This window comes from Coffea arabica, chromosome 2c (genome assembly GCF_036785885.1).
Source record: "Coffea arabica cultivar ET-39 chromosome 2c, Coffea Arabica ET-39 HiFi, whole genome shotgun sequence".
Lineage (NCBI taxonomy): Eukaryota > Viridiplantae > Streptophyta > Magnoliopsida > Gentianales > Rubiaceae > Coffea > Coffea arabica.
In genome coordinates this window covers 24,056,453-24,128,541 of record NC_092312.1, presented here as the reverse complement: position 1 = coordinate 24,128,541, position 72,089 = coordinate 24,056,453, and the positions used below count along the sequence as shown (strand labels likewise).

General features: G+C 34.1%; 4 protein-coding genes and 1 pseudogene across 14 annotated transcripts in view; 3 read left to right on the top strand and 2 right to left on the bottom strand.

Annotated features, from left to right (window-relative positions):
• Positions 1-3,820: 3,820 nt before the first annotated feature.
• LOC113727003 (serine/threonine-protein kinase BSK2) lies at positions 3,821-12,510 on the top strand. Its single transcript, XM_027250951.2, has 10 exons — positions 3,821-4,187; positions 4,874-5,094; positions 5,844-5,979; positions 6,764-6,897; positions 7,816-7,921; positions 9,067-9,152; positions 10,220-10,408; positions 10,529-10,687; positions 10,899-11,012; positions 12,048-12,510. Exons 1-10 carry the CDS (start codon positions 4,106-4,108, stop codon positions 12,297-12,299), a joined length of 1,479 nt encoding a protein of 492 aa, XP_027106752.1. The 5' UTR covers positions 3,821-4,105; the 3' UTR covers positions 12,300-12,510.
• A 9,345-nt stretch (positions 12,511-21,855) lies between these two features.
• Positions 21,856-26,966, top strand: LOC113727000 (protein NRT1/ PTR FAMILY 7.3). 2 transcript variants are annotated; one of them, XM_072075413.1, is made up of 5 exons: positions 21,856-22,102; positions 23,602-23,731; positions 24,405-24,622; positions 25,011-25,573; positions 25,723-26,966. In XM_072075413.1, exons 1-5 carry the CDS (start codon positions 22,055-22,057, stop codon positions 26,591-26,593), a joined length of 1,830 nt encoding a protein of 609 aa, XP_071931514.1. In that variant the 5' UTR covers positions 21,856-22,054; the 3' UTR covers positions 26,594-26,966. The 2 variants fall into 2 exon arrangements, with proteins under 2 accessions (XP_071931514.1, XP_027106747.1); XM_027250946.2 differs by having other exon boundaries at positions 21,863-22,081.
• A 546-nt stretch (positions 26,967-27,512) lies between these two features.
• LOC113724121 (protoheme IX farnesyltransferase, mitochondrial-like) lies at positions 27,513-32,032 on the top strand (annotated as a pseudogene).
• Positions 32,033-32,071: 39 nt separating this feature from the next.
• Positions 32,072-51,667, bottom strand: LOC113727001 (thiol protease aleurain). Of its 10 annotated transcripts, none has more exons than XM_072075421.1 (12): positions 51,527-51,667; positions 51,291-51,385; positions 39,406-39,808; positions 39,042-39,220; positions 38,818-38,892; positions 38,505-38,723; positions 38,213-38,293; positions 33,464-35,015; positions 33,272-33,338; positions 32,909-33,192; positions 32,600-32,731; positions 32,072-32,510 (listed from the first exon to the last, which is right to left on the bottom strand). In XM_072075421.1, the coding sequence occupies exons 8-12, from the start codon at positions 33,578-33,580 to the stop codon at positions 32,283-32,285; spliced, it is 828 nt and encodes a 275-aa protein (XP_071931522.1). In that variant the 5' UTR covers positions 33,581-35,015; positions 38,213-38,293; positions 38,505-38,723; positions 38,818-38,892; positions 39,042-39,220; positions 39,406-39,808; positions 51,291-51,385; positions 51,527-51,667; the 3' UTR covers positions 32,072-32,282. The 10 variants fall into 10 exon arrangements, with proteins under 10 accessions (XP_071931522.1, XP_027106748.1, XP_071931517.1 ...); XM_027250947.2 differs by lacking the exon at positions 38,213-38,293 and having other exon boundaries at positions 33,464-33,590; positions 39,406-39,603; positions 39,698-39,808; XM_072075416.1 differs by lacking the exon at positions 38,213-38,293 and having other exon boundaries at positions 33,464-33,590; positions 39,348-39,808.
• Positions 51,668-71,608: 19,941 nt separating this feature from the next.
• LOC113726999 (uncharacterized) overlaps positions 71,609-72,089 on the bottom strand; it is a 4,694-nt gene continuing 4,213 nt past the window's right edge. The window contains exon 4 of the mRNA XM_027250945.2: positions 71,609-72,005. Within this exon, the coding sequence (XP_027106746.1) occupies positions 71,811-72,005 (195 nt within the window). The 3' untranslated portion in view covers positions 71,609-71,810. The remainder of the gene's footprint in view (positions 72,006-72,089) is intronic.

Here is a 72,089-nt window from a genome sequence, read left to right as displayed (position 1 = left end):
TATTTCAATAAGTGTTTAAATTATTTTTAAAATAAAACATGTCAAAGCACCTTGGATAAGGTAAACATATAGCATAGCACAAATAAATAAAACAAGATTAAAAACATGTAATGTCTTGTAGCGGAGTAATTAAATCAAATCTGCATAGAATTTATTCCATTCACACATCTAAATATTTTGTTTGGATAGTGCTTTTATCCCAAATAATATTTCGCTTGCATCATAAACACATTTTCCAACCCATCTTTTTATTTTCTCAATCACATTTTTATCTTACATATATCACATCACAAAAAGTGCTACAGTAATTATTTCAAATAATACACTATCCATTCTGAATTGTGTACTAGACACTAGAATGATAAAAATTTTTCATATCACATCAAGTAAAAAAAAAGTATTTTGGGTGGAAAGGTGCCTTTATTATGGGCATTTTGGCATACCAAAAGCGGGGTTACTTTATTATTAATAGATCATCACCCAACTTCCAAAGAATATTACCAATTGATCCTAGGCATTAGGTTAGACAAACAAACCCAATAATCCATGAAATCATAGGTAAAATTACTGAAAAACCAAAGAAATAGCACAAAGTAAAAAAAAAAAAAAATAGAGCCATTGTTTGATTTTCCCAAAATAACCCTCAAACAATAGTGGGCATAAGTAGCCTTAATTAATTAATCTATGTAATATACTCGACCATCATTGTGAATCTCATAATTACCCCAAAAAGATATTGAAATGTACTCTGTTTCATCACTTGGAAATTGGAAGACAGATAATAAAACAATGATGAAGTGGAATATTTTTGCATCAGTGAGTTGTTACGTTTTAATTAGTTGAATTGAGTGTCTTTTCCCCTTTTTCGTCCAAAAGCATCAAAGAGGGGAATGTGATTCATCCACAAACAAACCACTGGGCCTTTTGCTCAGTGGCCACCACCTACTTGGTGAGGTGAGAACCTTGCCTCCTACAAAAAATGTCACATTTTTGTGACTTGTCTCTAAAAAATTCAGGTGGGTGTGCTATGCATCTGTCTGGTTTGGACTGGTGGTTCAGTCCCCTCCGGCTTATCCCTGAACCTCCTTAGGTGCGCTCCCTTCTCCTTAGTATAGGATAGATTAGGTTTATCATCTCCGGCAAAAAAAAAAAAAAAAAAAATTCATCCACAGACAAATTATCAATACTTCATAAGGCAAATTATCCATTTGGCCCTTGAACCTTTAGTCTAAGTAAAATTAAGTCCCTTAACTATTTTTGGTCAACTTTGAGCCCTCAAACTTGTAAAATTGGGCACCCGTGACCCTTTTGGCCAATTTATCCGGTTTTGCAACCAGAAAGCCAATTCATACGAATGCTAGTATGCTTTAAAAAGGGCATTTTTGTCCGCATATTCTATGCAAAAAAGGAACAACTCCTCTCTCTTCCCTCCATGGACTACTCCTACACCTACGACGACCTCATCTTCCTCCCCCACTTCATTGACTTCTTCACCGATGCCGTCTCCCTCTCCTCTCCTCTCCTCTCCTCTCTCCCACAACCTCTCCCTCTCCCTTCCATTCGTCTCCTCCCCCATGGACACCATCTCCGAGTCCTCCATGGCTTCAGCCATGGCCTCCCTCAGTGAAGTCACAGTGAAGCCCTCCATCTCTGAGATCAAAATCTCCTCGCTCAGCTTCGCCCTCAGCAGCCCGTACAGCAGGCACGCGAAGTCACAGTGAAGCCCCTCATCCCGCGAGATCAGCTCGTTGGAGAAGGTCAAGCCCGGCATCAGCCCCCAATTCTTCACCTAGAATATGGCGCAAAAGCTCCCTGAGAAGAATATCCCCTCCACGTAGGCAAAGGCCACCAGGCGCTCCGCGAAGGACTCGGACCTGTCGATCCAGTGGAGGGCCCACTTGGTGCCATCAGGTTTTCGTCTAGTCTGCACGAGCTGAAGAATGAGAGGTCGTCGAGTACAAAAATCCGAACCTCTGGGCAAGAAATCTCTTCTGACTAGTGCCTCCAGAACACTGGATTTTCCACTGCTTTGGCTTCCGACGACCGCCACTTGCGGCAATTCAATTGTAGACTGACTGGAGAGCTACGCGAATATGTCTTGGAGCTTGTTGACGATCGGAATGACCTAGCTCCCCAACGGCACAACACTACTATTGGATTGATTGGCCAGAGACGGAGGAGCAACGGTGTCATTTACTGGTTCCTCAGCCATAGATGGACTGTCGTCGGCTGAGAATTGAGACCAATCAAATCAACTATGCATTAGCTACCGTGTTCTACTGTGTGTGGAAGAGATTGAAAGAGGGGAGTACTGAAACCCTAGCGTCGCGCGAGTTTTGAATCTTTTGACAAAAATGCCATTTTTCAAAGCATACTGCCACTCGTGTGAATTCGCCAACCGGAGAAACTGGCTAAAAGGGTCACGGGTGCCCAATATTACAAGTTCGAGGGCTTAAAGTCAGCAAAAAATAGATGAGAGACTTATTTTTACCTAGACAAAGAGTTCAAGGGCCAATTGGATAATTTGCCCTACTTTATAGGTTAAAGTTTTCGTACGCTTAGATCTATTACTACAATTTACAAATCATTACATGTATCCCAACAATCAAACGATACATTTTTTTTTTTTTTGCTTAATATGCCATTTATCAAATTGACACCCTTGAAATTGATTGTCATTCTTGATCCTTAGTTCCTAACTCTCTAGTCATAAATTTGAGATTTCTTTTGTCTTAAAGAATGAGAAGGATCATATGAGAAATAAAAAAGTTAGATATATGAAAATTACTTAGACAAGGAACAAATACCCCTAGATACTAAACTACAAGTTCTATTATGGCGCCGAACTCAATAATGCAGAATATCCATCATTATTTGCCATGTAAGTGCCCTTATTGACACTTTAAGAATTTGGATTAAGTTTTATTTACGGTCAATGTAGTAGATTTTGTCATTGTAATAGATTTTTTTTACATTAATAGATATAAATGTATGCCATTTATGTAAAAAGTGAATTTAAAATTAGATTACGTAATATGCATCTAAACCCCTTGCATATACATTAACAGTGCATAAAAAAATAATCTAAAATTTACCTTGAACCATGCCCAATTCTCACAATTGTTAAGCTTATGTCAAGTAAACAAGTTACAAATACAAAAATTTTATAGTGCCACCACTAAATTGGATGAAACCAACTCTACTCCTCTATTAGTTGATCACCAAGAGAGTTTTAAATCTCTATTTCGGTGTAGGTAAATTATTTGAACTTTAAATCTCTTGGCCTGCATTCTTAAAATCCAACAAGTTTTTTTAGAGATTTTATCAACGGGTGCACGGACACCTATTTGGATTTGTTGTGATTCAGTTCCCTCCCACTAGGTCTACAATATATTCTACCATGTTTGAAAAATAAACACTAAATTGGATGAAATTATTAACTAGAGTATTTGCAATTTACCCTGAAGTGAAGTGAAGAGAGAGAGCCAAAAGGATGAAACACCGGAGAAAGTTCCAAATTCCAATCCACGGATTCACAAGAAACGCTGCCTTCGCTGCAATGTGAAAACAAAAGCCTGCTTACCACTGACGGCAGCATATGTATGTAAAAGACGTAACCGAAGTCACCATCCCCACCCCCCAGCCGTTTCTACTTCCCCACCTCTCTCTTCACGTGCTCATCATCCGGTTATCATGTGACACCCCTTCTCCATCTCCCTCTCATAACCCCCACCCAACATATTCCAAACCAAACTGCACTCAGTTCCCCAATCATCACTCATCAAAAGCCCCCACCCCACCCTTACACTGTTCCCTCTTGGACACACAACACACACAAAAACCACATACACAAAAAGGGCACAATCATGGTACCGGTTAGCTGACTCTTCTTCCTTTTCATTGACCTGCAAAGAAACAATCCCCCATGCTTTAACTGAAAAGAAAAGGAAAAAAAATCCCCATTTCAGTTCTTTGAAAACCCAGGTGGGACTTGGGAGGGTGAGTTACAAGTGAGAACGGAAACAAGGGATTCAGCTGAGTGTGAAGAAGCGTGTGTGTTTTTCTTTCTTGAGGTGTGTGTTTGGTCTATGTGAGCATTGAAAAAATGGGCTGTTTTCAGTCCAAAACTGCCAATGTTCAGTCCCCTGACCAAGAACCCTCTCAGCCCGACTCCAAACCAGATCTTGGTATCACATTTTTACTCAATTTTTTTTTCCTTTTGTTTTCTTCAGTCTTATGCCTGTTATTTAATAATTACTTTTCTGGAGTTTCATGAACCTGTAGTCAAGATTCATTTTTCTCTATCTATCTCCCTCCCTCTATCTCTTTTTTGGTGGGCTTTTTTTGGGGTTTGATGTATGGGCTACTTGCATGTTGAATTTTGGTTAAAATTTAAACTTTGATAAGGGTGTTATAGCATCTATTCGGTCAATTGTCATTTTCTTAATTATCTTTTTTTTTTTTTTTTAAATTTTGTGGTAAGTTGTTTGCTTCGGTTTTATGTACATGTATGATGTGTTCATTTTTTGTTTTTTAAATTTCTATTTTCGGGTCTTTCATAAATGCTTGCAATTATTTTGGAGTTTTTTTTTCATTATTTTTGGATGATTGACTGATATTTGACGTAAAAACTGCCCTATTTTTGTTTATCTCACATGTACGAGAGTTATGTAATTTAATTTCTTTTTTTAGTAGTTTTGCTTATTGATTACTACTAACATGTTCCTAAAAGAAATACTTGTTAAATTTGGGTCTTGGTGTCTTTGTTTGCTTGATACATTGATATGCTTAGAAATGGAAATGTTATGATTTGTGTCGACCAACCTAATTTTTTTTTGTTGGCCGTGTCATTGTATATTTAATGATGGTGAAGTTAATGGGGACCAAATAGACCAAGATCAAGTACCTGTTTTTAAGGAATTTGGTCTTGCTGAACTCCGAGCTGCTACAAATGGGTTCAGCAGTGAATTGATAGTCTCTGAAAGTGGAGAGAAAGCTCCCAATGTTGTTTACAGAGGAAAGCTTCGGAATAACCGGCTTGTTGCCATTAAGCGTTTCTCAAGACAGTCCTGGCCTGACCCCCAACAATTTGTGGTAAATATTATTGTTCAGTTTGACAGCTAGATTCATTAGCTTGTAAAATTATCTGATGATGTTCGCGTATGTCACACTGAAAGAGAAATGCAACAACTATTCTAGTTTGATGACCAATTCACATTGTATAGCTTTAAGAAATAGCATTTCTTTGAGACACATCTTGGTTACTGCATCTCACTTTGGGGAGCTGACACCATCTTATTTTTGGGGTTCCTGTTATAGTAAGATTGTTTGGCCAACAATAATGTTTATCTACTATAATCATAAAATGGTTGTGAATGTGACTGCATGTGTACTGCTAACGTAGATTTCTCTCTAAAATAGTAAATAGTTCAAAAGTTTGTGTTGTTATATCTTGGTTTATGATATTTTCTTCACACAATACAAGTTTGTCTTATTTTGTCATTCATGGTGCTGGATTTTTACCCCTTGTCATCTAATGGCCCATAGTTGTTACAGTTGGAAGTATTCGTTATCTAACAGCTAATGTGACCCTCCGGCTTTTGTTTTTTTAGTTCTTGAAGATGTTTGAAGTTATCAGTAGTGTCTATTGCTACGCTTGGGATAATTCTGGGTTATGGTTTCATGTGTCTTATCAACTAGTTGGCAGTCAATCATTATATTCGTACTTGATGTTCTATTGGTATCAATTTTCTGACCTACCCTCCCTATGTGTAAAATTTTCCTAGCCTTTTCCTACCATACATTGTGGTCTTTATACTGCTTTTGCTGTGCTCCTCATGCAGGCAGAAGCTGCTGGTGTTGGCAAGCTTCGGCACAAGAAATTGGTGAATCTTATAGGATGTTGTGCTGAGGGAGATGAGCGATTGTTGGTCGCAGAATATATGCCTAATGATACACTGTCAAAGCATCTATTTCACTGTAAGGTTTATTGAATTTTGCCTCGTGATCCTACTTTAGTAGATTTCTTCTTGAAACTATTCAGTATATCTGAATCTTTTTACCACCATTGCCAGAATGGAAGTAATGATGGGTGATTGTAAAAAACTGTGGTCAATGCCTCACACACAGAAAAATGTTAAATCATGCATTAGTAGTCATTTATAGGAAAAGAAATCACAACCTTTTTTTTGGCTTATCTTTTATCGTGGGCATCAATATCATTTGTCAACTGAATATTGGAATGGGTGTGTAAACTTCACATTCTACTGTGTCTTTTGTTGGACTTTCATGATCTGCATAGCTACCCTTTCTTTCATCGAGAATGTTCTTTCCTGAGCTGCTTATCTTCTTTAAGTTGGCACGTGAACAGCTTATGTAAATATATTCCTTTATATGTTGTTCCCCTTGAAGAGTTGTCGTCCAGTATTTTGCTTACCCTCTTTGTTCTCCTTAGGCAGCTGATTAACTAATCAAACTGAGCACAAGGATAGCACTATAAATTGTTCTTATGGCTCTGTAATCCCATCTACAAATCTTCCTTTGCTCAGGCCAGCCTCTCTGTATAAGGAACAAGCAACTCTCTTGCTAGATCTGCATCCTTCAACTAATATGCTGTTGCAAATGTTATACCTGAATTTGCATGGCTATTGGTGCTCTTTTTTCTTTTTTTTTTCCCACATGATTTTGATTATGATAGTATTTTTTGCTTAATTTATTTGGCAGCCTCTGGTTATTCACCCATAAGTTCATGTGTTTTTTGCAGGGGACAAACAGCCTCTGCCATGGGAAATGCGTGTTAGAGTTGCTTACCATATTGCCCAGGCTCTTGACCATTGCATTGCAGAAAACAGAAAAATTTATCATGATTTGAATGCGTACAGGGTTCTTTTTGATGAGGTAGCTAGCCTGACCAGCTTGGAAGGATTTTAGGTTTACCTTGGAAAGCAATTTGCTAGATGTTGGTCTATGTACCATATAGATGAGAAGAGTTATATGCAAAGCTGCAACTCTTCTATATTAATTAAAAATATTCTATCCTCAAAATATTCAAATTTGGTGCTGAAGAATTTTCTATTAGACTTACTATGGTGATTGAAATAAGGAAACCGAAATGAGTGAGTATGTTTTAAGTCCTTTAAGTTCCATGATGCTTTTGGATAACGAGTGTTTCTTGGATGTTGTAAATGAATCTAGTGGTTTCTATTTGCATAAATGAGATCTGCATTATGATACATCCAACTATTTCTTCCCCCTTCCCACTATCCTCTGAAAAGACATGACATTAGCACCAAGAAAAAGGAAACGAACAAGTTAGCCCGTTTCAATAATAACAGTGTTCCAGTTTTGGTACTTGAATTGTTTCATATAAAGTTTTGTATGGAACGCTAATAAGTTTTCTGGAGAAAATGGATGATAGCTCTGTATACATGGTGCATTAAGAAGTGTCCATCAATCTATTTGAAATGAAATAAGATGGATGGTAGACTTTTTATGCCGCTATGCTTTCAAATTACATTCAAACTGGAGTATTGTAAATTAAATAAGTGCAATTCCATTTATGTTTCTTGTCACATTTTAGGAATCTGTAGTAGAATAGTGTACCTTATTATATTAACTAGGGAATATATTCCCCAGAGAAAAACTAGTGGTCTTGATATCACAGTAAGAAGAATGAATATTGCTTCAATTTTGACTTCATCCACATTTCTATTCTAGGATACATACTATAATCTGTTTCAACAAGTGAACATGGTAGTGTCAGTTGATTGTTTTGGGTGAGCATCCCTTACATGTGATCATTCTTTTCTTGATCAGGATGGCGATCCTCGGATATCTAGTTTTGGTCTTATGAAGAACAGCAGAGATGGGAAGAGTTATAGTACCAACCTGGCTTACACTCCACCTGAGTTTTTGCGCACTGGTATAGTTTTAACCACTTGTATGGGCCTCCTGCAGTTCCTTTTGTGATGTATACAAATTAGTTCTGCTTTGCTTTTGCCCTTTTCTTTTGGGTTTGTCTTGACGATCTTGTCCCTTTTTTTTGGGTGGTTGATGTACTTGTTCAAATTAGAGCATGGATTTTATCCATGTCTTGTCACTTTGAGATAAATGTAGGTTTGGATTTGCGATACTTTGATCTTCTACCTAGCTTCTATGTGATCTGGACCTGGATCTTTTACCATGCAGCATAACTTCACCTGTTTAACTGGTTGTGAAGCACCACAATTAGTATTCTGCCATGTGTTTTTTCAGATTGTTATGTGTATGTGAATTCTCTCGTCGTGTTGCAACTATTATTGCCATCAATATTTATTTTCTTACTCATCCGAAAAATAAGTGTATTTAACTACCATAAGGGAGTGTGGCTTGGTTGTGTAGTGCTGTCTCTTTGTTCTAATGATCTTCAATGATGTTTGGGAACAATGAAAAGTACAGTTCTGGAAGTTATTCTTTCAAAAGTGTGTTTAAAAATTTTTGAATGAATCTCGTACGGGTAGAATTTAACTAGATCAGCACTTTTATATAAGCCACCACACGGTTTTAATCCTTTAGAGTATATCCTTGATAGGACAAGGGATTTATTCAGACATGAATTCAGATTTGAAATAGGTATGATTAGTAGTCAGATTAGTTTCTTGTAATTCAGTGAGCTTTCATCTCAAGAATTGAGGAATAAATATTCTGATACTCTTCATGTGTACCTTTCAGCACTGTTGTTATGCTTTGAGTTTGTCCCATTTCTGACAAGTGTTCTCAGCAATATATGTATTTTGTTTGTTTTCCTTTTCATTTTTTTTTAATGCTTCACTGATTTCTTTACCAAATTATCTTTCCAATACAATTGACTATTTGTTTGTGGCTCTAAGCGAATCAGCATATCTTATTTCATCATCTAGAGTTGTCCACTCGTGTTAGGATGGAGTAATGCCTCATAATATCCATAAAGACAAAAATATGCTGTCTTTGACAGAGTATCTTATTTTGATATCCTATCCAACTGTTGTTTAACTATTACTCTTGCCTAGCCTTTTATGTAGCTTACTTTACTTCCTTTAATTTTCCCAGGTAGGGTAATTCCGGAGAGTGTAATATACAGTTATGGAACCGTTCTGCTAGACCTTTTAAGTGGAAAACACATACCTCCTAGCCATGTACGTAAATCCTCATTCCATGTTCTATCTTCTCCTCTTTTACTCTTGGCTTGTAGAAGAATCATTTATGAGCCTATCATGCTTTGGTTTCATGTTATATTGTTAAAAAGTTACTGTAATCTGTAGTTGTTGCCATAGAGATGCATCAAATTTGGTCCTTAATTCTTTTGATGAATAATTTATATTAAATGTACATGTTGTAACTTCTTTTTTCTCCAAAATTAGCTTCCTTAAATGAGAATGCTTGGAAATGTTTTTTCTATCTTGTCATTGGGCTTGCCATCCAATGCAATAGCTTGCTGTTTTCTTTAGCGTTTCATGAAAATTTGGCTTTGTGCAAGAGATTCATACTTTTATCATCTTTTTCTGATGTTTGTATTATTCTGTTGGATATCCAGCATATCATTGTTGTTCTGAAGTATGGATTTATATGGACATAAGCTTTAAGATATTGAGAAGGCCGTCATTCATGCTTTTGCATAGACTTTCTGGCATACCTTAATTAAAGTAACTTATCCATGCTTTTGCATAGACTTTCTGTTACAGCTTAACTAAAGCAACTTATTCATGCTTTTGCATAGACTTTCTGGTATAGCTTAATTAAAGTAACTTCGACATCTGATAGTCCAGCAGTTATTCATCTTTTTTCTTCCTTCTTGTTTTTGCTTCTCCTTTTTGTTGTAGGATTGGCATTACAAATGACAAATGAACTAATTGTGTAAGATTCACATACTTGTGAGTTAAGAATGATAATGTAGGTGAACTGGAGCACAAAAGCGAAACCTGAAGTGATGAAGTAAGAATTACAGATTTGTTTGCTAGTGTAAACTATTCAGGGTCCTCAATATGTTTCCCTTGCTATAGAGTTCAGGTGCATGTTGAGCACCCAGGAGGGGTAAATAGTGGAAGGAAAGAAAGGTAGCTCTGATGAGTATGGGATCCAAGTTTTAGCTTTTCAGAAGCATCAGTATTGTTGCATCCATATTTCAATCTGATTTCTGTTAGATTTTTTATTCCTAACTTGTATCCTTTTTGCTTAACTGGCCTTTTCCACATCATTTCTCCAGGCTTTGGATTTGATAAGAGGTAAGAATGTGTTGTTACTCATGGATTCATCGTTGGAAGGACAATATGCCAATGAAGATGCTACTGCATTGGTGGAACTGGCATCAAAGTGTCTCCAGTACGAGGCTAGAGATAGACCTGACATAAAGTTTCTTCTTTCAGCAGTGGCGCCCCTTCAAAAACAGGAGGAGGTAGGCCTATCGAGCATTAATTTAGTTGCTAAATACTAGATTTTCTCATATAATTAATATCTTAATCTAAGATTTAAGCATTTAAATAGATTTTCTCTCCTTTGCTTTTGGCATTCGTAGGTTACCTCACATGTTTTGATGGGTCTGACAAAGACTCCAGTGGTACTGCCTACCATGCTTTCTCCTCTTGGAAAGGCTTGTACAAGGATGGACCTTACTGCTGTGCATGATATCTTGCTTAAAACAGGTTACAAAGATGAAGAGGGTGCAGAAAATGAGGTGAGTTGCAGTCAGAAAATCTTGATTCAGGATACTCAAAACCTAACTTCATTTACTGGACTTCTTGAACCAACGGTGAATGCCCGTTGTTTTTATCCTGTTATGATATGTCCAAATGAAATGAAAATTATTGGGCTTAGGTGTTTTCTCTAATCTGGCCTAGCACGCTTACTTTTTATTGGATTTTTATGGCAATACAATCTTTGTAAAGCTTTCATTCCAAGAATGGACACAACAAGTGCAAGACATGTTGAATACGAAGAAATTTGGTGACATAGCATTTAGGGACAAGGACTTCAAGAGTGCGATCGACTATTACTCAAAGGTATGTGAATTATGCAAGACATGTCTGCATTCAGCCAATTGTTAACTTCTCTCCTGGAAGCAGCAAAGTCCCATGTATTATTGTGGACATCAGTATTTGGTGGGATAAAAAACAGAGATAAATTAGAACCAATGAAGTTAATCAATCTCTGCTTGTAGCTTATCACTTTTTAAAATGCTATCAAACTTGTACCGAAAACATTTATGCTAATTTGCAAGCTTGTATTTAATCCACTACACCACGAGTTAATTGGCTTTTTCCTGGCTTGCCATATAGATGTTTTCGAGGAATTTTTAATGTTCTTGACTACTGCACTGTCCTCAAAATGATAAGAGTGACTACGATGTTTGTTGATCTAACGGTATGATTTGATTTATCAGATACCTAGCTTTTGGGAAGTCAGTGCCATTCATCTTACTGTATGGGTGTAGGAAGAGGATTATCATGCAGGTTGAAATAGAAAGAATAGAAAGAAGGCTTCTTTATTCAATCGACTTAGCGATTACCTACTTTAAAAACCGGAGGTCTAGCTGAATTAATGTTAGCGTAGTGAGTAAATTTCGTCTATCCCTTTTGCCTTACATAATGTTTAAATCAAATAAAATGCCTGGACATGTATTGACACGACAGGTCTCAAACTGTGCACTGCTGGGGAATGGTAACTAGGATAGGTTGCATAGACTGCTAAGTTGACCTCTAGATTTACTCCATGAAACATACGGACGTGTTGCACTTTGCTTCTATTTGCCCTTACTTATGTGCCTCCACCTTTAAAGCGAAACAATATAGTGCAGCTACTTATTTGACATGATCGTTGCTTCTCTAAATTAGTGGGCAAACATGGGACTCATTGTTAGTGTGACACTGAGAGTGATGTGAACCAGGATATATGAATCGCATGTGTTCTTGTCTGTACAACTTCAACCTTCATTTTTCAGGAACGTGTTGGGTTTGCACCTCCCTTTTGTTGATGAATAACATTGCCAATTATTTGGAGTTTAATCCTAATTCATTTTTTTCTCACCTTAAATACAGTTGGTGTCCATGATGTCTGTTCCTTCTGGTACTGTCTTTGTGAGGCGAGCTCTATCCTACTTGATGATTGGACAGCCAGAGCTTGCGCTGAGAGATGCTATGCAGGCACAGGTTTGCTTGCCTGAGTGGCCTACTGCCTTCTACATGCAGGCTCTTGCCCTATCTAAACTTGGAATGGAAACTGATGCCCAAGACATGCTGAATGATGGTGCCTCCTTCGAAGCTAAGAAGCAAAACAGTTGGCGCATCTAGATCGTAGCACGATGATGAGAATCACAATTTCCTATCAATTGATTTAAGTTATAAATTTTAGGGATTGGATCAGGATTTCCTCCGGTTGGATATCCAATTCGGTGAGGATAACTTGAAAAGTTAATTGCCTGTCTGTTGTAGCAACATAGTTCCATATAGAAATGTATAAAACACTCCCTGATTGCGAAAAGCTTAGTGCTAGTTACTGACACCTGCATTTGCATTAGCTCTCTTGCATTGCATAACCATGTGATGCACCAATCTTAATCCATCATAAAATGCATGCTACTACTACTTACTCAAGAGTTTGGTTGACCTAACCTAGCTAGGTATTTAGCTGCCCCCTTGAGAACTCTTGGTGGTGAAGAAAGCCATTCGATACAACGCTAAATCAACAAGGAAAGAGTTATGCATAAGTGTACATTTAAAGCACGTGGGTCTCAAACACGCTCTATTTGGACTAGCTGTTTTTTGGAGATATTTTTGAAAAATTTTATTGTAGTTTAAAGTACGTAGGTCTCAAACACATGCTCTATTCGGACTAGTTGTTTTTTGGAGATATTTTTTGAAAAATTTTACTGTAGTAGTAGTATATATGAAAATTTTTTTGAAACATTTGATATATTATATGAATGATATGTTTTTTGAGTCATTATGTATTATTGTAACATTGTATTTTTGAAAATTTTGTTTTTGAAAAAATGGCCAATCCAACGGAGCCAAACCCAGGAGTCCTAATTGATTACATTCACTTGTTCATGGCATATGTGCATCTTTATTGTTTTGAAACAGAACCAGTGAAGTAAATGGGAAAAAGGGGTGTGTCTGCATATTCTGTTTTAATGCAAATGCAGGAATCATACTATTTTGTTTGGGGCCATCTTGAAGTTTGCGTTGATGAATTGACTAAGCCTAAACGGCAACAGTTGTAGGGTAGAGTGAAGGACGTTGTAGCAGTAGCTGTGAAGGGATGCGGGAAACAGTACCTGAGAGGTGCTTTTAACATCCAAAACTTTTACTTATGAGTTGTCTCATAGTTATTACATCTCTGGCTCAGTTTTTTTTTTTTCGAAACGTTAGCGTCATCTCTGGCTCAGTTGCTTTCCAAAAAGATCCCAATGAAACTATAAGGAAATGTCTTTCAAAAAGGTCACCAGTAGAGATGCCTTAGGTTTCAAAAAGCTGGGGCAAAACGTTAGGTGGAGAGTCAAAAAGGTTGGCCAAAATGTTAGGCCGATTGTAAAAGGTACAGGCACCGCCGAACAAGCACCTGAATCCTACTTTTGAAAAGATCACGTTTCTGAATCTAATGCTTAGATTACTGATGCAGGTGATAGAAGAACAGATAATTTGTCACTTCATGCATGCTAGTAGGAAAAAACTTTACAAATGGGACAGCCCACCAGCCTTGCATACCAGCCATGTGGTAAATAAAGGGAATCACGTTAAACACCTTTGAACTAGAGCATGCTTCCCAAAAAGCTCTCTCTTAGGCACTTGGAAAGGATGAAATAAATATTTGTGTGTGTAAAAATCCTAAACATCTTTTAGGCTTATGATCGCTGCCTACTCATAAATAGTTTCCCCAAAATGTAGTAAGAATGGCGGCCTTCTTAGTTACTTACGGCTACCTGATTAAAATCCCTACTACCGCGTCAGTCGAGTTTCGAGTTTCCAGCATTTGCATTTATTCAGGGAATAACTACAAGCCAGAATTTGTTACCAAGATTATGCATCCGGTCCATTTAGATCGATGTTAATTGCATGAAAATTCGATGTAAAACTCATAACCTTTGTTACAGATGAATCATTTGATTCAAAGATAGTGTACACTACTTAAAGACATCCAAGCACTTGCTATCCAACAGCCCATTCTGCTTCCTTTCTTGATGTTGAATATTCAAACACGAACAAGATTGTCAGTATGTGGATAGTTATTTTTGATTAATCGGTCATATTCCATTAATAGAAGTCATGGTCACGAGTCATGAGCTTCGTGCTCCATGGCTTTCAACTCTGTCATTCTAGGATCAATCCAGATACATGCAGAGTCATCAAACACATTCAGCCTTGCATATATATCCATAGACTTTGATACTTATTATGACCATTTATCTCCAATCTCACAGGTTTAACGTCAATGATGATAACTTGAAAGATGTGCTAGCACCATATTCATTTATTTAGACTTTGATGAAGTGATAATGAAGTGTTTATCCACCGCACAGAGCCAAGAGGGAAGATGGAGACACGTTTGAAAATTGAAAGTCTGCATAGATTCCCAACAATCTAAGTTTGAAAAATCTTCATCTACAAGTTGCTTGAAGATATGGTGGCTGCCAGTTGATAAGCACTCAAGCGTTTTTGGTTTTCTACATTAAGATATTTGGACCTGCTTATATTTTTCTCACATGATTATCGTTTTGTTCCGACCTTTATAGGGTTGATAAGCAGCAAAAATAGCTGAGCCGTGAATGAATTGAATACGAGGAATTGCTTTTCAATTTTCTTTCCCCTTGAAAACTTGCAATTTGCTGGACTCCAAGTCCAACCTACCCAACTTTGATTTGATTTTCCTTTCCTTCGATAATGACACATTATTATGTCGACTTTTATTTCTTTCTTCTTATGTCATGCATGAGACACGAGCTCTCTCAGTTTTACTCCCCATACCATGCTATCGACAGCTTTTGTTGATCTTTTATATACCTTAAAAAGATATTTTGTTACAACTTTTCCTATTACACTTTTGTCATATGTGTTCCACGAAATAATAGATAAGAATTCAAATCTTTATATATCATACCTTGGTAATTAAAGATACGGTAAGACACTTGATTGTCACTCAAAAAGGTTATGAAACAGAGCGTGTCACACAGATAAATTATAAAACAGAACATCTCGGGCCATCTTATACATCATTCATTCAAGTTGTGTAAATATTGGCAGACTATTAGATTATCTGCTTTTTGCGGAATTTAAACTTTTCCGATAATTGTTAAATTTCTTTATGTAAAAAACAAACAAAAGGAAAAGAATATAGGGCCCATGAAGCCCTCAATGTGGAATTTCTTCTTTTCTGATGTGATATTCAAATTTGGTAACTTCTGTCCAACACTACATATGGTTGGCCATTTGGAAAGAAGTCCAAATCTTCTTTCGGACTGAGAAGGACAAGTGCCGCCAGAATTGTGGCAAGGTCCTGAGTACAGCTTTTGTGGAGAATGAAGACGAGACAACTTGGTAAGCTCATGGGTCAACATGGAAACAGGAAGGGGGCGCAATGCCTAGTCTAATATGGCACACATTAATGGGAATATAGTGATTAGCGAGAAGATAAAGAATTTCAATTTCTCCATATAACTCTTGCTATATATCAAGTTATCATTAGATACATTGAAAATTCAACTCACTTGATCCGTTTGTCCAATATTGAATTTGTTCTATTTTTTTTCCCACTTGTATACTTTCTTAGAGTTCAAAATTTACTGATTTTAGGGCCAGTTACCATGTAAGCATTTCAACTTTTAAAGGGCCTAATTAATTCAAGCGCCAATAATCACACAAAAATCTATTGGTATAAATGCAAATGGTCATATGTGTCAATAGGAACATATAATTCGACAAGAATACAAAGCATATACACTGAAATTCACTTATCCCACTTATATAGGTACATGTATTCAATTTTTTCATGTGCATGCAGGATTGGACTGGCCGGTCAATAGAGGAGTTCAACTGCTGGTGAAAAGAAAAGAGTAATAATGTTCATTTGGGTATTTTACAATGGTAGATCCACTGTTATGCTTCCAGATTATCATCCATTCACTGGATTGCAATAATTTTGTCCAAAAAAAAAAAAATTATCTTTTCACCAAAAAAAAAAAAAAAAAAAACTGGACCCATTTCCTATTTTGTGTCAACATTGACAAAACCTTGTTATAAATTGGAAAGTACCCTATGATATTGAATTGTATAGACAACCGAAAAGTTAGGCATTTTGTCTGTATTTTGCTTCATAAATTGGATGAAACTATGACTCGGTGGCGTGCACTTGGGATCCTCGGTGACATGTTTTCTATGCCAATTCAATGCCACTAATAGTATTGTGCCAAGTGTCATGTTATTATTTACACTTTAATTTTCTAATAATTTAAATTGGCTTGATTTAACACAAGTGTAAATAATAACATGACACTTGACGCAATACTATTGGTGGCATTGAATTGGCATAGAAAACATGTCACCGAGGATTTCAAGTGCTCTGCGTGTGGCCAATAATCATCGAAGAAGTTAGCGAAAGTTGGCCACGGCTCTTTACCATGAACGACGTAGCAATCAATCGTTATATAAATGTCCAAGTGATGAGGGGGATATAAGTAGGTTTTTCCACTTGTAATTATGACGCGTACGAACAATTACGTGTAGTTTTATCATCCTTAAAGTGACATCTCGCTCATCATATTGGTCATTGAAGGTCACACATCTCACACAATTGTCATTGAATGTTCTCTCCAATGTATCATAATTGAAGGAATGTTGATGGGACATTATGTATTGAATTTTGAATGTTTCTTAGGGTGCCCTAATGGGCATTCACTGTGATTCCATGACATTTTCTCGAATTGATTAATTTTTTTTAAAGAAAAATTAACACCTAAATTCCCTCTTAGCGAGTGTGCAATAGGTACTTTATAAGCATAAAAATTATCATTTTGTGGGTTTGATCTGCTCGGGTTACACGTATTTATGAAATGAATTGCCGTAATATATAATTTTGACAAATAACACTTTGTACAAGATAAAGCTCTTTCAGGCAAGTAAATCTAAAAGTTGACAGAAGCCTAATACTTCTCATCATCTCATGCCATTGAATTTGGCAGCCTCATTGAATTGGCTTCTTTTAACCCTTTTCTCCCAACACACGTACATGTATATGTGGCTTTATTATTGGGGGTTGAAACATGAAAGTAGTAAAACAGATTGCAAGAAAGCTCATTAAAAGTAGTAAAACTAAATGCTGACGAGGATAAGTTGACAAAGAGCATCCATTTCACAATATTATATCTAGAGTCTAGTTTATTTCCTTGGAATTAAGTATTTTTAGGCAAGTTTTTGAGGCCACGAATATTAATCTTGCATGCCAGAACCACTTAAAAAAGTTCACAGTTGACAAGAAATCCAAAGAAGTCAAATCTTGATACGTGATGAATTAATTTGTTCACTATTGTCATGGCTATTTGATTATTTTTTTTTTCACTTAAGGGGTGTTCCCGCCTTTTTTTTTTTTTTACCAGACTAATCCCTCTAAGGTCAGCAGAGCCCTGCTCAAGGATGTCACAATTTTACTGCAGCAGCGAGGGGTCAAACACGGAACCTTACCGTAAAGACGGACTTATCAGTTCTGACCGAGCTACCTGTGGGGGCGGCTATTAGATTACTTAATACACCAAATTTCACGAATTCCATCAATTAGTGTCAGTGACACTAGAATGCTAGCCATTAATGATTATCTCTTTGCTATTTTAAAATAATCCTACGTGTTTTACATTCTAAGATAAAGATTTAAGAGTTTCATATTCTTTCAGGCTCTTCGAGTTATTATTTTCTAAACACGTTGGGGTCACAAATATTGATCTTGCATGCTAGAACCACTTCAAGAACTTCACAGTTAACAAGAAATCCAAAGAAGTCAAATCTTGATACGTGAAGAATTAATTTGTTTACTATTGGCATGGCTATTTGATTATTTAATACGAGTCACATTTCAATTTTTGGGAGTTTTTTGGGGAACTCATTCAATTCTTATGCAAGGTAACCAAACAACATACGTGTTACTTAGTCACCATTTCCATCAATTCATTACTAGAATGATAGCTATTAATGATTGTATCTCTTTAAAATAAGACTTTTGGCGAGTCGATGATCCAATATTAAAAGTAACTCAAGTGTAAACATACAATTTCGAATCCACATTCACAAAATGCATATACTATTTTGATATTATCACATTAGTTTTTTGAACTAATTTGTACGCATTCACAACTAATCCACCTCCTCAACCGATGTACGCTATTCTTAGGATATGAGCTACGGCAGCTTAATTTCCAACTCTCCTGGAATGGAGGATCGAAGCCTTGGATTAATGATACAATAATGGCTGGACGTAGTTGAAGTTCACAAGACATAAGTATTCACACGTCAAGAAAATGCCATTGATCGAGAGGTTTGTTGGAAAATTAGGTTCTTGTAGAAGGTATATCAATGATTAATCATGTCAATGTCATATACCCAATCATTTTGATTTATTGATATTCTAACAGATTATTGTGGTCAAGCTCCACTGATATAATCCATAATCATCAGAGAAAACCTCCCCTAGATGCATGAAAAAACCGCCCCTGGACTGGTTAAGATTCTTGGCGCTTCACCATCTCCTTGTCCACCATTCTCTTCCCCGTTTATGGTTGCCATGCCATTTTTGGCCATGAGGGTTTGTTGATTCAACAACTCTAGTCATAGTTAGGGGTGCAAACGAGTCGAGTCGAGCCAAGTTTTGACCTAATCGAGTCGAGCCTCCAGTTAATTTTGTGAAGCTCGAACTCGAGTCGCGAGACTCGCGAGCAGTTTGATTCGTGAACACCTCTAGTCATAGTTCATTTTCGGTGAGCTCAGTGTTTCAGCAGCCTCAAAGACCAGTATTGCTGGAGTTTCATAATGCGCAATAAAGGGATTGTTGGTGACCCCTATTTTGTCCTGATTTTTGATCTATTACTAGATATAATTCGACAACTTCGGAAAAAGAGTAAACAAAGGCAACTAATTAAGAAATTAATTTAGTACTCCATGTATGACCTGTAATCTACTAATATTTGTCACCTAAAAAACATGAAATCGTCATCCATTGGTTGAATATCTTTTAAATTGCTTAGTGGGTACTCCATCTTCCCCTGAAATATTAGTGGGTATTCCATTAACCATAATTTCTCCCCGTGTTACTTAAAGATAAAGAATTTATGGCCCAGAAAGTTGTGGGATCCACTGCCAAATAATTAACACCCAAATAAATAAATAAAAAAAAGAATATCTGCATATATAGAAATATTTTTAGGGAAAATCGTTTATTGGAGGATCTACGTACCACCGGCTTTTAAATCGCCATTGGTAGTTCAAGTTAGTGGCGGAGCCACGACCCGCGACTAGGAGGTGCAAAGGGAAAATGAATTTTAGTGGAGTTAAAACTTATTGTCAATATGAGTATAATATATGTTACCTTAGATGTTGGCAACGTTTGGATTGAGGGAATGGGAGGGAAAGAAAAGGAGAGGAATTGAAGGGGGTTTTGGTTTGTGTTGTTTGGATTGAGTTTTGAGCAGGGAAAAGAAAGAATAGCGAGGGAAAGGGTTTAATTGTTCGGTTGAGTTGGAGTTTCCGTCCAAAAGAGGTCAGGAATGGAGGGGAATGAAACTAAATCAATTAAAATAATTTAATTTTTTAAAAGATCATTTTTCCTTATCTTTTTTTTTTTTTAGTAAATTAACACTTTGTCTTTTCCTTCATGTTCTTTTCTTTCTTCAATCCAAACAAAATTTTAATATTTCCTTTCTTTTCCTTCCATACTTAATCTTAGATAAGATGGATGGAAACTACCATCCTCTATTATGCTTTCCTTTCTTTTCCATTGGTGTCCTTTCCCTTCCTTTCCTACAATCCAAATGGTGTTTTTTTTTTAATGTAAGTGGGAGGTTTCGAATCCGGAAACTCTCACTTATATTTCGTCCTCTCATATCACCCAATCCATCCTTTCTCCCCTCCAAATGGTGCCTTTAATTATCTATGTGACTACATTGTTTAAATTTAAAAATTGAATCTTTGTTTTTCCTCTAAGACGTGATTACTGCATTTGATCTAAAATAGATCCAATACATTTGTAAAAATTATTTATTACAAATTTTTTTATGAAGAAGGCAATTCTATGTAATTTAAAAAGGAAATGTGGACAAAAGAATGAACTTTTTAAAATTTAAAGGGGTGCGATGTAGTGTAGGAAAGAAATTCTATAAAATTGAGGGGGGGGGGGGGGAGACAGGGCAAATAAGGTGCAAAATTGAAAATATCATTTTATATCCAGCTCATCATGCAATTTTTCAAAACTTGAGGAGGGGCAGTTGCCCACCTTGAAGTGTAAATAGCTCCACCCTGGTTCAAGCCCATAATAGGAATATAAAATCCTCCCGTCCTACACATGCTCAAAAAATAACGGTTTAAGATTAAGTAAATTCCACTTCTTGTGAAAGCAAACGCATATGTATAAAATAATCTTTGTGACAACTAAAATATTCTAAAAAAGCAGTAACAAAATGACAAACAAAGACCCTTTATTGATCTATTTTAAAAATGGGACATTTTTATTTCTCAATTTGCCATTCAATTTCAAGTTTATACTAGATCAGCATCAAACTTACAAAAAATTTACATTGCATGCTTGTCGATATATTTTCCAATGAAATAGCCTTTTAATATTGAATAGTAGCTTAATTTAGATTATTAATGGAGCCAAATTGCTACTAGACTTCTAAACTTGCACAAAATCTAGCACTAGACCTATTTCATGTCTATATATACCAATATAATACTGTGATATTTCGTAGTCTCATAAGCTCTATTAGTAAATTAGGGGATTGGCATTAAGTGGACTAGAATAAAAGGCATGCATACTATGGAAAATGTTTCCAAAGATATACTTAAAAGTTCGGCCCGGGAAAAAAAAAATTAAGTGTATAAATCCATGCATGAATGATATCAATATGTTCCAAGATTCTAAAACTATGTGAATAAATATGCTACAATTTTCCAATACTAAATTACACTAAAAGTGGAGAAATTATGAGATGAATTGCTATGAATTTTCTTATAACACGTATAACATGTCATCATCACAGCACAAATCTTAAAATTTTGCTACAAATCCAAGCGTTATTCGCATATTATAACTAGGGAAAAGTTTATAACAATAACCGTTAGTTGAAAAAAGACAGTTTATTCAAGAAATGTGTAAAAAAAAAAAAAAAATTATAGGTTTTTTTTTTGGTTTATGCATTTAACGTGCATGGGTATAATAATCGAAAATCGAAACTTCTAAAGTAATTTGATGCTAATATAAGCTTAGAGATGGTAAATTGGATTCAATATTTACACCCTACTTGTGTATCCCAAAAAAAAAAAAAAAAAATCTCTATATTTAGATGTTAAAAGTGGCTGTTTACCATTTAATTAAAAATAGGAGACAAGATCATCTCTAAAGTTCATTTTCAAATGTGTCAGCATCAATACAGCTTAACCGCAATCTTACCATATAAACATCCAACTCATTTTTTTTCCTTCTTCATGTCCAGCAGACATCATGTGATTGTCAAAAGTCACTCTGTATCCAACCATGTCACGCTTCCTTTTTCTTCCTTTGTCACCAATTCCTGGCTTTTTCTTCCCAAGTCGATTTCCATTCCACATTTCCATGCCCAACTTCTTTGCTTTATTTACGTAATCTCAAATCTCAAACCCTCCCTCTCAGCTGTTCCCCTCGATACTCAAGTCTATATATACTTGCACTTCACGTTCTCAAGCCTGTATAGCCTTCATAACCATCCCCTTCCTCCCTGCAACAATATCATTCTTCCAACATTTTTATCTTCCCAAGCAGACTATCAACAATTTTACATTGCCTGTTGATATTGTACTAGAAGAAGAAAGCAATAATGTCTTTCTTAAACATTGCCAAAGTGGTTAGTGCTGAAGTTTCTCATGTATTGTTCCCTTGTCTAGCTTGCCACCCTTCACTGTGTACTTCTTATATTATCCTCTTCCGGCTTATAACCTTAAACAAATGATATACTATGTTATGTTATGTTAAAATTTTATGTTGATTTAGTTTGATCTTTAACAGAAGTGGTAGGTTCCATACCACACCTCGACCATCTTCTTCCTGCTTTTTGATGCTAGGTTTGATCATTTAAGTCTTGTGGGCTTGCTTTCACAGCGTAAACATGGCTGCTTATGGTACCATTATACATCAATGAGTTCTTTGGACATTGATTAGGAGTGCATTATCGATAATACGACTACTAATTACTTCGATAAGCAATTGAGTGTTATTTGAGAATGCATCACAAAGTTCAATTTGGAAGATGGATGCTGTGCTCGGTTCCCTTACTTATGAAACATCTAATAACACATAATAACGATCGATGGTTATCTTGCAGGAATTTCAGTTCGATTATCCCTATCGCAATTAAAGAAGTTATTAATCATCATCTATTATGATCAATAAGTTGGTTGGTCGCTCGCCATGTTAGTTACAGTTGAATGTCATTACTTAAAAGTATTATTATGATGGGTATACCATAGGAAGGAAGGGTGACAAATTTAAGAATTTCTTCAAATTTGGCTTGTGGATTTTCTTTGGATGGTGCCGTTCATGCAAGACGGCTGAGCAACTAAATGCAAATTTTTCAATAAACAAATTGTAAATATTTCGCGTCATTCAGTCTTTGCATGCATATATGCTTTAAGGTGGCAAAATAAACTTTTAAAACGGATGAGTATTTGAAGAGATGTCCACTTCTAAGTTGCATCAATTGCATGTCTAGCTATTCATCTCGCCTTAGTCTTCTTCTTCTTCTTCCTTTTTAGCTTTTCAAATTTAAATTTGCTTGTTCATGACTATTGAGGTAAGGATATTGATGTTTCTTCAAATGATGGATTCAAGTTCTCGAGGCGATCGACCATTCAACATGAAAAAGACGGAGGTGCTCAAATTATAGAGGACTTCTCTTTTCAAAAAAGCACTCTCAAGTCTTATTGATCAAACTTTGTGGGAACTTCTTGATTGCCCTTTGTCTTTAATGGATGTGGGCTCCCATGTTTTGCATGGTCGATTTTGACTCTAATGATCAATACCACCTGATAGAATTTCATGAAATCACTATATATATTTTGCATGGGCTCTAAGTGAAGGAAAAAAGAGTCTTAAATTGCTAAAATGTTATATCTTAAAAAAGAGTCTTAGATTCATCGACCATAGGATCTAGCTATTAGAATACTGCAAATCACTTAACCATGTCTTGAAGACATGCAACTGGTTCGGTTACTTTACCACTGAGCTTTTGGTTATATTTTGAGACAAAATGCATTATGTCAGTCCATTAAACAGAAACCCAAAAAAAAAAATCAATTTTAGATCAAACATTTATCAGGCAATTTGAGTACAATCTGACTAAATCAGAAATGAATTTGCAATTTTCAGCACCAGATGGAGAAGAATAATGCAATGGATCAGAGGAAGGAATGCACTTTTGATGGGAGTGTGGATCGACATGGTCGCCCTGCTGTTCGTGAAGGCACTGGAAAATGGTTTGCTGGTAATTTATTACTCGGTACGTCTGAATTCTTCCCTTGTTCCTAAAAGTTCATTAATAGGAGAAGATTCAGTATTGCTCTCATTGTCCTCACATATCTTTGAGAGATCAAAAGCCAATTTGGACATTGACCTGGAATGGAGATTTGACCTTAGGAAATTGGTCTAGTCTAAGCTTCATAGTTTTTTTTTTATTTTTTTTATTTTTTTATGTATTTATATCTATGAAAACATTCCATCCAAATAAAAGCTCGTGAAATGTTTGTTCAAGAAACACATGCAATGATGCCAACGGTGCCATTTTTTTCAGTGGCTGCAAAAAGCAGCGGTAGGTATTTCAGTGGCTAATGTAATTATACCAAACTTCTGGTTTTATTCTCAAAGTGCCCAAGTAGAATAAATGATAGTCACCTAGGATCCGCACACTTTTACACATGAGAACCAAAAGGAATTATTTGTGCTTAATTATGTAAAGCAATCTTGTCTTTCAGCATCTTTTATCATCGTTTTTTTTCTTCTTCTTCTTTTCCATTTAACCTCTTGCTATTGGTGGAATATGCCAACTTAGCTTGAATTCTCTTAAATTTCATGATTTCCCTGTACATTCAATTAGTCAGCACACCTCATTGATGACCCATTATACAAATAACGAGTCTGAAATCATTGACAAATTAAATTGATGGTTGATGCAGTGAACCAAGGACTAGCCACACTGGCATTCTTTGGCGTTGGAGTAAACCTGGTCCTGTTTCTGACTCGAGTGATGGGCCAAAATAATGCTGATGCAGCAAATAGTGTGAGCAAATGGACAGGAACTGTCTATGTCTTCTCTCTTCTTGGAGCCTTCCTCAGTGACGCCTACTGGGGTCGATACAAGGCCTGTGCAGTCTTTCAAGCCATCTTTGTCATTGTAAGTGTTACATTTCTTGCTCTTTGCTAACAAGGCATAACCAAGAAGCAATTTAACATATATCTGTTTCTTGCAAGAAGCCATTCAATTTTGCTTCCAAACAACTAAATTATTTCATTGTAAAAGTATAAAAATTAGAAATCTCAGCAAATATGATTAAGTCAATTCAGCTTTTCATGATCATAAACGGCTGGACCTGTTAATATCTGCACAAATCTCAACTAATTTGTAAACTTCCAAGAATCTTTATTATCTGAACTTTTTGGTACATTTTTTCATCTTTTCCATACAATTCAAAATCACGAGCTTGTTTTGGGCCCAAGTTTTAGTAAGCATTTCATCAAGTTGTATGCTGGATAATAATCCAAAACTGTTTGTTTTGTTGCAGGGCTTAGTGTCATTATCAATATCATCAAATATTTTCTTAGTAAAGCCCAGTGGCTGTGGGAATGAACAAACTCCTTGCGCATCCCACTCAACTCTCCAGGTTGCACTATTTTACGTGTCAATATACCTGGTCGCCCTTGGTTATGGGGGGTATCAACCGAATATTGCAACTTTTGGAGCCGACCAATTTGATGAAGATCATCCTAAAGAAAGCCACTCAAAAGTTGCTTTCTTTAGTTACTTCTACTTGGCCTTAAATCTGGGATCTCTGTTCTCCAACACTGTTCTTGGCTATTTTGAGGATGAAGGAAAGTGGGCTATAGGATTTTGGGCATCAGCTGGGTCGGCTCTACTTGGATTGCTATTGTTTCTTGTAGGCACACCTAGATATAGGCATTTCATGGCACAGGGTAATCCACTTTCAAGAATTTGTCAAGTGGTCGTTGCTTCAGCTAAGAAATGGAAGGTCAAAATTCCGGATGATTCAGATGAATTATACGAAGTAGAGGGGAAGAAAGAAGCAGACAATGCAGATAGAAAGCTACTCCATACTGAAGGATTCAGGTGCATTGCACATTATAAACTATTCCTTTTTCATATTGTCTGGACTACTTGAGTCAATTAGCTTCTCACTATTTAATCAGCACGAAGTTCGCACAATGAAGCTTTAAATTAGCTATCTAGAACTGATGATGATCTTCATGTATGTACAGATTTTTGGATAGAGCAGCTGTAATAACATCGAAGGATTTTGAAGAGGATGATATTTGCAATCCATGGCGCCTTACCACCGTGACTAAAGTAGAAGAAGTTAAATGCATCTTAAGGCTTCTTCCTATATGGTTATGCACAATTCTATACTCTGTTGTCTTTACTCAGATGGCCTCCCTCTTTGTAGAACAGGGTGCTGCCATGAGGACAACAGTTTCAGGCTTTCATATCCCACCAGCAAGCATGTCTAGCTTCGATATTCTGAGTGTAGCGGCATTCATATTCATATACAGGCGAGTTCTTGATCCCCTTGCTGCCAGGCTAAGAAAGAAGTACAACCCTGGAGGGCTAACCGAGCTTCAGAGGATGGGAATTGGACTCATCATAGCCATAATGGCAATGGTTGCAGCTGGAATTGTTGAGCATTTCAGGCTGAAACATAAGCTTACTAATTGTTCAGATTGTGACAATTCAAGTTCTTTAAGCATTTTCTGGCAAGTCCCACAATATGTACTGATTGGAGCATCAGAAGTTTTCATGTATGTTGGACAACTGGAATTCTTTAACGGGCAGGCACCTGATGGTTTGAAGAGCTTTGGCAGTGCACTTTGTATGACATCTATATCATTGGGAAACTATGTTAGCAGTTTACTAGTGACCATGGTCATGAAAATTTCGACTAGTGACGAAATGCCAGGATGGATTCCAGGAAATCTCAACAAGGGTCACCTGGACAGATTTTACTTCCTTTTAGCAGCATTGACATCAGCTGATTTTGTGGTCTACCTGGTCTGTGCCAAATGGTACAAGTATGTTCAATTTGAAGGAAGAAATTTGAACAATGACGAAAACCAAGCAGACATGAAAGTCTAGCTAACCTTTTTGGAACATCATTCCTACGAGATTCAACAAGAATTGGGATGATCTGGATTGCATCTCAGTTCTTGGACTCAGGCTGAGGCACACCCGGCTTGTCCAGCAACATGGCTTATCAGAAAAGGTGCTTTTGCAGGTGGATCAGTTTGTATCAAAAATAAGTACCCAGATGGAATAATGGCATGCAGAATGATTTGTTGCAATGAAACTGGAGGTAGCATATCTTGCAACTGCAGCATCTCTAGGCAGAGCAACTAATTGTTTTCTTATACCAGCTGAATTACATGTGTACTCGGAATTGACTTGTCTAAACGATGTAATCTATAGCTTGCCTATCTTGAAATCTATGATCATTCAAAACTTTCACAAATTTCTTCCATCTTCCATTTTGTTCGACACATCAGCTGTATAGCTAGTTTTGAAGCGGCTAACTAGATCACCAATCTTGGTATCTTCTGCCGAATTATGTTCTCTTTCCTTATAATTGCTTTCTCTTTCTGAGTACACCTTTAATGCACCAAGAATAATAAGATCAAAGTAGAAGAATCAAGAACAATCTTAGCCAGAGACCATATTTAACCGTCAATATCATCAAACACAAGGTTTCAAATAAACTAGTATTTCTGACTAAGATAGACGACATCACTTCCCAATGGCAAAAAGCACATAATTCTCTAGAATCTGCATCTTACACTCGAAGTACAAGATGTTACTTCGTTACAAGATATTAGTTCCAAAAAATATTCCAGGACAGATCAAGCTTGATGTCAAGTAGGTTTTAGCAACTTTTGGACGGCAAAGAAAAACTTCCACCTCACCTATTCTAGCATAAACCCTGGCTTAGAAAACTTTTGCCATCAGGAGCATCAGCACGTTGAGCTCGAAAAGTTATATTGTACGATACATAACCAGCAAAATGGCATCCACCACACGGTCACCCGCTCAATCTCCGAGAACTGATATCCAGGTTGCTTCTGCAAGAGATATCAAGTTTGAACTTTAGAAACTCATCAACAACAAAAAAGAACGAAAAAAAAAGCATGCTTAAATTAGATAAAGAAACACACAGAAAAAAAAAAAGGAAGGGAAACTAAATTTACCTCCGCCAGGGCCCTTTTAGCCAAATCGATGAGCTTTTGAAATCCCTTGAACATTTTTTTCCCCACGAGGTTATGTTTAAAACCAAAAAATTTGAGTAAATCCGCAACCAATTTGATCCTTAGCGAGAATAAAAGATTTAATCACTAAGTTATGGAGCAAAAGTTCTTCATGTTACTTTACAAATACCTTAAAGAATTTTTCTTAATCAATCCCAAGCACCAAGCATGTTGTTAGGCACCTTATAATCTTCTTTACTACTGTTTTTCATTCATATGCTAGCAATGCATCTTGCACAATGAAAACATACTTCTTTTTTTTAAAAAAAAAAGTTGAATAAGGGCTTGTTTGATAATCCTAATTAATGCTGAAAATTAATTTATTTAGTGATTTTTGAATTTGTATACACTCTTACTGAAACAAATGCATCCAATAAATACTTGGGTTGGAGCTATTGTTGGTGCTATTATGCCTCTTGTTGGGTAGTTTTCCCAGTACACCTTTGGTTCTAATTATTGTTTCATTTTTCTTCATTTTATGGGCTGACGTTGTTGACAATTTTTTTTCCTTTGTTGGAGAAGTCTTCTTTTCATTAGATTAGAACTGACTTCTTTTCTATTATAATGTTTTCTTCTTCTTGTTTCTGTGGTTTTGTTGGGGGTGAGATTTTTTTTTTTTTTTTTAGTTTTTTTTGGGGGAAGGGGGGGGAGGGATTGTGCTGAATAGACTGGTCCAAAAGGTTGCATTCCAATTTTGAACTGCATGGGTAACCAAGAGGGAAGACAGAACTTTGAATCAGGTGTTAATATACCGATGTTGTGGCTGGTCTAGGACACAATGTTGTGTGAAGAGTTGATATTTACAGGTCCTACACTGGTAAAAATTCCTTTGGACTATGTGACCATTGAAGGACATAAGAATATATGTTGTTGTATGCTTGTTGCTTGCTTCTTTCAGGATGAGTTGGTCAAAAAGAATTTAATAAAACAATGTTAAATGAATTAGAACAGTAAATACTGAATATGCCACATGTTTCTGCTCTAGAATTTGAAGAAGTTTCACATATTGCAGTACCTCCTTTCAGTAGACATCTACAATTTCTATGGAAAAACCTAGTAGCAGAAGATAGGTCATCGATTTTACTGGGAAACAACAGAAACCCAGTCTGGGATCTTGTAGGTTCCCAAGTCAAGTGTTATCCTTTCAGAGTTTCAAGGTGACCATTGAACGCCTGTGTCATACTTTAGGTCAAAATTGATGAGGTTGATTGCTTCTTAGTGGACAGTTTCTTTGATACTTGCAAACTGAATTATTCTAAGGGTTAATCACATTTTATCCCCTTAAAGAATATTCTATTTCTCAGTTTACCTCCAACTTTTAATTTTGCTCACTTAACCCCCTTTAGGACAAAATTGCCCTTGCAATATTTTGACTTTTCATTTACTTGTTTTCCTTTCTTTTATTTCTTTTTCTCTTTCTTGTTTATTTAATTCTTCCTCTTTCCCACAAAAATCTTCACCTTAATGATTGAAATTAAAAAAAAGGAATTGCAGAGATCTATCTTCTCCTTAAATGATTAAAAAAATATTCAAATCACTTTCCTAAAATACAATTTTTTTAACCTTTCAATTATTTTAATTTTGGATTTTCCTCTTTCCTTTCAAATTTCTCATTTTATTTCCAAGAAAATATCTTAAGATGAAATTGTGACCTGATTAATAATCATCAATTGAAATTTGTGACACATGACATCATACAAAAAATCAAAATTAGTTTTTGATGCCTTTTAAACCTTCACTCAGAAATATGCAATTACAAACTCAAAACAAAAATTTTCGTTGAAATGAAATTTCTATTGGGAAGGATGAAAGAGAGAAGAAAGAGAAAAAGAAATAAAAGAAAGGAAAACAATTTCATCTTATGATATTTTCTTGAGAATAAAATGATAAACTAGAAAGGAAAGAAGAAAATCCAAAATTAAAAGAATTGATAGGCTAAAAAAATTGTATTTTAGAAAAGTGATTGAATATTTTTTTTAATCATTTAAGGAGAAGATAGATCTCTGCAATTTCTCTTTTTTAATTTCAATCATTAAGGTGAAGATTTTTGTGGGAAAGAGGAAGAATTAAATAAAGAAGAAAGAGAAAAAGAAATAAAAGAAAGGAAAACAAGGTAAATGAAAAGTCAAAATAATGCAAGGGCAATTTTGTCCTAAAGGAGGTTAAATGAGCAAAATTAAAGGTTATGGGGTAAACTGAAAAATGGGGTATTCTTTAAGGGGATAAAATGTGATTAACCCTTATTCTAATGTAGTAGAGTTATGATTGATTTATTATGTGAATGTTCTGGTATTTACATTTGTTTTTCCTCTTGCTGAAGTCTTGCTATGTACTACCTTAATTTGGGGCCAAATGTATGGATCTCTCTCTCTCTCTCTCTCTATATATATATATGTATGTATATATGTATGTATTTATATATGTGTGTGTATCTCTGTGTCTGTGTCTGCATGTGTGTGGGTGGATGGTTGGGTGTGTGTTTGTGTACAAGCATGCTATATTCCGTCAGTAATTTTGGTTGCAGTGCCAAGAGTACAGAATAAATACATACATACATGTGTGTGTGTGTCTCTGTGTGTGTAGGTGGATGGTGTGTGTGTGTACAAGCATGCTGTATCCTGTCCGTAATTTTGGTTGTGGCATGAATAGTGCATAATAATTACTTGATGATGCAATATTAAAGGGACACATTGACATGAGAATTTGATATCTTAGATTGTTGAGCTGGCACTTTAGGCACGATGAAATTAAAGGAAAGCCATCTTTTCATGTTTCATTGTCCCTTGTGCTAGCCATTGAGTTCAATGATATAGTCATAAGTTGATTTTTCTATGGGTTTGTGTTATATGTTTGATGCATCGGATTAACTTTTTGATTCATAAATTTTGGTGGACAGCCATCCGCTGGTGAGGTTTCACTTGTTGCTATGATTTTCCCTGCCGCTTTATATTTTTGGCAAATACCCCATTTCGTGACCCTGGCATACTTGTGCCACAAAGACTGCAGATGGAGGGTTTGTATATAGGGTATGCAGATTGATATGTAATGTTGCACCAAAAAATTTTGTTGATTGAAATATTCTTAGCTAAAATTGACTTAAAACTTGTACAGTTTTTTCAGAATTCAAATATATGAAACAGTCACCAGAAAAATGTGTTCAATTGAATACTGTAAAGTACATCTGCTTCAAAACTCGAGTCTTCTTATCCTAGTTTTTTGTATCTTTACTTAGAACCTTTGTATTTGTAGCATATGGTTGTAAGAGTGTCTGTTAAACAAATGGAAACATGTGGATGTTTTTGGATGTTGATATTTGGTGAGAGTATAGATAAGTTCATGGACAATTCTCGGCATTCAGCTTTCCGTTGTTATCCTTATTCGTTGTCATTTGTGGTGTGCCATCAGGCTTAGAATGCTCTCTTTCTGATGCTTCTGCTCACTGAACAGCCATGGTTGCTTTAAGGAAGTGCCTGTATCTGCGTCCACTGGGTTATCTAGCCTATGACTCTGAGTGACTGAGTTCATAGCAAGATTTGCCTAAATTCTTTGATTCTCAAGTTACATATTTGTCACTTTGTTTAATTTAGTCTATTGTGATTGCTTTCTGCTCCTTTGGGAGCTCAGATGGGTGGGCTGGTTATTGCTTTTCTTGGACATGAACTAGAGCTAATCTTGACGCTTAGTGTGATTAAATTGCAGGGGGCATAACTTCTGGCTGGTTCTGTGTTGAGGCGACAATCCTTGCTCTAGCAATCAGTGGTACTGTCATGTCTTTCTGCATTGATCGCATCACCATGAGTGCCAGGAGGATGTTCCATGCTAGCCTTTTGTATCTCCCAGTGTTTATGTCTAGGCTTCTGTTTTGCAGCCAACAGGGTAACCAACAGTGCCAAACAACACAAAATCTACTAGAGTCTCTTCGTCTTTCATCATCCCCAGCACTGCTGCTTGATGAGATTGAACATGTCAAAGAGCAGCGGCATAAGGTTAAAAGTACAAGTATGGGTGCACAAGGTCCACCAGTGGCTTGTGCTTCCTTTGCTCCATTCCCTTTTTTAACCGGCTCCTACTTATGCTACACTTTCAGAACGAGTTTATAACGAGCCTGTGCCTTTTTTTCTCTGCATTTTTTTTGGTACAGTTCATGTTTGCTGCCTTCCGTTATTTGATAAGGTTAATTTTCGCTATTACCTTATCAAATGTGGATTAATTATCAGATTCTACTCATTTTTGGCATTGGTGCTTATTGCAGGGAGTTGGAGCAAAATGGGATAAATAGGTGCAAATTTCACACTACAAATGCTGTCAACATTATAAGTTGCAAAATAGGTGCAAAATCTTTATTTACATTCAAAGCACAAAAGTAACAGGATGAAAGTTGAAGACATCATCAGCCAAAGACTACATTAAACTGTCAACATTATAAAACACATGACTTCAAAGCATCTAAGGTTATAAAAGTATTCACTAAGTCCAGTTCAAGACTTCATATTCTAGAAGTTCAAAAGGAACAAGACTTTCAATTCTTGCTAAACACCAGCAAACTCAGTCTCATTAGGAAATGTGAAATGCCTGATTAATTTCATGCTGATCTTTCCATAACCAGAACAGCCCCAAGTTTCTCCATGCGTGTTCTTCACAAGGAAGAACAACTCTCCCTCCTCCACTCCAATGCCAACAACTTGAACACAATGGGGCTTGACCTTTTTGTCCCTGAACATTTGGAGCTCATAAACAGTGGGTCCCTTGTAAATTCCCTGTTCAGAAACAAAACAAAATTAAACGTATTATTCAGTATATGAGACAGTCATATACATCACAATAAGAGATTATTTTCACAACATACATCTCTATGCTTGTACTTAACAAAACTTGGATAACCATCCACCAAACCAACAACAGGCTGCTCCCTTATGATATGTAGGAGTGACCTGCTGAAGTCCATCAAGGAAAACCTCCGAACATAAAGTTTTTCGGTCTACAAATGGGAATAGGAAAAAAAGTATAAGTGTCAGGAATTTGAAGACCAAGTAATCAACTATTATATTAATATCTGGATTTTTGCATTAAACAAACAAATACTAATACTAAACTAAAAGAATTATGAATATTCAGTTAATCTCTAGATTTTTTAATTGAACAAACAAATTCATACAGCCTCAAGAGCTGTATCCGGAATGACTGGAATCGGACTCCTCTTCCCCATATACGGATAGACTTTATCCGTGTACACGCCATATCGCTTCATGTACTCGAATGTGGCTTTCATTGAAGCACCTGACATGCCAAAACCATCAATTTCCTCCCTTGCTAAATTCATCTTTTCATGAACATGATCTACAATCTCCTGGCTGGACAAAGGTATTGGGAATTCTGACTTTCCATCCAAACAGTGTTTTTCCGAAACTACTGCAGTCGCATTGAGAGCAGCACAAGATGCTGAAATGAAAAACCAAAAAAATGGAACTGAGGTTTGATGACTTATAAATAAATAACTAACTGACAATCAAGAACTTACATGCCAGATCTTGATCTTGCACAGGAGTAATAGTGTGAGGACTATCATCATAGCACGTGTGAGTAACCTATTTATTAAAAACATATCCAAACAAGCCTGTTTGATGATAGGGACATGAAAACAAGCAAACAAGAAACAAGCAAACAAGATAGGGACATGAAAACAAGCAAACTAAGAATGCACTTGACATACATTTTTAAAAAAGCTACTAGAAAATATTGAAATCTTTCTCTTTTTCGCTCCAGCGAATGGATCATCATCAGCATCAGACAGCTTTCTTTTGCTCATAAATGGATTAGGCTTGGCCATCAGCAAAAACCTGCGAAAGATACTAGCGGAAGAGGCTATTGTTTCACATCAAAAATTCAATAGCAACATTAATCTAACCAGTCCTAAAAGGGGAACAAGTAGTGTGGTCTTCACACCACATGAACTAGTATTTATGGGGAACAAGGACCTATACTTTTAAGAATAAAACTTTTTTGTCGATGTCCAATAGTTTAAGAATATTAACAAGCCTCAACTTTCGGAATTTCCTACACTAGCCATCCTTCTACAAAATGTTTCTAAGCAGACAAGACAAAATGCAATTCCTTTTCCTTTTTCTAAGTTTGGATGGCTGACACTGAGTGGTCCAATCCATAAGTATTAAATTTCAGAATTCAAAAGTTATGTATTCTGAACTATCCCATGCCTGATTTATTAATATGATGTTTCAGTATTGCAATATCCAGCCGTTCATGTATACTTAAACCTCAAAATCCAACCAAGATTGAGGATTATTCACATGTAAGCGTGTACAAGTAACATATTCTTACAAATTTGACCGGGTCAATGCAAATTCATTACTTACCTTAAACTTGTAAATTCATGTATGTTCAGCTGATACGTTCTTTTGCCTTATGGATGAGCATAATTCCTAAGATAATGAGACATTCCTAGAGAGACCTGTTTGTTATGAAATAATATTTTAAAGGCAGGTGCTGTTGGAATTTTACAATGTAGCAAGTCTTTCTGAACATTGTTCTTTGCTGAAGCTTTGAAATGGAATCTCTTTAGCAACAAAGCTTTATTAGAGCAAGGAAAGAGATTAAATCACCACAAGGCCCATAAAATCAATGTCAACAAATTAAGAGCAGCAGAGAAATGTAAAGAACGAAAAAGTGAAGTAGGAGCAAGAGGACATTTCAGCAGTCAAAGGCAGATAATACCTACAAAAACTGAACAAGTCCCAATACCTGGTAAAAAGCTTTCAGTGATTTAGCATAAGCAATTTCGGCAGGAGAGAAAGTAATGCTTCTTCAAGACTTTAAAATCATAAATAACTAGAGGTTTAAGCTGGTGGAAACACACTATGAACTAAAAATTATACAGAGAAGATATTACCTTCAAAGAAAAGTCGCCGGTCGAGCAGAGGTGTTGAAGGAAATGGATCTAGAAAATGGGCTTGAGTATAAATCCTAAAGAAGTAAATGGATCTAGAAAATAAAGGTGGCAATTTGTCCCAAACCCCAATGGGCTACTCATGTCAAAAGGATTTCCTTTAGGCGAGATGGGTATTGTAATTTGATATTGGGTTTAAAATGAAATGCATCCCAATTGTACCCATTATTTGATGAAAAATGTTGGGAAATACTTAGGTATCCATTGGGCCCAAATATCTTCCCAAAAAAATCATTTATGCAAAAATTCATCTCTGATTTTTTTTCACTTCCATTTTCTTTCTTTTCCTTTCTTCACTTTCCTACAAAAGAAAACCAATTAAGTAAAAATGATTTTATTTAAACAACTTAAAAAAATAAAGATAACAATAAAAATAAAATGAATTGATAAAATTTTGAAGTCTACAATAATCAATGTTTTACTAACAACTGTTGGCACCCTTTATGTTGATTTTATGCTAATTGTTGAACTATCTACATAGATTTCTATATGCAACCCTGTTATCAATTTTTAATCAACTTCTTCGCTTCTGTGCTAGCTTTATTCGGCATTTAATGTGAATTTTTTTTGTATCAAATTTTGGAAATTTTAAGAATGTCAGTTAGAATGAATTTGGTGTTAAAAAATCTTGTTTCTAGTCCTTGTGTCAGACAACATTATGGGTAAGGTTGGAATATGGTTGTATATCTATCTTTTCCTTTATTTGTTAATCCAATTTTTGGTTTAATCCAGGGAAAAGATATGTTCATTCTTACCAAAATATTGTGTCTTTTTAAAGTAACTGTTGATCGTTTTAGAGTGTAAATGAATTCAGGAAAATATAAATTCATAATAAGATCAAAAGAAATTTAACAAATAAAAATATTAAAGTTATATAAAAAATAAAAAAGAATTAAAGGAAAAAAATATAGAAAATAGATTTGGGTATTGGGCGGGATCAATCTAAACTCATCCCAAAGTGATCCCGCCCAAATTAGTCTCAAAACACATATGGGTAAGGTTAAATCCAAACCCATATGATTTGGTTCCATTTCGAACCCAAGTAAGTCCCGCCTATTTTGCCACCTCTACTAGGAAAGTATAAATCCGAATAATAAGGGTTCATCTTTGTAATCTTTGGACCCTGTCATTTAGACCCAAAGTCCATATGAGGTTAGGTCCCATTCACCACAGACTAGTTGGGCTATATCAACAAGTCCTTGGGTGCGAAAGCATTCCAGTTGAAACATTTAGTAGGGCCGTAGTAAGCTAAATAATTGTTACCTACTGAAGTCTGGTAGACAATCGATGGGAATTAGAGTAAGCCACCTAATGGAGTGGTGACATGCTCTGGCCCCAGAATGTGAAAATCTTCCTCTCATCCTACTTTTTTAACTGGAAAGAAAAAATAATTAACCACCAAACTGAAAAGGAATGGAAGAAAACGTTTTTGTTATCCCATTGCATAATTCTAAGCCTTCTAGGCGACCAAAAGAAAGGAAGTGGGACAACACCGGGGCACAATGCGTGGTGAAATGTCTAGATGTGCCCTACCCAATGTGTATAATCAGTTTTTTATATTTTTCCAACAACGTGTGTACATTTGCAATATAACAAATTAGCAGTTGCAAGGACGAAATCATTCAAATTACGTACATTCATATTTCTATAATTGAAGCCATAGGATTTGAATCACATGAATGCACACGAAAGCTGACAAGAAATTATAGATAGAAATTTTCTGTTATTTTGGATCAATGATATATTTTGTCCAAAAATTATCTATCATAACATTTATAACTATTTGGCAATCAAGTTTTTTGCCAAGTTTGTCTGCTACAAGTTTTTACAAACTTTAACTACAATAACTTCAAAAAGTTTCTCAAAAATTTTAAATTATACATTTCAAAATATTCAAAAATTTACACACTTCAAAAAATTTTTTAAAAACTTCTACAGTAAGCTACAGTAAAGTTTTAGACAAACACTTAAAAAACTCACTTGCCAGACATAGCCATAGTTAAATGGACCAAACCAGCCAGATTATGTACAGTTAATTGAAGCCACAGTGTTTGAATCGAATGAATGCACATGAAAGCTGACATGAATTAGAGAACACAAGAAAATACAGAGAGAATTTTTCTGTTATTTTGGATCAATGATACATTTTGTCTAAACAAATGTCTATCAAAGATAACAATTACAATATGGTTTCTCATTTCCATGAAGATCATGATCTCAGACATTTTCCTTCATCAATTTGACCTCAACCATTTTCTTTCATCAGTTTAATGATAACATTTTGATGCCATTTATAAGTTGGGGCAGATCATAACCAACCTAAGCCACAGCATTACCGGTGCTAAATCCAATAGAGATAATAACAAATTCAATAGGTCACATTCAAGTAGCATCGGTATATGAGGGAGAAAAAAATGGGGAAAAAAAAAAGAAACGAAAATGGCAATCAGTCCATGAGGTCATGATCTTGCAAATGTTCCCATGAGTAGAGTGTCTTTGTATCCTAAAGACATACTCCATCTAGAAAGGCATAAAATACACAGAAGAATTGCGCACAAGATAGCATAAAGTGGCTTTATCCCGACAAAGGTTTGAAATAGTACATCTTACAATGTGCTGGTTTTGCATATTTCCATGTCTTTGGTTGAACATGTTAAAACCTAAGAACCAATAAATTAAGGTAAGCAGTATCAAAAAATTTTTAAAGCCATGATATTTTATTTATTTTTTTTGTAACTACGGGGTCTTTAAGGTTCAAATTCAGAACTCCAAATCTTGAACTACATTCAGAATTTACTTTTGATCTTTTTAGTTTATTTACAATTTCTCGGATCATCATATAAGCAGGTGAATTTTGAGGTTATAAAAAACTTGTTTCTTTCTTCCCAAAGCCAACCTCCTGTTCAAAATTCATAAAGGACCTTTTCTTTCATAGGCTGAGCCTACACCATGTTAAGTGCTAGTACATACATTCCACTGTACAGAGAAAAATTTGACAAGGCCATACACCTTATACTTTCATCACAAACTATGACAACATTGAGATAACCAATAAAAAAATTTAGCTTTTTGAAAAAGTTGCTAGGGAAGTTTTTGTGACTTTGAATAACAAAAAATTTTTTTGAGGATACACTACCTATACAAAAATGGTTAACGTCACTTAATAATCTCTAAAAGTGTTGGTCTACTCGTCTACGCATCTAGTGGTGTACCCTATCCAGGATTAAAACTGGGTTAATTGCTCCAAGTCCCCACGTCTATTGTTCTCTTCCCCCTGAACTTGTTCTATAGGTACTAAACCCCTATGTGCTTGGTCAAAATTATCCATGTGACCTAAATTGCTTTGTTTTACTTTGATCTAATCCTTTTTCCCTTTTGTCCATTTCTTCCTCTCTTTTCTCCCCCTTCTCAATGTAATAACCGTGCACTTAGTTGTTAAAATTTTTTATAGCACTTAAAACAGAATGTTATACATTGTTATTTAGAAGCAAATTTTACATTTGTACTGTCAAAAACAGGGTCGAGTTTGTAGATCCATTTCAGCTGGAGGATGTGATCCTAGCTAAGCTTGTGAAGTGCCTGCATTAGTCAGTAAAGCTGATTATGCTTGCCATTATCTCATACAAGCAGACAGGACATATTTTTTTCCAGTAATATGATCTGCCTTGACTCCACAAAAGGTCATTAAGCAGAAGAAGGGGGGCAAAAAAAAATAAAAGAATGCCATAACAAAGGAGAAGAACAAATACAACTATTTTTCAAGTAAAGGAGAGAACATTAATGCACTTACCAGCAACTTTTTCCATTGTCATCTGAATCTGAATTTTGGTGGAGTTGAGTGCACATCCACCCCAGTCTGCATCGTCATTCTTCTTCAGACCATACATGCGTCCTTCTCTAGCTCAACCCCAAAATAGCCACCCTCAGAATCTCGCAATCTCTCCATGTTGCACCAAAAAAGCAAACAGGTGGATAGAATTTACCAACTTTATGCCTCTCCAACAAATCCCTACACGAACAAAATCCTTTTGATAGAACAAGGAAAAGAGAAAGGTCTTAAAGGATGGTTTCACAACATGCGCAAATAAAACACCTATACATACATCTCAAAATGTGTTCCGACGTGATGCAGAAGGGATGATACAGAAAGTGCATGCACCCAGAGCAGTTGTGATCACCTGACAGTTCAAGTAAACAGATTTTATAGATGATGTCAAGTCCTCTTCCATTTGATTTTTATCTCTTCTGCCGAAGCCTGTTAATTATATGAAATGAATGTGTACTGATACAGGCTAGATTTAGGAAGGAAGGATTCAGCGGAAAATACCCTGCATCATCCAAAACTGTCGACGGTGCACCAAACACCACAAAGATGGATATGGGTGTTTGGTGCACCATCCATGGTTTCGTAGATATCCTGAAATCTGTTATATGCAGGGTTGCTTGTTTATCAACGTCAACTTCATTCTTTTCTCCAACACATCCATTGGAGCGCTGCTTTAAGTCCTGTTGACAAAGCAAGCAAAAGACAAGGTGTTAAAAAGGAGGAGTTTCACACCTACACAGAGGTATTATAGATCAAAAGAAAACAAAACTCTTAAACCATATGATGCATCAAAGGTGCATCTCTAACCTGCTAAAATAATCGACATAGACTTCAGTTAGAGATCAATATCCATACACATCGATACCTGAAAGCTGTGTTGACCTGCGATCCAGTTGATCCGATCTCTTTCGCTGTTACCATAATCCAACTATTATAGAAGATGAACGTTTGGTATTGGAACAGGCTAGATTTAGAAATGGAGGTCTTCATCAATGGAGGAAACCCTAAGAGCAGACAAAGAGTCTTTGGGAGCAGACAAAGAGTCTTTGGGGCAGCGAGGAGGCTGCCAAATATATATATATATAGATATTAGTTAGGGAGTCTTGGGAAGGTTGTAACGCGTGAAAAGAAACAAGTGGAGTGCAAGAAAGGCTTACAAGTTTAAGCCATGCACTTCACACCCTTGGTCTTCGAAGGTCCGGCAGCAGTTTCAGAAAGGTTTCAAGGTTAGGCCTTTGCTTAGGGTTTCGATGCCCGCACGTCATTCCCTGGTAATTTAACCAACTTATTAAAAGGTATCCTTGTATATTGTAAGTTATATATATATATTATATATATATATATATATATTATATATATCTTACAAGATATAAAAGTACCAAGCTCAAGTACTGTAGCAATTTGTGGTCCGGTTATTGCGGTAATTTTCATCAATTTGAGGGCCCTTTGGTTACGGTGGTGCCAATAACTATTGTTCATTTGTTGGTAATTGAATGGAGCCAATAACTATTCTTCATTTGTTGGTGATTGGCTGATTGCATGGAGCCACATTAGACCGGTTATTGGTGTAATATTGACCATTTCAAGGAACTAATCGTTCCTAATTACAATTAGAAATATATGATATAAAATCAAATAGGTGTAATATTAGCCACACTAGACCGGTTATTGGTGTAATATTGGCCAATTCAAGGAACTAATCGTTCCTAATTACAATTATAGTGTTAAAAAAATCAAAATTTCAATTCAAAATGAAAAATTTAACTAATTTAACTATACTTAAACTATTGACTAGCTAACTAATTTAACTATAATAAAATCAAAATTTGAATTCAAAATGAAAATTTTAACTAAATTAACTATGCTAAACTAAAACTATTGACTAGCTAATAGTAGATGATAATTAGAATTTAATTGAGTGTTGACTAGCTAATTAGAATTTAATTAGAATTTAACTAATTTAACTATACTAAAACTGATGACTAGCTAACTAATTTAACTATAATAAAATCAAATTTTGAATTCAAAATGAAAAATTTAACTAATTTAACTATACTAAAACTATTGACTAGCTAATAGTAGATTATTGGTGTAATATTGACCATTTCAAGGAACTAATCGTTCCTAATTACAATTAGAAATATATGATATAAAATCAAATAGGTGTAATATTAGCCACACTAGACCGATTATTGGTGTAATATTGGCCAATTCAAGGAACTAATCGTTCCTAATTACAATTATAGTGTTAAAAAAATCAAAATTTCAATTCAAAATGAAAAATTTAACTAATTTAACTATACTTAAACTATTGACTAGCTAACTAATTTAACTATAATAAAATCAAAATTTGAATTCAAAATGAAAATTTTAACTAAATTAACTATGCTAAACTAAAACTATTGACTAGCTAATAGTAGATGATAATTAGAATTTAATTGAGTGTTGACTAGCTAATTAGAATTTAATTAGAATTTAACTAATTTAACTATACTAAAACTGATGACTAGCTAACTAATTTAACTATAATAAAATCAAATTTTGAATTCAAAATGAAAAATTTAACTAATTTAACTATACTAAAACTATTGACTAGCTAATAGTAGATGATAATTAGAATTCAATTGATTGTTAAAAAAAATCAGAATTTAACTATACTAACTTAGTTACTACCTAAGTTATTATATGAGCCTAAAAATTAGGATAACTCATAAAAAAAATTATAACATATCAACGGAACAATAAAAAATAAAACAAAATAATCCTTTCCAAATTATCAACAAAAACCATTTAGGCATGACAAACCTAATACAATTAATTATCTCCCCTATAAGTATATTTACTCTAGATTCAATAACACGTATATCATTATTATAGACAAATATTCGCACCACGTGCACATGAATTTCCATTTGGATACCATTACATGCATTGCATTATAAACAGAACCCTAAAATTATACATGCTAAGCTTAAACCTAGCCATTGCCTTTTAGTGGGGCTTGTTGAATCGGGTGCATGTGAGTGGGTGCTGTTGTCGGTGATTGCGTGGCGCTATATTGTGTATATGATGCGTTGAGTCATTGTCCAGCTGGCTGCTGCATGGTACGTTTGGTCATTGTTGAGCAAATGTTGGATTGATCCGAGGTCGCCGGGTGACTGTGATGTCAGTTTTAACTCTGTTGTTTTTCGCGTTCGGTTAGGCTATAGGGAGCTTTCTTCTCTTCTTTCTTCCTGGTTCTCTTCTATTTATTAGTTTTTTATTTTTTCTTTTGTATGTGTTGCCCCATAATAACTAAACCCTGTCACGCCATTGCATCAGTATTACCATACAACACTCTTCTCATAAATAACACCAAAATTATATATACATGTTAAACACAAACCTGGGCAGTGCCACGCCAATGCGTGGCACCCCAAAACTAGTATATATATATAAGGAACATGTTATCGGTGAAAATGTTAGGAGCAAGTTCCAGTAAATAAAAAAGGCAAAAGATCATTCATCAATTGGATTTTTTTTATACTGCTGAACTAGAAATAGAAATACATCGCTTGCAGCTATTGTATGGGATGTAAGCATGAATCGTGATTGCGAAAACTTGGATAATCAGAGAGAGAGAGAGAGAGGGAGAGAGAGAGGGGGGAAGGAAAAAAGGAATAGAACCATTTGTACAAAAAGAAAATTTCATCTTCTTTTTTTATTTCTTTCTTCTTTGTATACATAGGTTTCCTACGCTGGAAAAGTGCTTAAATTATCAGATCCAATTTGTTTTACTTGTGTCTAATGTTCTTGTCCTTCTACCACCGTCACACAAATGATGAAAGGGAATAAAGATTAAGAGACAAAAGAGCAAGGAAAAGAAGAACATATGTTGTCAAAAAATAAGTTTAATACTACCATGATATTTATTTATATTAATAATATATATAAACAGAGCCTTTGAAGGTCTTGGATTCTTTGGAAACGGTGGAAACACGCCAGACTGGGAACAGGTAAGGAATGCAAAAAATGTGAGGCCACGCGCGGTAGGCTGCCAATTCGAAACCCCGCACTCACGCTCGGCCGGGCCCCCAAAATGAAAGTTTTTCTTGTCATGTTACCAGGAGCACCGGTACAATGAATCCAGTTTTACCCGGCTGTGCAGTGTGCACAATGCAAAACCAATAAGGAACAAAGGATTGGGTGGTGGGGAAAATAACCCGTCAGCCCGCTGACCCGGGACCCACCTCCAATCCGTTCCAAAAATTAAAGGTACCTGATCCATGCCGGACCATCCCGGTATATATAGATTTCTAATTTTTATCAATAACTCGCTCCACTCCAGAACAATGCCATGACCCGGTTGAGAGCCTTCCATGCGGATTCCTTCAAAGATAAAGAGATTGAACCTTCTCGAACTCTTTCTTTTTAAGAACCAAAAAGATTTTTGCCAAAATAACAGATGCCAAGAAGAACAAAAGGCCTTGGACACGTAATGGACCTACAAGATATTTTTATTTATATATTAACAAAATATTACTTTTAGCACATACTAAGTAATTTCATTGAATAAATTGTAATTCAAACATATGAGACTATAATCCATTTACAATATTCATTTGTAAAGATTATAATCCCTTTTTTTAAAGAGTTTAATTGATGTAAAATATGTCAAAAAAAGGCAATGATTATTACAATGTTTAATGATTTTGGATTCTTCTATTTTCTTCTTTTTCTTTTATTCTTTGTGGATGTTTGTTTCTACACATGAGACTTTGTTTGAGATAATTTATGTTGAGTCTTAGATGAACATATAAATACAAAATTCAATTAATATAAATCACATGGAAGTGAGAAAAAAAATCTAATCCAACAATAAGGATGAACTCAAATCCCTTGCAAGGGGTGCAATAAATAAACGTGTTAATTTCAATAAATCCCTTTGAAGTCACTTCTTCGCTTGCCCTCTGGAAAGTTCAATTGAAATACATAAATTCAATTAAAAAATTTGAAATAGTGTCAGTTACAACTAATCCTATGACAACTCAAATTTAAAATTTAAAATTTTCTTTCCCACTTCAAATGAGTGATTAATAAATCATTTATAGTCTGTTTTCAGACTTTGACCACTTTTTCCTTCTATGAGTAAAGAAAATAAATTTGGATAATTTGATTAGTCCCATATTCAAATCATTCCCCTATTACAATTTTATCACTTTAGCCCATTTTTTTCCGTGATTAATAAAGATTGATTTGTCAAATCTAAAGAATAATGTGATTAGTCCCTTTTTTAATCATTTATATAGTAACATTTTTAGCACTTTCACTCTAGGTACATACATAGATTTGTCAAACATTCAGATAACATATCCAATTATAACTATTCTTTAACCATTTTGCCTATTGCAACTAAATTAATTTTTTTAGCCTTAAACTTATCTTATTAGATGATTTATTCCAACCAATGAAATAAACATTCTGACATACAACATCATCTAGCTAATTTTTGACATGCGCAAAACTACATCTGGATAATTTTGCATATAACGTGTACATCAGAAAGTGCACATAAAACAAAATTTTTATATGAATTTTAAATTAATAAAAGGGAAATTTATATGGTTGTTTTTTTTTTTGGAGTGTTTATCAAAAATTTTAAAACGAATATTTGTTAAAACAATATCCAGGGTGATCATCACAAAAAATAGTAGTATTTATAACTCTTTATTTGAAAAAAAAAAACACTTGAAAAGTGAGATGATGAGTCCTAAATAATAAAAGTAACAAAAAGATTGGAGTATAGGGTTGGAAAGGGTAAAAGAAAGGTATTGAATCCTAAACAATAAAAGGAGTATAAATATAGGAATATAGGATTGGGGAGGGTAAAGTCAAGAGAGGTGTAATTGTGGGTTGGGATGAAATTGTTAAAATGGGTGATTTATATGGATCAAATAGATATAGTTTTACGGATTAATCTTTCCTACAATAATAGTATATACACCGTCAACATTGGATGAATGACAATTATGTAAAATTTAAATTTGAAATTCAACTTTTGCACACATATCATGAATCTAACGGTAATAGTGCATACACTGTCAGTGTATATAAAATTTACTCATTATTTTACATGATTTTGGTTATCTTACCCATTTACAATCCACTATAAAATTTTATTTATTTTTTCTCCTATATTCTTTGAATAACAAAATAAGATATCATTGTAATCAACAAAAATAAGAACACATTGCATTAATAAATAAATATTTTTACCTAAAAATAAAAAAAATTACACAGAAGAACCAATAGTGGTGATCATAAGGAGTTTCAATTTTGTCGCTATAGAAGAATCTCAAAATAATTTAGGTGTGAATGCAAGAAATCAATTAACATTTAATGAGTTAATTAAAACTTTGATGGAAGGGATGGAGAAAGTAGGAAATAATTTAACAAAAATTGAAAACATTAAAGAATAGGAAAAGAATGTTAAAGATGCCTTTGCAAAAAGTAAAATATAATTAAATTTGTAGTGATTTAAATCTACGTACTAATGAATTTGAATCTACGCCTAATTTAATTAAATATAAATAGATAGTCCCAATCTATCTATTTAATAGCCACTTATTAATGAGTTTTAATTGGGTTACCCATTTGAAGTTAATAAAATTGCATACACATACTCATTTGTTAAAGAACAAGTTGAAAATTTGGTCATTATTTACAATTATATATGGAGAGTAACAGGACAAAAGGTAAATAGGTTGCAAAATTGGATAAAAATTTGCATAACTTGATAGAAATAAGGTAGGGTGAAGGAAAGGTAGAATTTGCGGGAGAAAGAAGAATTGCAGGGATGTCAGAAGTTTGGGATAGAAAGGTGAGAAAGAAGGCAATGAATAGTAGGGGAATGTTAACGGAAAATGGCGCAAAAAATGAGAACACGAAAGGGAGGGGTAACAATTCATACTTAGTGTGCTTTTAGTATTTCTTTAGATATTTTTGTGACCTTTGTTCACATTTTTTAATATATTAAGGTTTTAGATAAAATACATAAATGCAATATAAATTAGATACTAAAATAGCATTCTTCTAATTTTTTAACCTTTTCATGTAATTAATATAAATAATATATTTACTATTATAATTATATTAAACATAAATCCGTGCATAGCACGGGGTTCAATACTAGTATATATATATATATATATATATATAGCATCAAATTATTTTGGCACATGTTGAATGAATAGAAATATAGGAGAAAATTTGAGCATCACAATAATTAAAATTGACAAACGTTATTTGAACTCTCATTTTTGTTCACGCTTCCACTATTATTTTTACCATATAGTTTTTATTTATTGTAGGAATACAATTAACAAAATATAGAGTATAAATAAAATGTTACTCAAAATTTGTTGCGAAGAGAAATTCGATCTATGAAGTCAACCTCCCTATTTATTGTGATTTGAATAAAGATTTTTGATACCCAAGAAAGAGAGAAAATTAATACACTATAAGTGCATTGCTGTATTAATAGCAGTACAGTTTTAGTTATAAATAAACCAGAAGCAGTCATAATACTTCCAGTACTTTAAAAATGAGAAAAAGTTTAGAAAGCACTAAGATATAACACAATCTTCAACATCAATATAACTTACTATAAACTTTCACATTTTTTTTTTCTTTTGATAGAAGATGCTAGTTCATCTATTTAAATCTTGCCTAAAGGTGTGACAACATTATCCTATAGCTCCAGAATATAAATAGCAAGGTTAGATAAAAATATGAACTGCTACGTTTCCAAATATACATATACAAATTAGAACTGAACCATTTTTTATTGCAAAAGCATCTTCCTAATCAAAATTGAATTTTCTAACAATTTTTCGTCAAGTCACACTTTGGATTGAAAGCCTCAATTGTGATTTCCACCACCAACTATAATCCTTATATGCCAACCCAATTGATACTCCAACACTTGAGTATTTGAAAAACAAACAAAAATTAACTTTAGTTTAAATATGTACAAAATCTTATTGGATCCTTCAATTAAATTGAATAAATCATAAAGTAATTGCAAAAAGGGGGGGAAAGAAAGAAACAGAGAAAAACAGAGGTAGAAGAATGTCTAACTAAATTTATCTCAGTGGAAGCATCGCATAATATATCTTTCTCCTAAAATAATACACAAAATTGTAGTTAATTATAAAATGTAACCAAAAACCAAAGAAAAGGAAAAAATTGTGAAGTAAGAAATCAAATCATGGGAGGAGAAAATAAAAGAATGAATTTTGTTTTATTCTTTGTAGAAGATGATCACTGGTATAAAATGAATTCTAAAATCTTTTTACATATTTTAATATTTCACCTTTTATCCATGACCAAATAACAACGTCATCCTATAAATTTAACAAACAAATGCCAGTTGGCTATAACATTATGAATGAAGAAAAAAAGGAAGAAAAGAAAATGTAAAATGGGATAAAAAAATAATAAAGACTTCTTTTTGCTAAATAGCTAATCATCTTGACCAAAAAAAAAAAAGAACATGGCAACAATCTTAATTAGATTAGTTTTAAAAAATAAAAAATAAAAAATAAAAAAGGTGAGGGATGACAGTAGTTGCCGCAAGCAGAAGAAGAAGAGATAGAGTTGATTTTTTGAAGGAAAAAAAATATTTTAATCCTTTTGGCCCAATTGAATCAAAAAAGGGAAGGAAAAATTTAGATAAAATAACCAAACTCCACTTGTCAAAAATATATGCAATACATGTGTCAAAAAGATGGATTGCAACAGTAACTTTGCTTTCTTCTTATATTAGAGGGGAGTGTCCGTGCATCACATGGGTGTTTGATGCCTGTACTTAAAGAGGATTTTTCATTGAATAAATAATAGTAAATTCTAAAAAGAAATAGTCATCAAATATGACAAAACTAATAATAGTACATTCTAATTGCAGTACACACTTATACATTTTACTTTATCAATACTTTTACAATTTTATCACTCCTAAAAGACCCCTACAGATGTCAATTGAAAATCGTCCAAGAGGAGATATAAGTTGTTTCAGACAAAGGAATACCCTCCAACGTCTAGTTATAGCAACGTGTTGATTGCACAAAGTATTAATATGTTTTTGTGTTAATTGCACAACAAAAGCCACACTTCAATTATATGTGTCTACAACATCATTTCAGTAATTATACCAACACATAATCTTATATGAGTTGTACTCGATGCAAAAATAGTTGCAAAATAATTATATATTCCAGAAATACCCAGTTGTCTCCATAAATCAAAGTTTTAAATGTGCCAAAATGAGGGCATTTCAGTAAATATACTTAAATACGTGTTGCCCTCAGTTGTACCAAAAGTTTTGAAAAAAACTATACAATATTCCACATTCCTAAAATATCTCTATCCATGCGGTTGAAAATCAAACCCTCGTTTGAGCAAAACTCATTCTTATATAGTATAAGGATGCTGGGTAGGATACAGGTAGAATATCGAGAACATCCAAAGAATAGGAGGGTCAACTATAATTCGGTCTATTAACCTATTTTGTGACCTATTGAGTCGTGTGAATTGACCAAATTATTCCGAAAAAATAGTAATATTTTTGGCTAGCGAAATAAAATAAGATAACGGGTCAAATTTGCCCTTTTCAAACCAGAAGCTTAACCCGCCATTTTGTAAGTATAGTTTACAAAACTCTCTAGCATTTAACTTTCAAGCACATACCATCATCCCAAAAAACATAGATAGATAAACTTGTCTTTAATATTGCCATCTAGAGCAATGAAGTGTGATTGATACAGACAAGTTTATCCATCTATTTTCTTTTTTTTTTGGGTCAATTATAAGTGCTAGAGAATTTTATAAGCATTAAATATTGTCCTAAAAGTTGAGACTAGACCTATGACTAGAGGTTAGAATAAAATGATTATGACTTAAGTTTCTACTCCAAAAGGAGTAAATTTGTCCCTTCGTTCTATCTATTTTGCTAGCCAAGTAAACCATTAAATTTTTTGAAAAAACGATTCAGTCAACTCACACGATCATTAGTGTTGCACGTGACTCAATCAGATACAAAAGAGTTATCTAATTGTGGTTGTTTGGGAATATAGAGATAGATTAGGGGGTATATTGGTTCAACTGAGCCTTCGAGGATTCAAGGTGAGAAAAGAGGTCAGTTCAAGGGATTCATTAGAAGTAATCTTAAATAAAAATGAGGTAGGCATGCTCAAAAATAAAACGGTTAACTCTAGTAAACCCATTTATAAAAATGTCTCTTTTTTACATTGCCTCCTTTATGTTTAATTAAATCAATTTACTTCCTATGTTATTATAAATGTTTCAATTAGGTACAAGTAGCTTAGGTTAGGGAATCAAATCTTGGGGCGAATTTGGCAGTGTGAGGCACATGATTCTACGAACCGACAACATTACCCTCTCCAAGCTATATAAATTTCACAAAACGGTTTTCAACAAACTTTGGAACAATAAATAAGTAAAGATGAACTGTGGATATTACACTCATGGTAAAAACTTTTGAAGTTATACATATAATGTAAAATGTGCTTAAGAATTACATTTTTCAATACATTTTAAAATTGTAATACAAATACCAAAAATAGTAACCATAACTAATATATAGTAAAAAAAAAAAAACCTCAAAGTTGATTAACTAAAAGCTGCACAATTTAAAGTTTTTAATCATGTGTAGAATAACTAGCTATTGTTCTAAAAAATTTAGTCAAGAGTAGAGGTGGCAAATCAACCCACTTAACTAAATTTACCCATACCCGTCCATGAATAGATGGGTATGGGTATCTTAAATTTTTGTATATGGGTATAAATGGGTTACCCAATAATACCCATTTATTAAATGGGTATTATTGGGTAACCCATCAAACCCAATTAACCCATTTAGAATTCTCTTTCCCCCAAGTCTCTTCTTTTCCCCCACCTTTTTTTTTTTCAAAATTTTCATGATGTTAACTACTTTTGTTTTATTATTATTATTATTATTATTATTATTATTATTATTATTATTATTATTATTTCTTGATTTTATCTTATTATTTTATTTTCTCTTAGTTTGTTAACTTGCTCATTTTTTAGCATTACCAATTTATGATAAATTTTAGCCCATTTTCTTATCTTTATAAAATGAAATTTTAAATTTATATATGAAAAAAATGTTAGGGGTTCAAAAATTTTGGATTAAGTTTTTATATTAATTTTTATAGTACTTAGTTCAAATTTTTATATTCTTATTATTCAATTATTAAATAATAGGTAATTTTGTGACATAGAGTATAAATGAAAAAAAATTGGTAATTAAGTTTATTGAACATTATAAGTAAATATTTAAAACTAATGATGGGTACAAAGAGTGATATAAATTGATAACTTAGTTTGCAAAAATGAATTTAAATGAGTGTGCAAAAAGTTAAAATAAATGGGTTATAAATGGGTAATTGGGTTACCCAATTCATTTTTTGACTTACCCATTTATACCCATCTAATTAAATGGGTATAAATGAGTTGACTCACTTATACCCATTACCCATTTTACCCAACCCAAACCCGCCCAAGTCACCCATTTTGACACCTCTAGTCAAGAGCAAGTAACTAAAAGATTTGGTAATAAGAACTTGCGGGTAATTCGGTCAGTTTACGGTACCATGTTCATTGCACATACCAAAATTAGCTTGAAATTGAACTTCTCAGCCTAATTATACGTGATTGGGAAATTTAGGGCAAATTCCACTTTATTCCCCTATGGTTTAGCCTTTTTTTTACACAACCCCCATGGTTTCAATAGTTATACATAACCCTCTCATGGTTTGGATAAAGTCTGGAGTTTAAAATCCCAAAAAAACATAAAAAATAAAAAAATCGCAGAATTACGAATTGTTTGTATAAAACCCTTAAACTTTTAAGTTAGAAACGTTTGTCCAACCATTTCCAACACTTGTATTCACTTCAATCACAAGACTGTATAAAAGGAAATGAGCAGTTCACATATATGACCAGCACTCCAATAATCAGCAAGATGTTATGTCTCGCATGCAAGTATGGGGTTGTAACAGTCAACTGATTGTTACTGATTTTGTTGAACGGGGAGGAGGAAAAACGATATGATATAGTATTGTCTTTTGGGTGCGAGTGTGAAAAAAAATTGTCCTACACTCCGATTCATGAGAAGCACTTAAATGGAGAAGTACTTGTTTGGTTGGATGTTTATTATCCTAGCAGAGGCCACAGAGGGTAGTTGCGAATCGTTATGCCACACTAAAATTTTTAAAAAGTAATAACTTCAAAACGAAAGATAAAAAAGCAAGAACTTGAAAAATTCATCCAGTATTAAACGGATCTGCCTCCAATATGCCGGATCTGCCTCGATGAGAGACATGCAATTCTTGATGTCGAGGTGCTAATTAGGGGGAGGGGGCGGAAACGATGGCGATGGATTGCAATTTACTTGGCGAAAGATCATTTTTGGCTTACCAAGGAAGTTTACTAACAAACCAAAGGTCTTTAACCACGAAAAACGAAAAACTAACCAAAAAAAAGTACTTGAAACCATTGAGCTATATATATATATATATATATATATATATATATATATGCTCCAATTACTTCCCTGGAAAAGTAATTAAGATGAAACAGATCAACAAAGATCTAGTACATGGTGCTTTGAATTTTGGTAATTTGCTCACAAATAAACGACTTAAAAGTAGTGGAGAGGTAGCTCACCTTGAAGGTGTTTCAGAGAGGCATTCTTCACAACTGATTTGCTGGGAGGCTGGCAACACTCTTCTGTAAAGGCTAGGATATTCAGCTACTGAACACTGTAAAAAAAATGCTCTTATCGATCTTCAAGAAGATAAAGACAATTAATGACCGCAAACTCGACTCTTACTCATCTAAAAGTGCGTCCCTTTTTTCTTTTCTTTTCTTTTTTTTTTCGAAACTTAAAATTAAAGCCTTGCCTCAGGTTGAATATGAACCATCCCCAGCATTGAACGGAACACCAAAATAGTGTGCAATAATTCAAAGAAGCAAGCAGCTGGCTGGCTAGGAGCAGTGAATCAGCAGCAATAATGCAAAGCACTCACCGTATGTGATGGGCATTTCTCGACTTTATTATGTGCCCACTTGCAAGTGCATGTCATTTTATGCTCGCCGCAGTATGCTTGTTTTTGCCACACTTTTTCTACAGCTTACCGGACAATAATCAGCAATAAGGACAGACAGGGAAAGCTCATCATTCATTTCTAGAGGTCCCCAGGCGCCCACTGTTTTTCAATGAAGGAAAAATAAAATTCCCTTTATGCCTAGCATGTGTGCAATAGTGTGTGTTTATGGTCTAAGGAGAAAAAATTTTGATTTTTTTTTTTTTTTTTTTTTTTTTTTGCAACTCTTGATAACCAAACAAACTCAGTAGTGTGTTTGAACGCGCGCTGCTCGCGTTTTCTCATAATAGAGAGAAGTTAAATCTACACCCTCTCATTCTAAATGTGGTTCATGCTATTAATAAGTTGAGTCTTGCAAACTTAAATGCTGACGTAGGATGAAATTTAATATATATATTTAACCAGTACCTAACCTTTAATTTAATATATATTTTACTTTTCACAAGAGATGATTTCATTAATAGATACACTCTGTCTACGCTACTAGTAAAACTAGAATTACTACACTAGATATTTAACATTTAATTTAGTGACTTAAATAGCAAAATTTGCCAATATTAACTTAGAGGTGAATGTATGTTTCTCTTCTTTTTTTTTTTTTCTTTTTTAATTCTGTTGGAGTAGGTGCTTCGGGCGTCGTGCTTTGGGGTTTGGTAGTGTTTCGAATTTTTGCGACCGTATGATTACTAAGAAAGAAGAAGAGAATGAGGTAAGAGACACAAAATGAAATCTTGTAAACTGAAAATTGTCGTGTCTTCCCACCAATCAGAATGGGTAAATTACCAACAGTGCGATAACAGCGTTCACTGCCATTCAAAATTGTTCAATAAACGTCAATGGAGCCCTAATTCATAAACGCCTTCGTTGCAATCGGTCTCAGACTTGGCTCCTGACAACTTCCCCTCCTCTAGAAAGAATATTGGCTAATCTTCAATGCTGAAAGTTTCTTCTGAACTGAGGTGATTCCATCTAATGAGAAATTGGACCACAGGAACTGCATTTCTGATATTGCTCATTTGCTCTCCTTTTGAGAACACATTTTGATTCCAGAATACGCAAATGATACATGCGGAAGCAGGGACCAACTTCTTTTTTTTTTTTTGAGCAGGGATTCGTGAAAGAATTGTGAAACCCGGCCGCAAATTACCCCCTTCAGATGTCAATTTTATACTCGCATATCAAGCCAGTATACCTCAAACTCATTTATTTGAATGATTTCGATCCATGTTCTAGTTTAGTTCAAAATACAGGGAAGTTTGCTTTTTTTGGGGGGGGGTTTAAATTCCTTTCTGACTTTCTCAAAAACCACAAAGGAGTTTTTATGTTTTACCCTATTTACAAACATTATTTTAGTGATTCGCCAATTGAACTAGTAACTTGTCTATTTGTTCCTTCACCAGGTTTAATAACTATCCTTTCAAAACTAATGAGTTGACTACATCTGCTCTCTTGTGGTTTGGTCAAATCACGTAACGGATCCTATGATTTGATCAAATTATAATCATACCCCGTCAATGATAGTAAAATGTTTATCAAATGTCCCCTCACATTAACTTCCATTAGAAAATAGTACTTGCATGGGCAAAATATGCCTAAAAGTCACGAAATACCCTTTTGTAAGCTTTGTTGATTACAATTACCTCCCTTAATGTTTGTTCAAATTACACCCAAAGATTAGTCCAAATGACAAAATTAGCCCCACCATTTGTCCAAATTACTCCAATGCTTTAAATATCCAATATTTTATTTAATAAACACTTTTCACTAGTCAATTGCACCAATTGCAACAAAATCTTTGATGAAAATCTCAAAATACTCAATAATTACATTTATTCCATCTAATGCTCCCTCTAAGTTATAGTTAGTGTAACTAAAACTCTAGTTATATGGCATCACAAACAATATTATTTTGACCATTGGTACAATTTTTTTAGTCACCAACATTATATATTTTTTATATTAAAAAACATTTTCCCATGTCAAGGTGTACACAATTAAACATTGTTTTTCCAAAATAAAAAAATAAAAAATTTTAATTCCACCTTTAAGCATTTTATTCTAAGGTTTTGTACAAAGATAACAATTTAAAATTCAGAAGTAAAAGCTAACAAAAACACTAATCTAGAATTAAGGTTTAAAAATAAATATTATGTTATGGATAAATAACCATATATTCTAGCTGAATTGTACTATTATATAACAAATTGTATATTTAAATAAAATAGTTAATTTTATATGAGAAATGTGGGTTGGGTAGTATGATAGTGGTCAAAATAAGCCATATGCATAAATTTTCTTAATTTTTTAATTTTTATCTCTTCGTAATATGATAGAGTTTTTTCCTTTTAATATGGTTGTTTTTATCATAATAAGAGATTTTCTTATAAACTTAGCTACAAAAGTTGAATTGCGCTCAAGTCAAATTATAGGGTCCTTCTTATAATTTGAACAAACTCTAATGGAGGGAAATGTAATTTTTGCAAAGGATATTTTTGTCATTTCACTAATTATGTTAGTTGAGTTTGGACGCCACTACTCGTAAGGGGTAAATGTATGTAACTTGGTTAAACCATCGAGTTGATTTGATATTTTGATCAAACTATAGAAAGATCGGTGTGGTTAACTATCAATTAATTGATTGCCGCAGAAAAAGACATTTATTTGTTTTGTCCGCAAGTTTACCTTGCACCACGTTACTTGTCATACCACAGTGGCTTTTCAATCTATTATTATAAGGATGCCTTTCACAAAACAAAAAAATTGTATAATAATGTAGAATGACATTGGTCGACTGTAAAAATTCGTTTAGATCACCTATGGAGTAAAAATAAGAAAAAATTATTTTTCTGATCTTCTTCATTAACATTTTTCTGCTATTCTTTTTCTTGATTATTGAAAAAAAGATAAAAAGTGTGTGTCCAAAACATGATGCCTCTTACCATGCAAACTTTTTTTTAGTCACTTTTTGTGATTTCATTTTTATTATAGTTTACCACATGTACAACTGCAAAAATATTAGTCTTGTTTGGATTGCATTTTTAACAACAGACATTTCAAATTTACGTGAAAGTATTTGAAAGTATTTTCTCTTATTTTTTTTAATAATCTTTTTATCTGATGTATATCACATCTTTTAAAAAGTGTTATAATTTTTTTTTTTTGAAAACTCTAAAAAAAAGTTAGAATCCAGATGCGATCTAACGATCTCATCCCAGATAAATGTACCCCGAGCACCGGTATAAAGTGTGGAAGAAGCCAAATCAACTTTTGACGGCTCTAAAGACGAAGTTTGCTTCCCGGACTGGGGTGCCTCCAAATTCATAGGCGTCAACAATGCAAGGCCCAGATACATTTTTGTAACAAAAAGATGCTATGTTGAAGTGTTTGAGACCATAAACTAGGAAACCAAGAAAATAGCCCAAAACTGTGCGTGTTTGGGTTGAGATGATTTGAGAAAAAATAATTTGTTTCATAAATTCCAATCATCTTTTTATCTTAAATACATTATATCACAAAAAAATGCTACAGTAATTATTTCAAATAAATCATCTAAACAAACTCCTATCCAAACAAATATAATTGAAATAAATGATCACTAAACTATGTGTATAATCGAATTGAGTCGAACTCGAGTAGTGCACTATTCGACCTCGATTCGAGTTAAAAAATTTTGTATTCGAACTTGAACTTGAGCTCATTAAACTCTTGAAAGTTAAGCTCAAATTCGAGTTTGAACTCATGCTTATCAAGCCTAATCAATCTTAAGAAATATAAATTTATAGTTTACATAATTTTAAACGAGGGACAAAAATAGATATTTCGTACTAATAAATAAAAAAAATTAAAAAACATATATGTGTGAAGCTCGATTGAACTCAATTAAGCTTAATGAACTTTCGAACTTCATATATTAAACTCAATTTCGATTTGTCAAGTAGTTCAAACCGCTAGAACTCGAGCTCGAATTTGGTCAATGCGAGTTCGAACTCAAGTTTTAACCGAGCAATCTCGTGAGATATTCGACTAAGGGCGATTCATTGCACCCGTACGCTAAACCATCACAAATATACGAGTGGTTAATCATACTTTTTTTTTTATTGGGTTCAAAAAGATCACTTTATTTTCTAAAGGGTTAAATGCAAAAAACCCCACAAACTATATACCCAGTTGCAGTTTACCCCCTAAACTATAATAATAGGCATTTTGCCCCCCTTGAATGATATGTTTGGACAATACTACCCCTACTATCTTAAATCCTTTCTTCTTTTTTTTTTTTCTCTATTAGCTTTTTTAATTTTTTTTAACTTTTATTTTCTTTTTGTTCTCATTCTCTCTTGGAACTAGCCAACATCTCTCTCCGATGTGAAAAGACTTACATAAAAAATTTTAAAATTTTTTAAACTGCTTTTTAAATTTGTTTATTTGTTAAATTCATTCTTAATAATTTGTCATAAACTCTTTGTTATTACAAAATATATGTAGCTTATATTGTAAAGTGTATTAATCTAGTAATTCAACAATTTAAGTACCTATAAACTAATTAAGAGTTCACAGTTACTCAACTACTTATAATAAAAATAACATATTATATATCACATAAAAAAGAAAAGTTAGCAATTGCTATTTGTAAAGAAATAAAAAATAAGAATAAACAACAATAGTAGTTCATCTTTTTTGTTATTGATACTACTAATAATTGATTAATCAATTTCTCTATTTTGTTATTATATATTTGAAAAGTTCAATTTCTTAAATGACATTGACTTCAACATTTGGAAAAAAAATCTTGTATTCCATAGATTTTTTTTAATCAAATATTGACATACGAAATTAAGAAATAAACAAATTTTGACTAATCTAGTCTACTTATTTAAACAATGTTTAAAGAAAAAAAAGGAAGAATTTAAAAAGAAAATGATAGGGAAAAAAGAAAAATAACAATGCTTAAAATAAAAGGGATAGATTTGTCCAAATAATATCATTCAAGGGGGCAAAATGCTTATTATTATAGTTTAGGGGGTAAACTGCAACTCGATATATAATTTATGGGAATTTTTTGCATTTAACCCTTTTCTAAAACTAGCCTTGAAGAGTAATTTTTGCTATTTTTGCTAAAGTAAGCGGAATTGCAAGTTTTTGGAGGCAAAAAATGTTCAAATAATGCCTCCACACTCTCCTCCCTTTCACCCTTTACCACCTGTCTCCCGTCTCGTCCTCTCCTCTTCCCCCTCCATCGGCTCTCCCATCACATCCTTCTTAGGCCTATCAATCGGGCCTAATGAGTCGGGTTTTGATGAGTTCAAATTCAACTCATTTAATTTAAAATATTTTCGGGATTCGGGCTATGAGTTTCGAGTTCGTAACGTGAATCTCATACTCAACTCACATAATATTCGGGTTGTGACCCTTAATCGGGTTTAGCCCAAGCTCACTTATTACTCCTTAATTTTCTTAATATAATTACTATAACTATTAAGTTGTAAAACTAATTTAACATTTACAAGACTATAATATTAAAACTAAACATGAACAAATAATAGTTCTTAAAAAGTATATAAACAAAAAAATTTTCAACAATATTTATATTTAATCCGTTTAAAATGCATGAAAAATAGTAATAAAACATGCGATCATAAGCCAATACATCTTTAAAAGTTGAAACTTTTTTTTATAATCTTGTGATTTAAATCCAAATATGCTTGATGATTTTTGTGTTTGTAGACCAAAAAAAAATCAACCAATAATATGCCAATACAAAAATTTACTCAACCAATAAAAAAAATTAGAGATTTAGTTATGCATTACTAATATTGGCTCTCAAGAAAGCTCAAGAAAGAGTCTTTAAATGTATTTTTGTGTTTTGTAATTTATATATATATTTAGTATTTAGTAAAAATATATTTGGATATATAATTATACATAATATCAAAATATAAATATTATATATATAGGTAATTAAAGGACCGGGTCTATATCGGGTTTGAACCTAATAAGGTCCAAGCTCGGCTCACATTTAATTCGAACCTAATTTTTAAGTTCAATCTCAGACCGGCTCACTAAATGATCGGGCTCATCGGGCTTTATATCGGGCCGAACGAGCCGAGCTCAGGCTGACCCAACCCCATTGGCAGTCCTATCCTTCTATCCTCTCCCTTCTCCACTCACCACCAACTTGTCCCATCTCCTCCTCCACCACCACTCCCCCGCCACCCTCACTGCCCTTTTCCTCCCTTCTCCTCCTTCCTAACCACTGCCTCTTCCTCTTCCCCTTCACTCCCCTGCTCCCTCCCTCTCTCCACTCCCCTGCACCCCCTCCCCCCCCCCCCCCTCCCCTCTCCTCCTCCTTTACTATTGCTAGCCAAAGCAATCCCAGGAACCACAGGGACAAGTGCAAAACAAACCTCAGCAGATTCCCTTCTACGAGTAATTACAAATGCAAAAATGGCTGTGAAGAAAGGGGTAGTGCCACCAATTGCTTGGTTGAATGAGACAGGCAAGTGCCTCAAAGAAGTATTCGGTATTCCCACAGACAACATAAAATCAGAAAATAGCAAATAAAGCAAGAATCTTGAAAAGTGCTTTCCTACTTTGAGTTTGCTGAAAAGGGGCAATTTCTAGCAATCTGATGGCTACAGAGCTGTAAGAAGCACAGTACATCACGTGCAAGTGTGCAACACGGTAAGGAAGATTGGGTAACGGTAACCATAAAAGCTGAGAAGATATTTGTTCAGTAAAAGTACATCAGTGTTTGACAAGTACCATGATGCAATGATGAGTGCTGTCAGCAAATTTGGAGAGATTGAGGATCTCGCCCCAGTTTATTTTGATTTCCGCACTTGGTGTAACTGGGATATCTAGGACTTGGTCTGTGGTTCGTGGGGCAAGAAGGGGAGGGGAGAGGAAGCGGGGAAAAGGACGGGATGCGATGATGGGGTTGTACAAATTTGGCAGTGGGTAGCTGGGTGGGCGGAGTGGAGGAGGAAGAGTAGGATGGCGTTGTTGGTGATCATTCTGTTAATTGCATTTACCTCCTATAAAATTTGGCCAAATTACGGATTAACTCTTAAAGTTTGGTTTTTCTTTTAAAAAAAAATTGTGTCAATCAGAATGATACATTTTTACCCTTGAGAACCTATAATAGTAGGACAAATTTATTTTTTTGCCGGTTGGTTTACCTGGCAAAATTGGTTAAAAAGATCATAAAGGCTTATTTTAAGAAGTTGAGTGATCTTTTTTATCAATAAAAAGTTTGGTAATCAACTCATACCATTTTGAATAGCTTAGAGAGCATTTTAGCTATTTACTAATCGAAATGGTTAAATTCGTACCTCTAGCAGCCTAAATCCACACCTCTAATGCATTAATGATTTGTACCACGAGCATTGATAACTTGTGCTATTAGTATTAGAAGTTATACCAAATGTGAATTTAAGTTGTAGGTATGCGAATTTAGTATCACCATTACTAATCTTATTGTTAATGATGGAATTGGTTGTGGCTATTTCTAGATTTAATTGTTAGTGCCACAAGCCGATAGAATCTTTGATAAGTTTAGGAACAATGCACATTTCGTTCCTATTTTTCTGGGGTTTGGACCAATTTGGTTTTCATTGTTTCAGTAAAAACACATTCTGTTCCTTAAGTTTTAATTTTTTGACAAATCTAAAACAATTGATGTTTAATCACACAATTTAAGCCACATTGACCTTTAATCACTCAATTTGGACAGAATGAAACGCGCGAGGAACATGCATCGTTAATAAATAAAAAAAAGACTTAAGAGTAACAAATTCATGAGATCTTCAAAGTTCATCAAATTTTGAAAATAATGTGGGTAAATTTATTAAATAGTTGGGTGTGTAGAATCATAGGAAAGATAAAACACGATTGAGTCTGATGAATTTGGTTTTCCCTTAGGTCTTTTTACTAACAGTGCGCGCCCTCACCTCACACGTTTAATTTCGCCCACATTAAGTAATCAAAATATCAATTTATGCCAAATTGAGTGATTAATCATGGATTAATTGTCTCTAATTGTTCAGAAATTGAAACTTAAGGGATGAAATGTATTAATTTTACTAAAGCAATAAGGACCAAATTGGTCCAATTCCTAAAGAATGGAGATGAAAAGTGCATTCCCATAAGTTTAGAGGAGCTAGCTGACGAATATAATTCCTCATGAACTTCCTATTTGTCAATAGGTTTAGAATTTTATGGCTATGAAGATTATTTTTTACATGCATATAATGGTTCTGGTGAGTGAGATGTAATATGACTGACTATATAAATTCTTTAGAATTTTATGCACTTACATGCATATATATAGTGCTGTTTGGACAGGAGATTATTTGAAATATTATTTGGAATAATTACTGTAACACTTTTTGTGATATGATGTATGTGACATAAAAAGATAATTGAAAAGATAAAAAGTTGTGTTGGAAATTATATTTGTGATGTAAGCAAAAAATTTCTGGCCATTATTTGGCTATCCAAACACACATTATTTCAAAAGCACTGGAGTTGATGAGTGGCGACCTATTTTTGCTAAATTAAATAAGTCGTATAGCTTGAACCGGAGATTATAAGCTTTAATCAGATATTCATATCGGCTTTGGTTGGCAAAGATGCCTCAACAAATATTCATATTGGTTATAGTTTCCAAAGCTCCACACAGTAGCAAACAGTAGATTCCCTTGATTATTTATGGGTCTATACTCTATATATATGCGTGCGGTGTGGAACTAATTTATGGGTGAAAATTCCGAGCAACGCTTCAATTTGTTAGCCCATACTTGGTGGGAGAAGCTGAAAGAAGGTCTTGAGTAAGTTCATTATTCTTAATTTGTTTTTTGAGGGTAGCAATTTCATTATTCATACTTCCAACCAAATACTACAATATGTTACAATCTTGAGAATGCATTCCTTCACAAACTCTCTCTTTTGTGCACAGCGTTTTCTGATTACAATCTTTCCCAGTCGTTAGAAGTGGCTGGATGAATTTTAGTCCTAGACATACAAGATACACTAGAAATTTGTCTATAGACATACCTCTGGACAGGCGCGTTCAACGCAGCCTTCCCCGGGCTTCAATTGACGTATGGAGCACTTGTGATGCAGAAATCAGCTGGACGTAAGAAGAGAGGCCAAATAAAAATTTTGAGGAATTCCTTCAAGTTTGAGGAATTGCTCAACTTTCACATTCTCCAGTTCAACAACTTTGGTACAAAATCAGCATTTTTTTTAATGTCCAAATATGGAGATAAATCATCGAGGCAACACAGATGGCACCTTTGCTCAGAATTTCCTCTTAATATGCTTAAACGAATTTCATCCTACTTTGCTTGATTGTATGTTGATTTCATCCTTCATCTCTTTGATTTCAGAGATTTCCATACTTGTGCCTATTAAAAGATTAAATAAAAAAAAAAACCACCTTGATTTTAGGATTTCCATACTTGTGCATATCTTACAGAAGTAATTCGGTAATAGAATGGATATATGGGAAACAAACAATCTCTTCTAGGATTTAAAGTCAGCAGCGAAAGCAGGACTCTAAATTTAGGGGTGCAAGACCATAAATTAACCAGGACTCTAAATTAGGGGGTGCAGGACCCTAAATTAGAGAGGTGCGATGTGTAACTATCATGTTCAATATAATAACACTCTATTTTTTAAGTGTAAGTGGGAGATTTCGAATTCAAAACCTCTAATTTACACACCCTCCCTCAGTAACACCTAACCCATCCTTCTCCCATTTTGATATGATAACACTTTGATAAACATATTTATTACATGTACCATTAAATCTAATTTTGTGATTTTAATTTAGTAATAAGATCATTCTACTTATTTGAGTTAGGAACATAAAAAATTTAGAAAAAATTTTTATAAAGCATTTCTTCTTTGTCTTAAACACTAGTTTTCCAACATTTTTTTCCATCTCACATACTTCACACAAAAAAATTGCTTTAGTAAAGAAAATTTTTCAGATAACTTTCAATCCAAATGGATCAATCATTATATAACTTGAAGAAAGTCCAAGAATCTAATAAAAGATAATTATTATGCTATTAAGGGGGCAATGCAACTATAAAATGTAATTACAAAAAATTTAGAGGGGGCAAATAGAATATAATTCATAATCTTTTCAAATTTCCCCAGGCTATTTTGTGATTTTACCAAAGTCAAGAGGGGCAATTGTCCACCCTCAACTATACATGGCAAATCCACTGTTTAAAGTCATTTTATTGTAGATGGACTCGTTTTCTTCTGGTCCCCATTTTCGTTAGTTTCATCGTTTTCAACATTGTAAAGGATATGGCAATTCGGAGTACAACTTCATGGAAGTATGCAAATCGGGATCAAATTTTGCAGTAACTTAACTTCATTTAAGCCAACGGTTGTTTATTCTCTTAGTGTGTAAATTGGAGCTCGTCTTTTCTTTGTCAAACAGAAATTTAATTGATATATCTAAATGAAGAACAAGGGATGATGTGTCTTGTGCTTATTTCCTAATGAAGTCAACGTGAATTTGCTCTATGTGATTTTCTACTGGATTAGGATCCTACCTGTATAGGAGTAATCTTGTCATTAATCTTAGAAGTTCAGTAATAGGATAATAGATAGAGTAAATCTTTCCTACACTGACAGTGTATACACTATCATCGTTGGATTCATGACATGTGTGCAGAAGTTGAATTTCAAACTCAAATTTTGCATTGCTGTCATTCATCCAACGCTGATAGTGTATACACTGTCAGTGTAGGAAAGATTAATCCTAATAGATAATGAACCCAAAAAAAAAAAAGAAGGAAAGAAGGCGGTCTCCAAGGCTAGCTTTCTACTTTTGGTTCCTTGATCGACATTCTCCCAATGCTTTCATTTTTGACGCTTTTCACCGGCTAGGGCTACCTGTCATCCAAAAGTGCTTTCAATCTACTGCATGTTCTGGTTCATTGGCCGTCTCTTTTATTTTTATGGTACTGAAAGATAGTTAGGGTGTAAATTTCTGACTTGAATTGATCCCCACTGAGCTATTTGTATGTGTTGGGAGATTATGTATCTTACACGTGAATTATATGATGAGTTACGTGACCTATTATCAATGTTTTAAAAACCGGACCGTTAATTGAACCGGTGAAGTGAAAGGGTCGAGATTCAACCGGTCGGACCGGTTTAACCTCGGTTCAATGAATTTTTTTAAAAATTATTTATATAAATATATATATGTACAAAATAAGACATGTAATGGATTAATTTAATACTTTATATGATGAAAGGTTTACTATTTTTTAATAACTTGGATTTTTTAAAAATAAAAATTTTAAATTATAAGTTAAAACAAATAAATTTCATCTCAATTTCAATTATATCTAAATTCAACCCAAAAATATCACAATATTTTGAAATTATACAAAATTCACGTCTATGAGAATTTAGATATTGTGAACTTAAATTTTAATTTACGTTTTAGATATTACAATTTAAAAAAGGAAGTTTGGAGTTCGAAAGAAATCAAGAAAATCGAAAATAGAAATGTAAACTTGATAAGAAACAAAAAATGAGATAAAAGTGAGTGGTTGTAGCATTAAATAATTTGGGTTAAAAAATAATTCTTTTTTAACTTTTTTCAATTTAATGGACAAAAACAAAATTAAAAGATGGAAGAAAACATCAATAAATTAAAAATAAAGAGCTTTGCTTAAAAAGGGAGTGACAAAAAAAAGATGATAGAGAGAGAGAGAGAGTTGAAAATTAAAAAGAAAGAGTCATGAGAGGATGAGATTTTGTAAGAAAAATGAAAAAAAGAAATATGAGTGTTTGTTTTATATAAATAAGTTATCAAAAAAAACTAATAAGATGTGATGGTGCAATGGTTAATATATTGATCTTCTATTACAAAAGTCTTGAGTTCGAATCTTGATAGCTGCATTTTGCAAAAAAAAAAAAAAAAGAAAAAAGAAAAAAGAAAAAGGAAGGTTGAAAACCGGTTCAATAGCGGTTCAATCGCGATTTTTACGGTTCGACCGGTTCTTGACCGATTTTCTGGCAAGTCAACTATGGCATTGAACCGGACCGGTGCCATGGCCGGTTCGCGGTTCAACCGGTCGAACCGGCCGGTCCGGTCCGATTTTCAAAACATTGCCTATTATTTCAATGTAGTATAGGGACTCATGTTGAGAGATGAAAGATCAAGAAAAGAGTCAAAAGACATGTTGTATGGGCCATTTATTTTACAATGCTGGAAACAACTTAGTGAAAGGTGAACGTTTTACATTGGTCTCGGGCATATCGATCGCGATTTCGATGAGATGCAAAATTTGAAGCATTTAATATTTTAGAAATTATTAAGGGCAAATTCTACTTTACCCCATTGTGGTTTAGTGTTTTGTCACACAACGCCCCTATGGTTTCAAAAGTTATATATAACCCTCTCATGGTTTGGATTAAAGTGTCAAAGTGACGGAAATGATCATTCATAACGGAGTCACCTAAAATGTCAAAAATACCCTTATGTAAAGTTGAAAATTATTTATTAACCAAGGGGAGTTATGTGTATATTTTGAAAATCATAAGGGGGTTATAGGGTAAAGTATTAAATCATAAGGGGGGTTATTTGATAAAATATAAAAATCATACGGGGTTAGTGTGTCATGTATTGATAAGGGTAATTTCAACATTTTTAAAAATTCCGTTACGAATGACTATTTCTGTTGTTTTGACACTTTAATCTAAATCATGAGTGGGTTATGTATAGTTTTTGAAACCATAAGGGGATTATGTAAAAAAAAAATTAAACCACAGGGGGGGAAAATGTAATTTGCCTAATTATTAATAATATAAAAAAGTATGCTAAACAAAAGTAATAAAAAATAGCAAAATAAAATTTGTAAAATGTACTATTTTTATACATCATTAAACACAATAAGTACTTTTAATCATTTAATATAATGGCATCACAAACAAAATCAAAATAACACAGACCACAATTTTAAAACTAATAATTGTAAAAGTAATATTAACCATTAACAATGCAAAATAAGGATTTATTTATAGCATAAAGTTGGAATAATTTCGCTTATTTCATGATCAATCTCCTGCCAAAAACAAAAAGAAATCATATTAAATAAAAGGGTTAATCACATTTAATCTCCTTAAGGTATACCCCATTTCTCAGTTTACCCCCTAACCTTTAATTTTACTCACTTAACCTCCTATAGGATAAAATTGCCCTTGCATAATTTTGACTTTTCATTTACCTTGTTTTTCTATCTTTATTTCTTTTTTTCTTTCTTCTTTATTTAATTCTTTCTCTTTCCCACAAAAATTTTCACCTTAATGATGAAAATTAAAAAACAGGAATTGCAGAGATCAATTTTCTCCTTAAATGATTAAAAATATTCAAATCACTTTCCTAAAATACAATTTTTTTAGCGTTTCAATTCTTTTAATTTTGAATTTTCCTCTTTCCTTTCTAGTTTCTCATTTTATTCCCAAGAAAATATCTTAAGATGAAATTGTGACCTGATTAATAATCATCAATTGAAATTTGTGACACGTGGCATCATATAAAAAATCAAAATTAGTTTTTGATACCTTTTAAACCTTCACCTAGAAATATGCAATTACAAATTCAAAACAAAAATTTTCGTTAAAATAGAATTTTCTATTGGGAAGGATGAAAGAGAGAAGAAAAAGAAAAGAAATAAAAGAAAGGAAAACAATTTCATCTTATGATATTTTCTTGAGAATAAAATGAGAAACTAGAAAGGAAAGAGGAAAACCCAAAATTAAAAGAATTGAAAGGCTAAAAAAATTGTATTTTAGAAAAGTGATTTGAATATTTTTTTAATCATTTAAGAAGAAAATAGATCTCTACAATTCCTCTTTTTTAATTTCAATCATTAAGGTGAAGATTTTTTGTGGGAAAGAGGAAGAATTAAATAAAGAAGAAAGCAAAAAAGAAATAAAAGAAAGGAAAACAAGATAAATAAAAAGTCAAAATAATGCAAGGGCAATTTTATCCTATAGAGAGTTAAGTGAGCAAAATTAAAGGTTAGAGGGTAAACTGAGAAATAGGGTATACCTTAAGGGGATTAAATGTGATTAACCCTAAATAAAAGGCAAATATGTAAAAGGGTTAATCACATTTTATCCCCTTAAAGAATACCTCATTTTTCAGTTTACCCCCTAACCTTCAATTTTACTCACTTAATCTCATTTAGGACAAAATTGCCCTTGCATTATTTTGACTTTTCATTTACCTTGTTTTCTTTTCTTTTATTTCTTTTTCTTTTTCTTCTTTATTTAATTCTTCCTCTTTCCCACAAAAATCTTCACCTTAATGATTGAAATTAAAAAAGAGAAATTGCAGAGATCTATCTTCTCCTTAAATGATTAAAAAAATATTCAAATCACTTTCCTAAAATACAATTTTTTTAACCTTTCAATTCTTTTAATTTTGAATTTTCCTCTTTCCTTTCTAGTTTCTCATTTTATTCTCAAGAAAATATCATAAGATGAAATTGTTTTCCTTTCTTTTATTTATTTTTCTCTTTCTTCTCTCTTTCATCCTTCCCAATAGAAATTCCATTTCAACGAAAATTTTTGTTTTGAGTTTGTAATTGCATATTTTTGGGTGAAGGTTTAAAAGGCATCAAAAACTAATTTTGATTTTTTGTATGATGCCACATGTCACAAATTTCAATTGATGATTATTAATCAGGTCAAAATTTCATCTTAAGATATTTTCTTGGGAATAAAATGAGAAACTAGAAAGGAAAGAGGAAAATCCAAAATTAAAATAATTGAAAGGCTAAAAAAATTATATTTTAGGAAAGTGATTTGAATATTTTTTTTAATCATTTAAGGAGAAGATAGATCTCTGCAATTTCTCTTTTTTAATTTCAATCATTAAGGTGAAGATTTTTATGGGAAAGAGAAAGAATTAAATAAAGAAAAAAGAGAAAAAAATAAAAGAAAGGAAAACAAGGTAAATGAAAAATCAAAATAATGCAAGAACAATTTTGTCCTAAAGGGAGTTAAGTGAGCAAAATTAAAAGTTAGGGGGTAAACTGAGAAATGGGGTATTTTTTAAGGGGATAAAATGTAATTAACCCTATGTAAAAAGATATACTATTACTTAATATTTTTGTACCTGTTAATACCAAATAGAATGACGATGAGGTTCAAAGTCACCCTCATTTCTAGATAAATAGTAAAACAAATGTGGATGTGGCATAGGATTTTGTGTAGGTAGTGTATAAGAGAGTTATCTGATGTATTTGTTGGATGTGAGGATTAACTAGATGTTCCATAATTATTAGACGGATGAACTTCTGGATTTGGAGATGAATTGCTGAGTAGGATGGTAGTATCCAAATCCTTGATAGTTAACACTATCACTAGTATTATTCTCGTGTGTTAGGACCTAGCAGTAGTTGTTACTCCAATGGCCCCGGGTTTCACTTTTTTTTATCCTTCTTTTTCTTTTTTTTTTTCTAAAGGTTTTTTGTTGGATTCGAGTTGACTCGGAGTGATTCGGTGTGACTCGACCGTTTCAATCCTCCACTGCGACATCCCGACTGATTTCTCAGCAAGTCAAGTATCTGAAAATCGTATCATCTCAGTATCGTATCAGGAGGGTACGAAATGGTGACGACTCGGCTAAGTCGTCTTGGACTCGACCTAGTCTTTGAACGATGCTTGGAATGCAGATACCTCGTCAAATGGTTTCAGATTCATTCTAGGGTTTCTTGCTTTGCCTTTAACAGCAGCATGGATGTTTAATTGTGCGTTTAAAGGGGCTCTCATACAAGATTATAGGAATCTCGTATCTTCAAGTATTAATAAAAAAAACCCTTATCTTATTGAATTTAATGCCCTTTTTACCATCAATCTCGAGAATACATAGTCCAAGTTTCTTTATCCTTTTTATCCTTCTCACTAAGCTGGAACGTCTCCGCGTCAAGTTTTTTAACAAATGTCCTTTGGACTCAGATTGTGAAACTTTCTTGATAGTGGTCATTTAGGTTTTGCACTTATTTATTTATGCACAAACTGCATTAGTATAATGTGGATAGATATGCAGTTATTGATGTGTCTATTTGTCATTGGGGTATTCTGACTGAAAATTTTCATCTCAATTGCACGCCATAATCCCATCTGCTTATTTGTGTACTCATACTAAGTACAATCTAGGCAGGGATGAATACGTTTCACAGCTAAGTTGACGTTGAAATTCTTAGACATTGAAAGAATTTGCCATGTTTCATCACCTTGGTAAACAAATATATTATCTCTAGCGTCAAGCGTGTTTTGTCAACATCAAATAATGGAGCAAGACAGATATGTCTATTAGAGGCATATTATCAAATTAGTATGTATACAAATTAAATAAGATGAAAAATACTCTGATGCATCCGCTTTAGTGTATGAACACTGGAATCTTCAACTAGCTAGCCTGCCCATTACGCCAAAGCTGTCTTGATGATGATTAGTATCGTAATCGCGTATAGTATAGTAATATTTAGCGAAACAGCTAGGGAGGTTAAGATTTTGTGCTCTAGTTTAAAGGCCCTACTCCTTTGTCATCTTGTATATGATACGAATCTCTTGAAATTTTCTGTTTTGTTTTGGAGGTCAGACTATGGCACCCGGAGCGGATGTCCGCGGGGTAATGATGGAGCGAGGGATTTTCCTCCACCCGCTCTTAAACGGGATGGTGCCATCCTCCGTATTAATTAATTAATTAATTAAAAATAATATTATTAATACTTCTATTTTTTTTTTCATATTATGTTGGAATAAATTATTATTGTAAGCTTTCCCTGATAATAGTACTATTAGTAGTAGTGGTGGTGGTAGTAGTATTAGCCTTTTCTACTAGTAAAGGTGTTAAGGGAGTTGGAAAAAAAAAAAAAAGCTGACCCTGTGGGTTTTTGTTGGCCGGGGGGGGGGGGGGGGGGGGGGGGGTGGGGGACCGGGTGAACTAAAACCCGCCCGTTGCCGTACCGAGTTTCCTCCTCCCGCCCAAACCTATCCTTAGTTTTAAATGAAATGACTGAAGAACTTCCTGGAGAGGCCTTGATATAGCTGGTGGAGGATAAGTGGCCTGTTTTGCCAAGAAAACACTCGGTCTGTTTGGATTGTGAGTTATTTGGGATTATTTGAGATATTTTTACTGTAGTACTTTTTGTGATGTGATGTATGTGAGATAAAAAAATATTGGGAAGATAAAAAGGTGTATTGGAAATTGTAAAGATGATGTAAGCAAATAAAATTGGGAAAATATGAAGCAATCCAAACAAACCCACTGATGATTTTCTTGACATCACCTCGAATGCTAATCTTTTGTTTGGATTGTAAATTATTTGAGATATTTTTAGTGTAACACTTTTTGTGATGTGATGTATGTGAGATAAAAAGGTAATTGGGAAGATAAAAAATTGTATTGAAAATTGTAATGGTGATGTAAGCAAATATATTTGGAAAAATAACCCACTATCCAAACAAATTAAATTCCAAAGTGAAGGTCCTTTGTAATCTTTTCTTAAACTTCAATTTTTTCATTCCTCAAGATTGGATCAGGATCTTTGACAAATTAGCGCAGGTATCAAATCTACACCAGGAGCAAGGCAAGGCCTCTTAAAAATAGGCCATATCCAAATTATGATCTGAATCTTCGCTTTGCAGCAGGCTCCGATACTAACTCCTTTATTTTCTATAGTTTTTTTTTTCTTTGAAAATACTACTACATTAGACTATCTTGTTTCTCGCTTGGATCTCCAACAAAAAAGTCACTAGAATAGCACCCCATAGCTACACAACCTATGGACGACAATTACATTCTAATTTTCGGACACAACTTGCCAACTTCCGACAATTACGTCCAGAAAGCAAGAGTTCAAACTAGAGATAGCAACAGGGCAAGTGCCCACAGGAGGTCATTGGCTTGGGGGGGGGGGGGGGGGGGGGAATTTTTTCCCCCCGTTTAGATATGGGGTGGGGGAGTATATTCCCGTCCCACGCCTCGCCCCATCACCCATTTAAAAATATATATACATATATATATATATATATGTACATAATTATATATATATATATAATGTTATTATCAATTATACTACTAATTATACATGTCTATTAATAAAAATTATTAATTATTTATATTAAATTTATTAATACATTTATGTTAAATTCCTAACTATACTTAATACAATAACAATTTTTTTTTTAAAAAAAAACACTAATAATTTAGTGATTGTTTGTATCAAAAGTGAAAACTTAATTATTTTAATTATATTTGTTTATCATATTATATTGTATTAAAAAAACCTTTGTTTAATTATTTTTACGAATTTCAATTATAAAATTCCAATGAATAATAATTTAGTGATGTGTTGATATTTTAGTACTTGATTATTTACTCAAATTTAATTATAATGAAATTATATAGTAACATTTTTTTAATTCCACGGGTGCCCCCGTAAGGGAAGCGGGGCAGGGCAGCGGCGGGGGGAATTAAAATGCCACGGGGCGGCTCCCCCAACCCACCCCCCCCATTGCCACCCCTAGTTCAAACCTAGAAACACCAGCAAAACACCACTCAACTAACCAACTTGGGCTTCCTTTGAAAATATTCCAACAAAACATTTAAGCCAGAGCATTTAGCACTAGTGCTGTTTTCTAATCAACCAAAGCCGTTCGTAAGCAGCACAACCATTAAGAGTTTCTAGTTTGAACCAACGCTGCACAGCTAAAGCCACACAAGCTGATTTAATAAAGCAACAACTAGAAAGTAAAGAAAGTAGTTTCTTAAACCAAAAAACAAAGAAAAAAAATGTTCCAAAAGGAGAAACAACCCATTACTTTCTACCACTAACTGGCAAGCTTTTGATACAGTACAACTGGAACAAGCAAGACAACTTCTGCACTGTTCCCTCAGTCAACAGCACATAAACCAGCTTCTTACATTGGCATAGGCTAATCCCCTCCCCAACTCCACCAAATGGCCAAACCCGCAAACCAAACAACAGAAGGGGTAAAGTAAAGACAACTCTAGAAGGCATATAAAGCAAGTGGAGAGTAGCAATCGTCATCATCCTAATACGTTTTCAAGATCAAAGCTGAAGCTGATCAAGGAAAAGTAACAAAACATCAGCTGATGACAAGATTTCACAATTTTGGTCCTTGGACACATTTTATTCATAAAGCAACATCAATCATATAAGATCCAAAGTTTGTGACCCGATATTGCCAAAACCAACAATAGCAATTTCAGATATGATGCTCCTGTTCGGGGATTCACACCACTCTTTTCACTACTAAATAAGAGCTCTAATGGAGTGAAAATTGCTTAAGTGGAAAGAACGCTCCTTGCAGCATACAAGCATTTCAGCTCTCAAAGATCTTCAGAGCAATATCAGATGAAATAAGTCAAACCTCAAGAGCACTCAAAACAACCACAAACAACCAGCACATCTAAACCAACCTAAATCATGTGACCACACAAAAAAACCACTGACGTTCAAAACTTTTATAAGAATCAGATAATCCATCAAATACTTCTTTTTAAGACTTTCTGCAAGTTCAGTTGAAATTTGCAACCACAAAACAACTTCCATGGTGATCCATGCCAATTGATCCCACATGGGAACACAAGTACTGGTGGATGTGCAACCAACCAATTTCAAATCTTTATTTACATTCAAAGCACAAAAGTAACAGGATGAAAGTTCAAGATATCATCAGCCAAAGACCACATTAAACTGTCAACATTATAAAACACATGATTCTTTTCGACTATCTTAGTTGACATAACTACCAAGGGCAAAAGGCACATAACTGTCTAGATTCTAAATTTTAAACTCCAAATTTGCAAAATACTAGTTCCTTAAACATTCCAATAAATACAACCATAGCATTTCTTCATGATATCATAAATAGAAATAGCAGGTCTGCCTTCAAGGATAGATTCAGCTTGGCAGTAACTAGGTTCTAACAACTAGCATTTGCTTACGGATACTATAAACAGATATAGCAGGTCTGCCTTCAACAATAGAATTGTTGAGGCAGCCTAGCTTTCAACAGCTCTCGGACGGCAAAATAAAACAGCATCCTTATCGACTCCAATATGAACTCTGGCTTGAAAACTTTTGCCATCGGGAGCATCAGCACCTTGAGCTAGAAAAGTGACATTGTATACCCAACCAGCACAGAGGGAGTACGCAGTCACCCACTCAATTTGCTTAAATTGGAATCCTGGATGCTCCTGCAAGAGGAAGTAAAACGCTTTAGAAACTCAACAATATGGAATAAAGAAAAAAAAAAGAAATTAAGTTAGATATGGAAACAC

Coding starts and splice junctions, on each gene's coding strand:
- LOC113727001 (XM_072075416.1), bottom strand. CDS start 38,560: ATGTGCACTCAACTCCACCAAAATTCAGATTCAGATGACAATGGAAAA. Junction 33,193..33,271: donor GCAAGATCAAGATCTGGCAT/GTAAGTTCTTGA, acceptor TTTTCATTTCAG/CATCTTGTGCTGCTCTCAAT. Junction 32,511..32,599: donor TTAAGTACAAGCATAGAGAT/GTATGTTGTGAA, acceptor GTTTCTGAACAG/GGAATTTACAAGGGACCCAC.
- LOC113727003 (XM_027250951.2), top strand. CDS start 4,106: ATGGGCTGTTTTCAGTCCAAAACTGCCAATGTTCAGTCCCCTGACCAA. Junction 4,188..4,873: donor CGACTCCAAACCAGATCTTG/GTATCACATTTT, acceptor ATGATGGTGAAG/TTAATGGGGACCAAATAGAC. Junction 6,898..7,815: donor ACAGGGTTCTTTTTGATGAG/GTAGCTAGCCTG, acceptor TTTCTTGATCAG/GATGGCGATCCTCGGATATC.
- LOC113727000 (XM_072075413.1), top strand. CDS start 22,055: ATGTCTTTCTTAAACATTGCCAAAGTGGTTAGTGCTGAAGTTTCTCAT. Junction 24,623..25,010: donor TTCAAGCCATCTTTGTCATT/GTAAGTGTTACA, acceptor GTTTTGTTGCAG/GGCTTAGTGTCATTATCAAT. Junction 25,574..25,722: donor CTCCATACTGAAGGATTCAG/GTGCATTGCACA, acceptor ATGTATGTACAG/ATTTTTGGATAGAGCAGCTG.